Source organism: Danaus plexippus, chromosome 19 (genome assembly GCF_018135715.1).
Source record: "Danaus plexippus chromosome 19, MEX_DaPlex, whole genome shotgun sequence".
NCBI lineage: Eukaryota > Metazoa > Arthropoda > Insecta > Lepidoptera > Nymphalidae > Danaus > Danaus plexippus.
In genome coordinates this window covers 5,058,876-5,130,964 of record NC_083549.1, presented here as the reverse complement: position 1 = coordinate 5,130,964, position 72,089 = coordinate 5,058,876, and the positions used below count along the sequence as shown (strand labels likewise).

The 72,089-nt window shown below is 30.0% G+C and overlaps 1 protein-coding gene and 1 pseudogene across 1 annotated transcript; both read right to left on the bottom strand.

Annotated features, from left to right (window-relative positions):
* Positions 1-28,581: 28,581 nt before the first annotated feature.
* LOC116768082 (hemicentin-2-like) lies at positions 28,582-52,215 on the bottom strand. The gene is made up of 7 exons (XM_032658711.2): positions 52,080-52,215; positions 48,945-49,084; positions 45,610-45,749; positions 38,111-38,321; positions 36,229-36,328; positions 33,750-33,907; positions 28,582-30,619 (listed from the first exon to the last, which is right to left on the bottom strand). Exons 2-7 carry the CDS (start codon positions 48,982-48,984, stop codon positions 30,342-30,344), a joined length of 927 nt encoding a protein of 308 aa, XP_032514602.2. The 5' UTR covers positions 48,985-49,084; positions 52,080-52,215; the 3' UTR covers positions 28,582-30,341.
* Positions 52,216-53,059: 844 nt separating this feature from the next.
* Positions 53,060-55,689, bottom strand: LOC116768212 (uncharacterized; annotated as a pseudogene).
* Between the last annotated feature and the right edge of the window lie 16,400 nt (positions 55,690-72,089).

Here is a 72,089-nt window from a genome sequence, read left to right as displayed (position 1 = left end):
ATAGGTTTTTGTAAAATTCATTTGCTACTGTAATGATATCACTGTTCAGTATTGTTTCAATTAGTTTTATTCCCTCTATCCATGTTTTGTGCTTTCTTTACATGCTCTCCTTGTACTTCCTGTTAAGTTTATGTATTTTTCTATGATATTTTGTCTGTGCTTATTGTAATCCATCTTTATATATTTACTTGTTAGTTTGTAAAGGGCACTAAGCTCGTTTTTAGTCACTCGACTTTTAGGTTTAATTCTTTGCATTTCTTGTTTTCTTCATATAAGTTTCAAAGTGCGTTCTGATAAGATTTTATTTTTTTCTTTATTATTGACTCGTGCGTACTATAGACTTTTGGTTACTGAGTATATTATGTTGTCATAATATTGTTGAACTGACGTATTCTCGTCTGTTTCTGGTAGACTTTCTGATGTGTTTGTGTTCATAGCGTCTTGAATTTTTGTAATTTCATCTTCACTGTTAATTTTTTTTATCTGATTAGTGTTGTATTTACTTCTTATCTTTGTAGTCGTTGCCAGTGTGATTGTTGCTCTAACCGCCCTGTGGTCAGAAGGGTAGTTTAAGTTCAATACTTCAATATTTTGGAATACCTTTGCACGGTTAGATAATATAAAGTCAATTTCGTTAGTGTATTTTCCATCTGGTGATCTCCAAGTGCATTTATTTTTAGATTTTTTCTTGAAAAATGTATTTAAAATCGATATTTTGTTTTCTATAGCAAAAGTTTACCAATTTCTGCCCTCTTTCGTTCCTTACACCGTATTCATTTTCTTTCGTCATTAAATATTCTTCTTTTTTAGGAGTTCCTGTTTATGCATTTAAATCGCCCATTAGTATAAAGTCTTTATGAGACAACTTTAATGCTTTATCCACAGTCTGGTAAAATTTGTCTATATCCTCTACATTTGCTTTCTCTGTTGTTGTATAGACTTGTATAAAAGATAAGTGGGTGTCTTCTTTTCTCATACATAATAAAGCTACTCTCTCAGTAAGGCCTGTATAACTCTCTATGATATTTTTATGACGTATATTTATCATAAAACCCACCCCGTGCAAGCCAGATGTGACACCTGTATGACATAGTACAAAGTCTTCATGTTCCTCAATTTTGTAACCCAGTCATCTAGTTTCAGAGAGTCCTATTAAGTCGTATTTGATGTTTTTCAGAGCTTCGTGTAGTTAAATCAGGCGTTCGTGAGAAGACAGAGTGTAGACATTATATGTCATGACATAAAATTAGTTTTTTGATTTAGGTTTAGTTTCTATAAGTTCTTTTAGTGCTTTTAGTTCTTTTGAATCCTTTGGAGGATTTAGGTCATGATCCCCCACGGTGACCAACCAGCTTGGGGATGTGTTTTGTCTTGTTTTTCTAATTTTCTTTTGTTATCTGTGGCAGAATGGGACGCTCGTTGCTATATATTTTTGTTCTTATTGTCTTGCTGCGCTGGTGTTTTATGTGGGCCTTTCGTGGTCAAGAAGTTCAAAATTCCGGGTTTCATGACTCCATCCGACAAGCTAGATTTTCTTCTGAGTGATGTTTGGGTTTTATTCTTCTTACTGGCCTGTGATACCTTTTAGATGTTGGTAGTCTGATTATTTTCTGGAGATGTTGAAAGCATTCTTTTATTGTTACTCATTGGCTTTTCCTTTTTTTCCAGTATTACTAGTTTGTCGTATTTTACAATAGCTAGATTTCCTTTTTGCTTTTCAATCCGAACCTGTTCTTGTAGTTCTTTTCTTTTTTTCTAAAATATTAGACGGGTAATCTTCTTGAATGCAGTAGCCAGAGTGCATTAATGATTTTTTCTGTTTAAGGAACGTAGTTTTACGCTAAGTGTAGAAAAGGAGACGGTTATTGGTCTGGCTTTATCTCCTTTTTTTCCAATTCATCTAGCTTCTGGGATACCTCTGTTATTCAGTTCTAGATAAAAGTACTTTTTCATAAAGTTGATCAAGTTATTCTCCAAATTTAAATATGAGGTTTCGGTTTCTTCTATTCCAAAGAAAACAATAATTCTCTGTCTTGCTTTTTTTTCTAAAAAATATTACCTTCTTTCTTGATTTTCTAACTATTCCTTAAGGTTTTCATATTTAACTTCTAGTATTGGAAACTTTTCTTCTAATAAACCATTTATGTTTTGGGTAACTTGCTCGGTCACCTTTTCACCGTTTTTCAAAATAGTGTTTTTTTGTTCATCAAGTTCGCTTTGAATTTTTCGTAACATATTCATAATTTCTTCCATATTGTTTACTAACAATAAGTGAAGATTGATAGAATTTATACCAGTAGTGTCCTCTTGTGACTGTTTCTCGAATTGTAATAAACTGTTGTACGTACGGTCGATTTAACCAAGCGTTAAGAATGCTGGCTGCGCCTGAGTATTCCAAACAGCTGCGCGGTTCGCAACATTGTAATAGATGGCGAAGTATATATAACTGTAAATTTAATTTAATCACAAATTATAGGCAATAACAAAGTCAACCAAACAAAATAACGATACCATAATTCTCTTTGTATTCTTAGAACTTGTTATTAACAGACGCTTAATAGTTATATTGTTCAAGATGTAAATTTATGACCCTTATTTTGTTTTAAAATTTATTGAGATTTTACTTATTAACCTTATTAATTTCTTATTAGAAGCGTTCTTAACATGAACGTTATGAAGATTTTGCTCCTTCATTAACTATGAATATTAATAAAGATATTAAAGTTGATTACAAAAATTGTTATTGTCTTAATATAAATAATTAATTTAAAAATTAAATTGAGTAATTAAAATATTTTTTTTCCAATTTGGGAATGTATAGATTGATTTAACAAAACAATACCGTAAAATATATTAACCAGTTAGAAAAGTATATGAATTTAACAGGTTGGTTATATTACTTCAAAGTTACTAGATTAATAAATAAATAAAACTATTGGTGGCCTATTATACATTAAAATAAAAAAAATATGTAGTGTTTAAAATACCATTTATTTATATAACGTAATATTGGACGACAAACAATAAATAAATAATTTACCTGAAAAAAAAAGAACAAAAATTTGATACCGCGATATATATTAGACGATCTCAATGGCAATCTTTTTCAGACAAAATACTTTTGAAGTTTAGAATAATATTTACGTGGAATATAAAGGTGCTGCTAGTGGTATTATGATAATATATCAACATGAAAATAATATAAAAAATATATTTACTTTAATATAATATACACATAACACATAAATAATATATGCATATATATACATATACATTTATATAATATGCAAAGTCCTTTTAACTAGGCTGAGATTGTTTTATTTGTTTAGGGGCCAAGTATTCCACAATTTAATTTCATGAATGGAAAACGAATGTCTATAAAATTTGATTATAAAACGCGGAATTTTAAGAACTTAAGTTTGATATGATCGCGAGGTATGATGAGTTATTTTTTTCAGGACACTAAATAAACTTTCTTGTAAATTATTCGGTGATCCTAACTGAAACAAAGCACGGGACAAAAGAGAAAACACGTAAAGATTCCAGCGTCGACGAATAGAATTGAGTTTTTGACGAAATCTTGAAATGAAGTCATATTTCCCCAAGATCTATATGAACTGTATGGCAAGGTTTTCAAGGTTAATTTTAAAACCAAATCGATTTAAATTTTTTTAATCATTATTAAGTGGTTAATGATTCTGAAAAATATAATGGCATATTTTCAATAAGCGAGTGCCATTTTCAATATGCGAGAGAAAACAAATATGCGGTGCGAGTGAATTAATAAATATAGTGAATAGTAATGGATATAGCATACCATCCTTGGAAACCCCTGATTTTACATCACGCCAGGAAGGCATAGATTTATCTATCCAAATGCGCTGCCGACGATCAACGGAACGAGGTAACTCCGAAACCAATCTGTCACCATTGGAGATACATGTATTAGTAAGTAAAAAATACACGAGGACTTATATATATACGATCACTTATATTATACATTGACAAGTGCTGGAAAATTATTTGTTGAGAAGATTTGTATTAATATTGATATAGTATTTGGACCGCGACCTCAGGCTCTGGACAAATTTCCATGTTTTTCCAATGTCACCATTTTCAATTTGTGAATCTGGAATCGAAGTTTATCTATTCACAGTGTCCTTCAGCCCTTATGATTTTCTTCTAAATTTTACTCAGTGTTTTCTCATTTTAGTTTATTTTGAGCACAGATCAAGTTGTTAATTAAGATTCCTATATTATATTAGCCAAGGCACAGGAGGGTTTTTACCTTTTATTGATTTAATTTGGTCATGAATGTCATAGAAGTTCATTAACAGCTATTAAAAGACAATTAAATTTTGATTATAAAAAACAGCTATTTACGGCTGGCAAATATAAGTCAAATAAAAGAGACTTAAAAATCATGATATGGAGAGATATTGGGCTTTATAACAAAATTAGGAGAAGAAATAATGATAAAGTCTAGAAAAGATATTGCAGGGAAAAGAATGTTTAGACTCAAGATAGAGAACATGTATGTATGTGTAAATTACACCATTCTGCAATAGAAACAAATTTCTTGTTTCTCAAGCGATTTTTAGGTAACATATCAAGAGTATCAATTATAATATAAAAATTTTAAACTGTAATTGAAGTGTCCAGTGCATTTTGAGATCTAAGATTTTCGCGAGTTTTATTCATTTAAATAAAATAAACTACGCGTGATTTGTTTTTGTAAAAAGCAACATACTCCCGACGTTTCGGTTACTTTTCAGCAACCGTGATCACGGGCAGACGAGATATGAATCTAAAACAAGCGTAGTTTATCCGAAAAATATTAGTTTCATTTAAATGTCCAGTGCATTCCTCGCAAAACTTTTCTATATCGTAAATTATTCTGAAATAACTGTATCACGATTTGATTGTTTTGTTAAACATATCATCACAATACCATACACACTTAATCCTTTTTTTTATATGTAATACAAATAATATTAAGAGGTTTTGACAATTTTATTTAATAAATTGGTAAAACGATGTACCACAAAGCCTTTAATGTTTCTGATCATTCGACAAATTTCGTAAAACTGCCTAATGGTACGGAAAGGAACAATTTCCTTAATGTACGTATTTAATTTTCTTATTTTATTATTTCTGATTCGATATTTTTTAATTTCGAAAAAAAGCTTTTACTTTTACTGCTAGGTAACTAGTAACTGGCATTGAAAGTTATGCAATTAATAAAGTAAGTTTTGAACATTTTTGTACATATATATACCTATAGTTATATATATAAATATATGTTCGAAAACATAATAGGCCATATAACTTTTGTTCGGCAAAAAACATTCTTTACAGTCTTTTGTCTATAATATATATTTACATATGTATAAGGCTTATATACTTCTCAGTGCTTCGCGCATTTTACTGATACCGAGCTTGGTAAATAGGCTAATTAGAGAAAACGAACTCTTAATTTTTAAAGGTCGTCTTAGATAATATATTTATTCTATAGTATCAATAATTCATAAGATAATATAGTTATTTTATCTGAAAGCTCATCGCGGAATGCAGGCATAATAAAGGCATTCATTTGTTCTTCCCTTCGTTTGTCCGTTGATTCTTTTATTTATTTAAGAACCAGTAATAGGAGTTACATTAATAAATATATATGTATTATATATAAGTATTCTTTTACACCGACTTTGTCCGCGTCTTCTTCAGAATTCTAAATGTACGAGTATAGCTGACCCGATGAACTCTATTCCGCTTTACAGGTAGTAAATAAGCATAGATTTTATTTTATTAAGTCCAATTACCTCTGTCCGTCTCCTGGTTCTAATATGCCTTTCCACTAATTTAAACTAAATTAAACCGTGATCACACCTCGTCTGCCCGTGATCACGGTTGCTGCAAAGTAACCGAAACGTCGGGATTATGTAGTTTTTAAATAATAAAATCCGCGTAGTAAATCCGAATAATACTAGTTTCATTTAAATGAATACTCGCGAAAATCTTAGATCTCATTATTGAGAATTCATATTTTTTATTTTTACCATGTGAAAGTCTGTTAAATAAGTTTATAACTAAAATGCAAAGGACGTAGCCTATAAAAGTTTATAATTAAAAGTTCAAGCACTTTCATGTTAAGTAAAATTTTTCCAATATGATAATGTAGCAAAATTTCAAAGGAGAATACTATGGCGAAAGTTTATAGTGCTGAATAGGATTTTCATCCTAAAACAAAAGTCGTATTTTAATTTTAGCATTGTGTTTAAAATATCATTACTCTTATAAGTAGTGAGTAGACTGCAATAATTATTGTTCTACTATAGAATTAATTAAACTAGAGTCTGCAAAGACAAACTTCAACTAATTTAACACAGTTTCTGGATACTAATAGAGTTTACACTTCAGGTGATAACTGCTTCTATTCGGTGTTTCTCAGCAGATAATTATAACAGTCTTGTCTCTTTAGTTAAGAATCGAATCAACTAAACAATAAGGAGTGTTTCTAAGAATTGATGATCAATTAATTTTTTTTATGCACTTCTATTTAAAGTAAGCCTTTCAACGTGTTAGCTAACCAATTTCAATAAATATGCTTGGTCAAGTATAGCATCTACGATACTGGTTTACCAATTTTAATAGCATTTCCAATAATTTTGATAGGTTTGTGCTGTGTAAGTATTTTAAAAGTTTAACACTCACTTAAGCTTCCCTTACGATGTACTTGAGTTTGTAATAATTTTAAGGTACAGTAATTGATGCTAAGCAAATTGAAATATTGAAATTTGAATGTTTTGAAGATGGAGGTAATAGAGGCTTTTGTCTTCTGAACAGATTTAAATCAGTTTTACTTAAAAACATTCTTGGCAATCTCTAAGGTTTTTGTTTATGTTGAAACTAAACTACCAACTGAGCGGATAAAAAGTATAACTGAAGACACTTAGGATCAGCATATCAAACATAGGCTTATGTCAAAGTACATATTATCTATATTATTTTAGATCAATTCGAAAAAAACATGTAACATTTTTAATGCTAATTATATATTTCCAAGAAAAAATAATTTGATTGTAGATATTTTCATAGGTATTAAAATAGAATTTTCAGTTTAAAACAAACAAATGCATATACACAGGGCCACACACGCGCGCACACACACACACACACACACATATACAAACGCACACACACAACTAACAGTATTGCTGATTAGTATTGTGATTTGTGATTACTTAATACTTATGTTACGTTTATATTTACACTTTTACTGTAACTGTGTAATGCTGTATATGTTTAAGTTTTAATTAGTTATATTCTATAATGTCATTATTATAAGCACTGTTGAATTACCAAAATAAAAAATAAACCGTAAAAATTTTAAGAAACAGTGTTGTTAATTTTAGACATATGATCTATAACTGAAGTCCAGTTTTCATTATTAATTTCTATTTGTGGAATTTTCATAAGGATCCAACCTCCGCTAAAAAGTAATTAGCAGCAAAATTTAAAACTCAAATGGAAATCTAATATTCGATATATTAAAACCTTACAAAATTGTAGCAGTTGCTCTAACTTCCAAATAGAAATAATTATACATTGATATCTATGCGTGAAAACGAAATCCAATTAAAGATATTAAATCAAATGCGTATCATATGAGACGCTATATTTTAATTTTTTATCAGTTCATTGAATTTACAAATTGGACATCCAAAATCCATTATGCATATGTTTCTAGAGAACTAACAGTACTATAGGAATAAACCACATATATTGTTGTCTGTAATTCTATTAAAACATTTTCTATCCCCTTTTCGAATGAAAATGAAATATAATGCACCCCATTGGCATTCCAAGAAATTTGTAATGCACATGTTCCTTTTAAAAGCTGTTTTATAGATTTTTTGAAGGATTCCTTTCGACGTGATAAGGTCTACTTGGTCTTGAGTTATGGAATATTACCATTTTATCAAGTCATGTAATAGAACTTAAACGTTACATCACGAACAAAGTTAATGTTATGAATAGTTATTACATACAACTATTTCACTATCCTGTAAATTTTTATACTCTTCCATTTCTGACAAATCAGTTTTATTTAAGAATAAACCAAAAGGTATAGCTCTTTGATTTGATTACCCTTTTTCCATAAATATAACTTTTTTGTAAACCGGAACCTCATCAAATGTTTTAACGTAAGGTTTTTCTGATAAATAAAAGTTTAAATTTAAACATCTAAAATTAAAAATTAAATTTCGGCCTATTAAACGCAAATAAAACGCGATATTTCAAAATTGCTGATGCCAATGCTGCTCGTATTGATGAATTTTTCATTCTACATTTTCTAATAAAAAAAATTGTTTTAAGTTTTAGCTCCACATTGCTATTATGATAATAAAATAATAGCACAAATGTATTTTATGTTCGTGAAAGTAGGTGGTATTCCTTTTATTTAAAAACGTCGACGCAAAACCGGATAAAAGATTTTGATTTAACGTCATGGATTTTGGAGCTTGAGATGAATGATAGAGTTTTACAATTTTTTATCGTATTTATAACCTTTTTAACGTAAGTTAAAAAGCTTTACATAAGATCATAAATATTTTTTTTTATATTTTTCTGTTGTTTAGTTTGGAAACTTATCTGTCAAATCAAAAGTCATTCGAGCAGTTATTCAAGTTATTAATGATGTAACAAAACAGAAATGTATTTTCTTGAACTTTTAGTTTAAGTTGTTAAGAAAATCGAATTGTGGTTATAAAAGGTAATGTAATGTTATAAAAGGATATTATTAAAGAATGTAAACGAACCTGAATGCTATCATTGTGTCCATACCTCGTAATAACAGTTGACAGAAAATTGATGTTCGCATGTTCAATATAACGACAGCCAATATGTAGTTTTTCACCCTAGATTATGGCGTGTAAGCTGTCCTTTGTCCAGCTTCCTAATATTTATGACAGAAATATTTTGCCAACATACTATAAAAAATATTTAGCATATATAAACATAATATGCTTGAATAATTAAAACATTATTATGTAAAATATCATGTACTAGAAATATATGTGTTTTGAAGTCAATAGTTTTCTTAAATGAAATATAATATAACACAAAGATAAAATATTTAGATTACAAAACAGTGCAGGTTAAAATATGAAAAATACTTTTGTATTATGATGTTTTGAAGGGAGGGGTAATATAAATAACTTTCGATTTTGCTCTTTCTATTCTATTTATTTTTATAGCTCATTTTAATATTTGCATGATAATTTTATCTGGATGGGTTTGTCCCATATAGGAATATTTTATTATTTGTATATCATTTATTACATCACTGATACAAAATCATTTGACTTAATTTTTAATTACGTCCAGTGAAACAGTGAATATTATTTTAGGCTAACGAAAACAAATATAGACTACTTTACTGTTTTCCCTTTTCAGCTATCCATACTGAAATTGATTTATATTTTCAGTCTTAAAATTATGAAAATATTTTAATAAATTTTATTTGAACTCCTTTTAACTAGAAGTAGATTTAAGTTAAGATTGGATACTTTATGTTCGTTTGTATACGTCCAATAGTAAAATACAATAACTTAATAATAATCTTATGCAACTACTTTAAGTAAGAGCTAAGAGAAAGATTAGGCGGCCAGTGGAGCACATATCTCCCGACCCCAATACTATCTATGACCAAGAATCTAGCACATCGAAAATCACGGCGTAATTTACTCGGTTCAAATTTCAAGGTAAAAGTTCTTAAATCAATCAATCAATACAAGCATTCATCCGTAACACTTCATCAAACAACATACAAGGACAAGACGAATCAATTGCAACAATACTGTTGTTTACGAGGTGACCATATTGGCGTCCAATCGGGAATATAGTCCATAACTTAATTGGATTATAAAATAAAAGATTTAAAGTGACGTTTATTATAATCATACTTTACATTCCACTATTCCAGTTCCAATTTCCACATACAAAAGTTCATAAATTTTCAGGATATCTCTTTGTGATAAATTATTTTTTAATTTTATTACAATGATGGCTGACTAAGTAATGCCACTTTTACGTAGTCATTTTGTCTTTAATTTGACACTGGAAAGATTGATTAATGTTCGTATAAAGTAGCATAATGAAATTACTCGAGACGTAATTGTAATATTTAATTTAATAAGACAAATTTCATATATTAAAAAACTTATATGACATTACATTCAATTAATTATAGAACAAACTCGTCGTTTTAAGATTTAATGAACAATACATGAGGCCATTTTCTTTAAAAAAATTTTTTCAACAATATTAAATTAAAAATATGGTTATCGATGTCAATGTGATAGTTAAGAACCTGACCTTGCCTGAAGTCTTCGACGAGTGGTATAATTCAACCAAAAAACTAAAGGTATGATTTGTATCGATGAATTTAGTTTTGAACGCATATTTTTTTGTGAATAAAATTATTGCTACAAGTGGCTCCATCCGTGCCGTACTAATTGCAATATATTTGTATCCTTGGAATTATGTTTATAAATAATTATAATTAATTATGCTACTGAAGAATTGTAATTTTATAGTGGCAACATTTTAGTATCACCTTGTATTTGAAAACTATAAATACTGGCTTCAGCCATTTTGTAAGACAACTGGAAGTAAGGCTGAAATTAAAAATCAAGTGTGAAGCTTCACCTAGAACACGATATAATTCACAATAGAAAGACGAAACTATGTTTTTAAAGATACAAAGGTAAGGAAAACAATACTTAAAAGACAAATTTAAAGTCAGACCGTTTAATAGTTGTCTAAATAATTATAAGTATCACTAATTTTATTGTTATTAACAAAAAATATACAAATATGAACTGCATGTCACTTTAATACCAATAAAGGTAAATAATAACTTAAAAAACCTTGCTTCATAGTTCTGCATAATGAAAAAAAAAGAATGTAAGATAATTTGGATAAATGTAAAATAAAAACAGATTATTTCTATCAAAGAGGTATAAAATAAGAAAAAGATTTTAAATATATATATATATATATATATATATATATATATTTAAAATTTTCTTTATTTTATTGCATAAAAATATATATTTTTTTTGTAGGACATTGATAAATCTATACTTATAATAAATCTGTAGAGAGGTGAATTCTATACATGAAATATATTTTCAAAATAACTATCAGGGGGTGATTAGTGATCGACACTGATGCCAAAAATGCAATCAGGAAAATTTGTGTCTTTCTGTCTGTCTGTATATTATTTATATAAACAAAAATTACTTGACAGATTTTAACGAAACTTTGTTCAATTATTTTTCATACTCCTGGGCAAGTTATAGCATACTTTCTATTACAATCAATAGGAGCAGAGGAGTGAAGGCAATTGTTGGGAAAACGGGTGAAATTACTTCATTTTTAAGCTTCCGTCGCGTATGCAGCCTTAATGGTTTAAGCTACATAGAAATCATGTATGACGGAAATATTCCACATAAAATTATATAAAAAATATCCCACAACAGAATATGTCTGTCTTTTATGGTTGACTCACAATAACACGTGTCACTCCTGATAGCTTAGCAGTTCGGAGCTTTCTGATTATAGTTGTTAACACATACGTTTATAATACTCTCACTCATCCCTTATTTAAAAAAAATTACATTATTACCTATTCAATAAAAAAACCATAGAAATCTATATAGAACACCAAACTCATACATGAAATACGCTAGTAAGCCATTGCGCGGGAATACTGAATCATGCTATTAGGATTATTTTTTTGCGTAACGGTTGCTGCCTTCGACGCGGCTCGCGGCGGTAGAGTATAAAAATTAAACAAGTGCGAGTCGGACTCGCCCATGAAGGGTTCTGTAGCAGCAAGTAGATCACATAATATAAAAGTTATTGTAGTGCGTTGTAACTTTATCGATATTTTATAAAAAAATAACTTGGTTTTACATAGTGTTTCCATGAACGACAAAGTTGTATATGCGTTTTTTGAAAATGTATCATTTCTTAAAAACTAATAACGATATCTCGTTTAAACCAATTTTCGTTGAAAACTTCCAGTGAAATCTACAGCATATATATTTTTTTTTAGTTTTTTCACTCTCTTATTTTAAAAGTTAGAGAGGGGTCACTCAGTTTTCCACTTTGGAAGCGTCTATCTTTCAAATAATTGATTTCGACGAAAAATGGTTTTAAAAACCTTAATGTCTTTTTTAAAGTATCATCCATAAACACCCATCACGTATAAGTAAGCTGAAAAAAATATTTTTTTAATCAGTTCCATGTCCCCCCTTTAATTTTTAAATTAATACATTTTTATTCCAAATCCAAATAGCGGTAACCAGAGTACATCAACTTACAAAGTTTCAACTATTTTGGCCCAACAGATTCGGAAATAAATGGCTGTGACATACGGATGGACGGACGGACAGACAGACATGACGAATCTATAAGGGTTCCGTTTTTTGTCATTTGGCTACGGAACCCTAAAAAGGTGGGAGACGAGCGCAGGCTTCATTCAATATTTGGCTGTTGATGCATTCAGAGCGTTCGACTCTATTGACAGAAAATAATTGATATTATAAACCGTGCTTATCGACGGGACTTTTAGCCTTTAAATAGTTTATTTTTTAAGAAATAGGTATTAGTTGGTTTAGTAGTGTTTAAAAATTCGTTCAAATTCCAAATTATTAGTAGAAGTAGTACGTTTAGATTTTTAGATACCGATAGGTTAGTTTTGGCTAATTTGTGTTTAGTTTTTTTTGTATTGAGTAGGTAAAACCCTATGTATTTTTATTAATTACACTAGTTATAGGCATTTATTTTTAAGTGGAGTAGGTATAGGTGGATAGTATTGCACAGGCGTTTCCACTTTATTTTCATTTCTTTTTCGGTTGTAAGTTGTACGTATATATTTCTGGGTATCATCATCATCATCGTCGCAAGAGTCTTTCCAGACTCGTCGTGGTCATCACGTATCTGTGATCCGTATACATGATGACTTTCTTGGGAAACTAGTTGCCATGGTTTCCCCTTGCCTTCCGCACCAGTACTTTTTTGGGCTATCTATACCCCAACAAGGCTTGTTGTAGCCTCCTTCCAGCCAGTTTCTCGGCTGGGGTTGTGGTTATCCCGCCACTGCTCGGTGACACCGCCTGTCAGTGGTGTCTTAATACTCTTAGAAGTACATATGACTCGGAAAAATCCAAAAAATTGTACTTGCCAGGTTTCGACCCTGCGCCCTCACGTATGAGAGGCGGATCTTTTAACCTCCAGGCCACCACGACTTATAAATTACTGGGTATAATTCTATTAGAATATTTTAGTTTAAATAGGCATTTAGATTTAAAGTATAAGGTAGCTATAGGTAGTACCTCTAACGTAGGTTATTTTGCTAAGTAACTGACAGCCTTTTAGTTACCGTCGATTAAAAATAAAATACACAATGCCTCCTAAAAAATGATTTTCTTTATCTCGCACTTTGAGTTAACCTAAGAGAATGAGAATTACGAGTTCCCAAGAATCGGCAGAGGAAAGGGCATATCGATTAAACTCTATGTGATGTGCCTCAATTTCTCGAGCCAATGGAAACTCTCCAGAGAGAGAGAGAGAGAGAGAGAGAGTTTCGATTAGCAGCTGACAGAAAGAGACGAGCTACATCACGGGCGTCTCAAAGCATTTCTCAATGAGAGCTAAGGCACCATTGAACGAGAACAACGTGCGTTATCCCGAGAAGCTGAAACTGCTTCACATTGGGAATTGATTGGAATATCTTTTGTATGAGGAAGTGCCATCGTATTATATCTAAGGTGTCTTTAACCGTAGACGCCGCCGTGGCAGGCCTGTAGATGGCGAGTCAGGTATTTTCAAAGAACATGTTCTTAGTAGAGTATATACCGTTCATACCGCCGAGTATTTCTATTTGAGACTATTTTTACATACACTGCGAGGACCAACATCATTTATAGATTTGAGAAAAGTAGACGATGTTGTTTATCCATGCAGCTTGCCATCTCACAATGATAAATGCGCAACGAATGATAATTTCCGTGATCTTGCCATAAATCAGAGCTTATTAGATCTTTAGGAAGACTTAACAGCAGTAGGCGGTAAATGACTCTGTGAATATGGTTTGCCAACACCAACCTCAGTCGGAGAGGTTACCAAAAGGGTATACTCCGCAGAGATTGATTACAACTCAATAGAATTGCTGGCAAAATTAGAAAACGGTATCCCAATAATAACTGCAAAACAACGTTCAGTCTATGATCGCGTGTGTGAGAGTGTCCAGAATGATTTAAGAACAATATGGTTTTTAGATGCGCCTGAAGGAACTGGGAAAACCTTTTTGAATAAATATATATTAGCTTGTGTTCGAAATCAGCGTGCTCTTGCCGTGGCTTCAGCAGATATAGCTGCAACATTGCCACCAAGAAATAAAACTGCTCACACTATATTTAAAATACCAATTGATTTAGATCGCACGGAAAGTCCAACATGTAGTATTTTATGAAATAGCGACAAAAATAAGGTATTACGTGAGTGTAATTTAATCATATGGGATGAATGTACGATCGCCCATCAAAAAGGAGTAGAAGCGGTAGACAGAACTCTAAGAAATATAAGACAAAATGGTCGACCAATGAGCGGTATCAAGGTTTAATTTTGTGGTGATTTCCGACAAACGTTATCGGTAATACCACGGGTACCCCGAGCTGATGAGGTTAGGGCTTGCCTGAAAAGCTCTTATTTGTGGCGTGATAAACAATCGGTACATTTGACTATAAATATGCGAGTGGAAACTGGAGATAACCCGGATGATTGTGAATTTTCTTATATATTATTTAAGATTAATAATAAAATACTGTCTAATATACAGGGCAAAAGCAAAGTTTATAGTTCAATGAATAGAATGATCGATGAACAAGAAGCCCCTGATTACCCGATAGAATTCTTCAATTCTTTAAATATGCTCGGACTTCCTTCTCATGAAATTTGTTTAGAAAATTAGCATTGCGACAACATTGCAATGGAACGCGGCTATCAGTAACTCATTTGCAACAAAATATAATCGAGGCTCAAATTTTAACAGATTGCGGTGCAGGAGAAACCGTTTTTATTCCCAGAATTCCATAATACCAAATAGTTTTCCATTCCAATTTAAAAGTATCGGTGTGTAATGTAATGACAATTAATAAGGCTCAAGGGTAGACTTTTCGTGTTGCTGAAGTAGATCTCGGTGTTAGTTGTTTCTCACATGGTCAGTTATACGTCGCTCTTTCCCGGGTAAGCAGCTCTACAAATCTTTATGTTCACGTGCCGGATGAGTAAACTTTCAACATATTTTACCCGGAAATTTTGTGCTGAAGTATTTTCGTTCCATAGGTACTTAAGCCTAATGTGAAAGTGATCTAAACAATATAAGCAATACATTAACTTAATAACAAACAAGGATTTACACGCTGACGGAGTCGGAGACACAGCTATTAATAATAATATTCTGCGGTTCCTTATATTTTTCAACAGTATTTTGGAGTGACATATTATGTTACCGTACCAAAATACGAAACTTAATCTGTCTGTTACACCAAAACCACTGAACCGCGAGGAAGGACATATGCTACTTTTTTACAAAAACGACGGAAACGCTGAGGAAGTCGCGGACAAAAGTTAGTATTAGAATGTTTTAGCTTAATTTCATTACTTAAAAATAAAAGAAGATGTTTTACGGTTTTTATTATAAAGGGAAGGCATAAAGTCTCGTTAAAGAAAGTCAAATAAAAAACAAATTCTTGTATTCTTCTATTTGCCGTATGCAATGAAAAAATATAAAAAGTGAAACGAGTTTGGCTTGTTTGCGTATTGAACTAAAAGGATTTCCCAATTTAAGTGAAAGCGTGGATATTGAAGCCGTTTTGAGGTTACAAAGCGAAAGGTAAAAACACGTTTTCCATGCGTGACCTGAAACTTTTGCTGCTGTCCATAAGAACTACTCAACTAAATAAAACTTCTTCAAAAGAAAACAACATATTCACAAAGACTTTAATATTTCACATAGATATTATGTACTTATTATTACTCTTCTTTCTCTTAAATTCCAATTTAACTCTATCTCGCAAATCCAAATTTAAAAATTTGATGATGTTTAAAGACCTTTCATTTAAATACATTTACATTTACGAAACAATTGAGTCCTTGTTGATGTCGAAATAGCTGCTTATAATGTTTTTGTAATGTTAAGGTATTCATATTATAACTAAAACTTTTGTCTGATTGTCAGTCTGTCTATTTGTTTTTGGGAACCATTGAAATAATTTGACGCTCCTCAAAAGAACTCATTAAACATTTTTTTAAACTGCTAATATTCTTAATTTTTCATTCATACTTTCTAGGTTTTATTAACTTATTAAAATAGATCATAATTCAAAAAATTGTGTTCTAAGTTACGTGTTGGCCCACTTTTAAAGATAATAGGTAGATTTTTTACAGATTGTATATATAGGTGCAATTTCTTATCCATTAGCTTGTTGCACTAAGTATGTTTAAAAAAATTATTATAGCCATTATGAGCATAATCAAATAGTAAGTCTAATAGTAGTCACTTCACCTAAGAAGCGATCAAGAAGAAATCCTATTCATGGTTTTTTAAATTATTTTATTAATCACAAATTATTATGGTGACTTGTAAGGACCACTTCGGTGACTGTACCACTCATCTTTGAACAAAGTTATTTTCTGCAAAAGATACAGAACTGTCTCGCACATTACTTCTGGTTTACCCATTATAACGGTCAGATATACGAGTATTATTAGAAAAGAGTCTATGAATGCTTCCTGGAAACATCGAATTAATAATATTGGTTTCTAATAAGTAAAATCGTATAACCGATAAAAAAAAGATTTCTACCACGTGACAGAATGTGTCAGCTTATTGTAACGTGACAGTTTATTGAACGTCAAGATATGAGTGCTGGTGACATGATAGTTTTTACCTTTTATTGTAGGTTTAAAATCTATTTATTTTAATTTCATTATGATTAATGACTTTGTCCTTTTACTGTTTAGACGTCGATATAAATCTTAACACACTATGGTTATGAATAAAACAGTATATTCATTGAATAACAGTGTGATTATTAAAAATTATATACTTTAATTAACTTATAAATTGGATTCGTAATATAATTTTATAAATGTTATAATTATGTAAACTATATAGAATATTATTAGTATATTAAATGGAATCAACAAATATGAGTAACACAAATTATTCCCAAAAGTTAATTTCAAACATAGCTTCAGTTCTCGCTAAATTGCAAAAAGATAAATTTTACGGAAAAACTCAGAATCTTTCACAGGAAGGCAGTGTTATTCTATTTTTAAAATTTTCATAGTGTTATTTTGACGTTAATCTAATATTACTCGTTCCAAACGACAATTCAATATTTATTTCATATAATATAATTGCGCTCGAAACATAATAACTTTTAATTTACATGTACCGTGTATTAATTTTTCTTATGTATAAATATATAAGTATGTAATAAATTAAAGTTTCTTGACCATAAAAATGAAAGTAGATTAAATTCTTGAGTCAACATGTCTTCGTTTTATTCATTTCTAATGAAATTCAATCTACAAATAAAAGCCTCTTACCAATAATGTTAACAAATTAAATATTTGTTGATACTAATAATATCATATTTATAAATCATCATATTTATGTACATGTATAAGTAATATAAATCTTTAATTTTTGTAAAATCGAAAATCTTTTAAATTTAAATTGGAAAAATAATAGTACGAGTACTTCAACACTATTTTTTCATTTCAATGTAATTGGCACAACGTATAACGTGCATAAACAGAATAGGTAAATGGAAAGCTTTCGTGAGGCAAGCTAGTTACCTTTTCAAAGGTTATTAAAGAGAAAATTCCTATATGTTGGTAATACCTTTTTAGATAATTTGTTTCATTCAAACGCTGTTTGGTACTTGGTACATTTCAATTCACAGCTATTCATAATTTTGATATATTAAAATATATAGTAAAAAAAAAATGACAATTGAATTAAAAAAAAAATTCAATACAATAACACTATTAATTTATTAAATTTACATTTCAGATTTCAATTTACATAATTGTAACACAAAGGGAAGATTTGAATACACTCCGAAAATCTGCAATCGATTAATTTATCACACCAACCAGCGTTACGAACGAAAAGAGAACCCTAACCTCCTATGACAACTAGAATATATTACTAATATATAATATATTTAAAAAAAAATATAAATAGTATGTAAAAAAAGGACATATTTTTAAAATGTAACAAAATAAAGCTAACATTTCGCGGTTACTTAATGTTGAACCTTTAACAATGTCATATGTTTACACAACGCACTATGAAATATATTTGTACCATAATCGTGCTACCTTGTCGAAAAGAATGCAATAGTTACAAATACTGAAAAACAAGAATTTTGAAGAACCACTAAAGAATACTGCGAATTTTTAATTTCCACTGGTTGCGTTTATTCAATTTCCGATTATTATTATTTTTTTGAAAATTATGTCTATTATAATTTTTTTAAAGCCAATTTTTACAGCTACTTTATTTGTGGGAATTTTCGCTCTTCTAGAAGTTTTTTCTATTCTATAAAATAAATCAAAAAATCCATTTTAGCTTTCGCTCATGATCTCGCAGTACTTACACGTAACCCCAAACACTGTTAAGTACTATTGGATAGAATGGATAAATTCTGTGAGTTGATGTATGGATTACGGACAAAACCAAATAAATATCACTGTCTGTGTGTCGGTAGGCGAAATACAAAATATACCTCATACGATCTAGGATTATCGTTAGGCGGTTCTACGGTTACGGAAAATGCTCCTTTTAAATTTCTCAGTCGTAAGAAAGACAACATAGATTGTACTTCATCCTTAGAAGGCATAGTAGATAGCTTTTTGAACGATCTTAACAAGGTCGATAACCAACCGATAAGTTATGTCAAAGAAGCTTGGATTTACGATAATTATCTAATATCACGTTTGAAATGGCATTTCTTCATATATGATTTTATTAAAACCCTACTGTCCAAGCTAAATGTAAGCGTCATAAAGATGTTTATTTATTTATTTATTTAAATAGGAAGCCAACGTTGTATACAATTTTAGTTCTTAGTCTTAATTAACACTAAATAATTTAATTTGTTACATGCATTAATTGTACACCCCACTTATAGGCTAACTCGACATTCGCATGTACATGATATGTAATAAAATAACATTCTTTGCATGTTCACTCACGAACAAAAAAAATAGTAATAATAATAATAATCTAATAATAATCTTAAACAATAGCAAATGTGAAACAGTTGAAAGCAACAATTGGTAAAAAATGAGGTACAAATAAAGTAAAACAATTACAAGCACTGACTTAAGGAAAAAGTAACGAGAACCAAAAAAAGAAAAAGTGTGATCACAAATCATAATCAAAACGCAATAATAATACTGGGCTGATAATAGAGTAGTAATAATAAATTATGATAATACTAAGCCCAAAAACCAAGACATTCTTGCGCAGTATATTCCACAGAGACCTTACTTCGTAGAATTACTGAGACTAACCTCAAGTAGTCAGGTAGCCCTTTGCTAGTCTTTTGAAAGGTAACAGAGAATGCTTGAAAATATCTAACCCAGCTCCTTTAAATACGTTATTATAAGTTAGAATCATTCTGTTGATGGGAGCATTACGGCCGATGTTAGTCCTAGCAAACCTTTCCCTGAAAGTATGTTTATTCCTTATGTGGCTCCTTGAGTTATATTTTGGTATCGCCAATCCAACTCTCTCTAACAAATTTGCACTATCAAGATCACCCTTCACAATTCTGTGAAGAAAACATAAATCTATTAATTTTCTACGATTACACAGGGAAGGCGTATGGTAAAGATTTAACAAATCCTCGTCACTGTCATTCTGTCTTAAGACTTTATCTTTGTAGGCCAGGTGACGTAAGAACTTCTTCTGTACTCTCTCGATTCTGTCTCTATGTGTTTGATATTGCGGATTCCATACAACAGAACAATATTCCAGTTTACTGCGTATCAACGAGTTAGAGAGTGCAATTTTGGTTGAAGATTTTTTAAATTCCTTTGTGATTCTTATGATAAAACCTAATACTTTGAATGCGTTTGTAATAATATCATCAATATGCGGAATAAAGGTCAGTTTATGGTCCAGTGTAACTCCTAGGTCGGATATTTGATGTAACCTCTTCAGTACGTTTTCTTTAATATTATAATCAAATATGAAATTTGATTCCTTTCTGCTAAAGGTAATAGCGTAGCATTATAAATGGTTTAATTTTAATTTATTCTGGTCACACCATAATCCAAGCCTATCGACATCCATCTGCATATTCCTTGCGTCTTTAATGTCGTTTATCGTCTTATAGAGTTTGAGGTCATCGGCATACAATTGAAACTCACAATGCTTAAAACACTTAGCTATATCATTGACGAAAATTCCAAATAAAATAGGACCAAGAATAGAACCCTGAGGAACACCCGAGGTCGCAGTAAATGCATCTGATTGGTAACCTCCAACGACAACGTTCAAAGTACGCCCTGATAAATATGATTCCAACCACCTTAAAAGATAATTATCGATGCCATAGTCGCTAAGTTTTTGAAGTAAAATATGATGGTCCACTAAATCAAAGGCCTTTTCCAGGTCCGTGTAAATGCAATCTATTCTCTCCGAGTTGTCCATAGCCTTTGATATATCGTCAACAAAAATTGCTAAATTAGACATAGTAGACCTTTTTTTAGTAAAGCCGTGTTAATTATCTATCATTGTAGACTTCATGTGCCACGTAAGTAGAGGGCTAATAAATGATTCAAAAATTTTTGAGAAGACAGATAGTAAACAGATTGGTCTGTAATTCTTTATGTATGTTGAAGTTATTCGTCGGGCTCGTGCTGTTGGCTGATTTGTCAGCGTTACTTAGGGATCGCAATATTTTTAGGATGAATCTAAAAAGGCCATCGGAGCTCTATAAACACCTAAGAGTTTCCAAGAGACAATTCCGACGGAAATCCCATGATGACGTCGTTACATCACTCCCAAAAGACAAGGATGCCCTAGAGCTAAAGTCAAGACTTGAATTCCATCACCAGTTTATGATAGGAGCACAAAGTAACAGAGTAGTGTTAGGATCAAGTAAGAAGGCCAAAGACAAGGATATATTAAAGATTTTTATTTCGCAAGATGAGAATTCTAAATAAGCGTCTTACGTAAAAGCCTTACTTTGTCATTAAAGCGGCTTCGGATTGGACTATAACGATGGATACGTATGAGAAACAATATAAAATCCCAGAGGGTATTTGTGCCTCAGCCTCCAGATCAGACATATTTATGTATTGCGAATTTTAAAGCGCTTTGTGTTAATAGAGCTTATGCTACTTCGGAAAATAAGTATTACGAGCTCACTAAGGAACTCACTAGGAATAGGTTTGTCGTAACTTTGTACGCGGTAGAAGTGGGAGCGAGAGGTATAACAGGTTAATCAATCTACAACCTACTACAAGACTTGGGCTTGTCCAGAACTAGCATCAATTCATTCTTGAAACGTACCTCGAAGGCAGCCCTAGTAGATTCGTTTCAAATTTGGTTAAATAAAGAGGAGCTTGGAAGGTGATTGTTAAACGCGCATAAGATAGGAGCTCCTAAAACCTACACCTTGGTCGCCATTCCCAGGCACAGTTGAAGCTCCTTTTCCTGCAACGCAATGGACCCGGCATCCGCACGGTGAATCCGAGGTTTCGTCTCAGTGTATGAAAAATTTAATTATGTGCAATGACGCATTCTGACAATTGACTGTAGCGTATGATATCTACCTTAAACAGGAGGATGGTATGTCGCTGGTAGAATACATCGTCTAAAAAGACGAACACACTGATAAAGTAAAAATTTAATTCTGATCAATCATCTTAACACTTTTTGAGAAGTTGCTAGAGACTGATACATTGTCTGGTTCCTGTTATTAAATTTTATGATTTTTTTTTTAAGAAAGGATCGCTTGAAAATTAATTCTCACACGTTCTAAATATGGTTAAGTGAAGAGGAAATGCCTTAAAGCCGGATGTGTTTCTCTTAAGTAAAGAATAAGAAAATTAATTGAGCATACTTAAATGAAGCTATATTTGTAAAGCTATGAAATAATATAGATACGCAATAATACCAGTCCTTGCAAATATCCAGTTAAAAAAAATCGTGTATTTTATCTTTTCTCTTTTATAAAAAGAAATAATTAAAAACTTTAAGCTTGACTTATAAATATATTTTTATATTTAATAATTCATCAGTGCCCAACTATTTATCCTGCCCTTAATAAAAACTAAATGACTTTTATGAGTACATAAGAAGGAAATTTCTTCGACCACATACAACGAAGATCTACAACGAGAAGAAAAAGCCTGCCGTAGGTTTCATGATAGTAGTCAATAAATGTCTTCTGTAATTTTAAAAGTAATAAGGATTTGGCCCTATTATATAGCAGGTGTCATTAAAACAATTCAAAATAAGAAAAGGTGAGGACTTATAGAATGATGAATAAATTATTTTTAAAATGTTTCGACAAAGAACAACTTTTTATGAATGCCTAAAAAACGGGAAGCCTAGAAGTTGGTGGAGATAAATAAAAGATCTTTAACTATAATTGAGAAAACTTAGTGGGATTTATGAAAAAGTGTTTAAAGTATTTAAATTTTATTTTATTAGTAAAAAACGGTTATTTATCAGGTTAGGTTAGGTTAGTTATTTGAACTTTATAATAAATATTTTTTTTATATTATAATTTTAAAATGTATTTACAATTTTTAACGGGTTTATGATCTATATCTTTTGAGAAAGAATTCATATTTCTAGGAAATATTATTTCATCACACAGCGTAAGGTATGGCGGTTTAATACAAATAACTTATAATTACTATCAATGCCTTCAAGATTTAACCATTATAAGTCGGGTTATGAAATAGCTGAAGCGTTGTTATGATCAATGATTTTGTCTCCGTAAAATTCTTATAGTTATGTAACACTGCTTCAAGATCCAAACAGTTCTAATTGCTTTTTTATACACTTACGTATATATTTTATTTATATGTACAGAAAAACTTTACAAATGGCCTTTATATATTTATATGTATTCATGTTTGTCTATTATTTTTATTTATAGATTAAGAAGGGATTCCAATATTCAGCCAGTTAAGTAACTACGGGCCACCACTGACAAATTTTCAAGAAAAATTATGATAACCTACTACTACACATAATTTAATAAATATACAATTAAAGTATATAAGATATAGTTAAAATAATTTTCTGTGAGGATACCAATGACATAATATTTCTTGTGGGGTATTAGGATTCTTCTCTTCCCCCCAGCTAGTTAATGTTTCCACGAAGTCGGAAATGCCATTCGTCATACACTATTTTCTCGATAGAATGGTGTTTCCCCTCTAAATATCTTTTCTTTTTTAAATAAATGCTTCGGGTTTGTAACTTAGAAACCATAACATAATCCACTTTTTTAACTTCTTTAGTCCGGAAATTAATATAATTTTGCGATTGTGATAAACACGAATAAATACAATACTTTACATTATTATAATTTTTAATGCTAAGCAATAAATAGTGTTTTACTAGTACACACAATATTGCGTTATTATTTGTTAAAAGAAATAATAGTTTAATCATGAATTTGAACGTTTCACAAAACTTTTAACTTTTTTGATATTATCAAGAAATAGTAGTAAGCAGCCTCCGAGGGCAATGTATGATTCATTCTCATGAAACTAGATGGCGCTACTGGTGCGCTGAATCACGCTAGCGCTTTCCCCAATGTATTTTAATAGGATATAACCGCCCTACGATACTGCGAAACCAACCATAGAACCTTACAGGAGCAGGGAGAGTGCATTAATTGATAAAACAAAATTTTTGATAAGGATAGATCTCTACATAGAGAATATTCCTTTATAAATAAAGAAACTACGGAATTATGGTACATATATTTATAGAAACTATCATTTCAAACAAAAGAAAAGGAAATTATTTATTTATTAATTTAAATCAACAATTTATAGCGTTATTAACTTCGCACACGTAACCACCTTTAACTTGTAAGAACCATTGCGAAAAGAAAATAATAACTTAAGAGTATTGGAATAAGGTGACAGGTCAAGGGCAAAAAATAATCTTATAAGGAATGCTAAGGAGTATAAACATACAGATTGCACAGTAAAATAGTCCGGGTTCTTGATAAAGAATTGATAGTATTGTTTAAAAATTCTCTAAAGTAATTATAAATAGTTCCTCAAGATTGGATGCTATAAAACCAGCTTAATTACCACTCACAGAGTGAAAACTCCAATTATCGCATTCGTAGCCTTCGACAATTTACTGTGTATACATACATATACAAATAAAATGTGTTGATGAAGAAATTAAAGTTTATATAAGAAAATACAAACCCAGGCCGATGTTTTTGGTGATGAGATGGAAAAAAACAAAAAGGTATATAAGATATCAAAAAAAAAAAACGTATAATGCGATTGCGTTAACTAATGTCACTAACTCGAAAACAAACACAACATATTAATGAACCATCAGACCCGTTTACACTGTCGTTTATCGACTGTGAGGGTTAGTTTTCGGAAAATATGAAATGAAATTAAGGAAATGAATATGTAAGAAAAAACTATATACTAACTGAATAACTAGACCTTGTTGATCAAACTTGTTCCTGGTTGACCAAAAACTAAAATATTTTCATGAGACTTTTTCATAATACCTTAAAACTTCTTGTTCGAGTTTATCCTTCGGATACAAAACTGAATAAAGTATTCCTTCCACCATATTTGAAAAGCATCAACCTGGTCTTATTCAGATGACATACAATGGAACGTATATTTTAAAATAATATTATTTACATAGAAATATTATTGAAATATACAACCCAACGGTCTAGAAATATGTAAACAGATTAAAAAGTCCAAAAAGCTCAAAAAACAGAAGTTGACTTAGAGTAGTAGTGGGAATTAGAATTTATTATAATAAAGTCCCTCTTTATAGTAGAAGTACAATATTATTTTTTCATTAGTTTCACTGTAAAATTTTGAACTAAAAAAAAATATAAATATGTATCATAACTCTACAAAACTCATTTATTTTCTTTTTCTACTATGATAAATGTTTAATATCCCAATTGTCCGTGGTATAATATCGAAAATATGACCAAACATTTACTGAAATTTGTTAGGCAATAAAAACCAGATGAAAAATGAACATGACTACGCTACAATATCGAGAAAGATGTCACCGAATGCCCTTGAGACTGAATCTAGGCCGTTGTTTTTCTTACAAAGTGTCGGTTCTGTGAGTGAAAAATATATTTTTAAGTAATTTATTTGGTAATAATAAGAAATAAGTAAAGATGCATTAGGATGTATTTTTTTAATAGTTTTATATTACTGTCATAATTATGCAACTTGTTAAAAAAAAACAATAATTGAAATTATAATAGCGGACAATATTTTAACCAATTGTTGAGGACTATAGCAAAAAAGCAGATTATAAAGAGTATAAAAAGGGGAAAATGTTAAATTACAAACTGTACGTACACAGTCATGATGGTAACGTCAATGAGTCATAATGCTAAATGTTCAGCATCTAGAAATATAATCTCAACGTTTTAATTCGTGCCAAGAGAAGAAATTATTCGTAAAGTATTCCATTCTTTTTTTTATTATTATAAAACAATATTATTACTAATAATACTAAATGTCTTCTTATAATATAATCCCGAAATATGTAGCAAATGAGGTTTTCAGTTAATATGTCCCTAAAACAAGTATATGGATTAATAAGAAGTGACCTCATTTCGTGTTAGCAGAGCATACTGTCCTGAACAATATTGAAAAAACAAGCCTTTGTGAGCCCTGAAACAATTAAATGTCGTGCGATAATTTCGAATATATTGAAAAAAAATATATCTGCGATGGACCCGGCACCCGCACAGTGAATCCATGGAATACTGAGAGGTTTCATATCTTGAAAAAACTTTTTAATTATGAAAAATGGATGATTATTATAATATTTTTTTATTTAATATTTTAACGTAACAAATCGTAAATGATACAGGAGATATGAGCGAGGTTTTCTTATTAAAATACAAATATTTTTGTAAATCATTTTTATTAGTATATATCTCCAACATATTTATTGAAAATTTTAAATAACAAAGTGATGACGATAGTTTCTTTTGAAGTGCGATTGAACTTTAAGACTTACTTAGCACTACAATAAACTTGTAACATGTACACTCTCAATAAAGATAAATCCTTATGCTAAATTCACAATATATAATTTTAATTCACTGTTATTAAATGAACATATTTTATATGAACTTCTTCATTTGTTATAAATTCCTATACATAATTAAGTAAGATAGCTAGTAGGAGCTTAATTTAGAATAAATATTTATCTCCGTTCTTAAATTTTATCGTCTTTTGTTAATTAATGAACACGTGTCTGGTAACAAGGGTATCTACTACTTTATATACATACATTTTAAAGGCTTCAGTTTTAAATGTTGTTTTTTTTTTCACAACAATCAGCTATCCGAAAACAAATGAAGCCATTTCTTTAAAAAAATATATAAACTTGTTAGCTAAACAATGTATAAAACAACTGCAATTTATAAAAATTCGAAGAAGTGTATGACAACATAACACCCATAGGCTTACGATATTTAAAGATCTTACTAAAATCCTATCCATTTTATTAAGCATTCATTTTTCACAAAGTCTTTATGACCTACTTTTGCCGGATGTAGTTGGTAACGATAACAGTACAGTTGTGAACAGGTAGCAGTTGAGTTCTCTGGCCATCATTTCAATTTCAAACTCCAGCCATTTTTCGATTAAGCTGATGCCAATTTTATGAATTTTGTCGCCCCTAAATAAAAAAAGAGTCCTTAAAATACCCACCGTTTTCAGTTTTTAGATATTAAGGTGACTCCGAATCTTGGCTTTAGGCAATTTAATCATTCCACGACTGCTCAGAGCTGAAAGGAAACTCGTGGCTTTTAAACAATCTACAGTACATCTTCTGCAACTTCTTAGTGTGTACAAAGATAAAGCCATTCTTTATGGAATGCCATTGTTACGTTGGGGTAGATGCTGAAAAATGTTACCTCACATCTTTGAACTCCGTGGAGGGTTCTGCAAACAGGGCTATTAAAACTATGGCTCTATTTAAATCAGTCTCTTAGTTTTTAATTTTATACACTTTGGAAAATTATTGCGCACTAATAAAAATATGATCTTCTCTGTAATTTTGATATATTCGAGGTAAGGGAGAATAAGTTTCGATTGGTTTATTGCATTTATTAAAAATAATGTATAAAAAACTATTACCTCACAAAAACGTAAGCGGTAATATGTACAGGTAAATATTACTTTTGTTAACGAAATGGAGCAAATTAGTTCTCATTTAATTCCTTTATATTTCAATCAATTGTATTAACGTTTCAGTTAAATTTGCCGCACAATAAGAATTTATTAATTTGTAACATGAAATGTTGGTTTCACGCGATATTTTTCAGTACAAAAATCACACAAGTTTATAATAATAAGTGGCACGTCATTTGTTGCTGAGTTTGATATCAAGAAATCAAATATTGTATTTACCCATCAAACATTTTATTTGCAGATGGAGCTGAGTGTGTATTTTGTTGATATTTCTATTCTTTTAGTGAAATGAAAATGTGATAATTTTTATACTTAATATTTCAAAAAAAAAAGCTACTTACAAAAAATGTAAAAGTCGTATAATTTTTTGCAGTTTTGTGACTGTGCTCAATCTCAGAATTTTCAACTAGAAGTGAAATTTGTAGATGCCTTATTACCCGCCAGGTTTTGTACATCCTTTAATGAATATTTATATTTAAAATAATCGATTAATATGTAATGGCTCACTTTTAGTATAAAATTTATTTTTATATAAGAAAATGTAGCAGACAAAAAATCTCAAGAATTATAATTTCAATAACGACTTTCTTGATATACGTTTTTTTAAATCTTAGAAAAACATGATCTAAACCGTTCTAAAAATGAAATATTTTTACTTACTCACATCATTATCAAAATGCATATCACATATCAATGATTTCCTTCAATACTTGTATAATCTCTATAAAGGCAGAAAACATTGCTTCCGTCAGTGTATTTTATTTTAAAATGCCTCGAGTCTTTTATTATCTCTTTTATATTTTATCCGTGTCTTTTTATTTAACATCTTGGTATAATGATTTCTTTTGTCTACGTTTCACTCTAATGATTGAAATTTGAAATCCTTTTTGTTAAATAATACTCATACCAGTTTTAATGAGAATGTCACCTGTGTTACCCTTTGATGAATCATAAAATAGTGCTAACAATATGTTTATTAAGTAAAGTTTACTTTAAAATAAAACTATTCCATATTAATTAATTCTTTATTATACTTGTAGTGAAGTACATCTACATTTGATAGTTTATTACACAACCCTTTTTGTCTACCACATTATTGAGACAGCTTAAGCACCTTAAGGTGCGAAGAATGCGCTTAAACTAATATTACATGTGTTTACCTTCAAAACTTTTTATTTTAACAACTGTATTTACAATAAAATATGTACAAAACGTATTTTATATTTACATAGAATAATCACAAGTCTTACGATTCATAAAATTATTCAAGAGAAAGAAAAATAAAAATGAAACGATAGTCGTAATTGGAGACGTCTCTGTTGCTAAATTAAAAGGAATATGTACTGTAATATCTCGGTAATAATATGGTAACTAATATAGTAAATAATAACTAAAACGAACTGAGTCACTCAATAATAGCTTTAAAAAACTAATTTACAAGAATATCCTAAACTGTTTACATTTATAAAAATGATATTTTTTATAATTAAGTAACAGATAAAGATACACAAAAATTCTTCTACATTTGTACAATTAAATTGTATTTTTACTTGGACCAGAAATGGTATTATAATAAAAGAAGTATTTTTTCAAAACAAGTTAAAATTGCAAAATTAAAATTGAGTTTATTCATTCCATTTCTTTTATGATAAAATTCAATTAATTCACATCACTTGTGAAAGTTTGCCAAGCGCTTGAATATGCTCACCGCTTATGTAGTAGGGACAATATAAAGTTCAACTGCGAATGATGGGAACAAAAAAAATATGTTTCAAATGAGTAAATTTTGTGTTTTAAAATAAAATCGACAACATATATAGTATACACATATCGAACACACTTATATTTAAAAAAAAAAACAACATTAAACCATAATACGGTAATTATTTTCAATAACTGAATATATATATTTTTTTGTCTTCGACTCTAATTTAACTTGCCTCTAACATTTTTATAATTCATTTAACCCAACCAATCCAAATGTCACCAACTCAGTCTAAAGCAATAACAATGATATAAAATTTTGTAGTCTGAGATAGTTCGGAAGTACAGTGGGACATAGTACATTTGTTTAGATACTTTTTTAAAGATTTTATCACCCAACTACTTCTTTCGACTAGTTCACACTCTAAAATTTGTTAACAATTTTGAATATAATATTTCGATGCTTAAAAATTAACATCTATACAAATAATAGTTATTTATAATTATATTAATATATACGTAAAGTATAACGTAGCGTATAACGTAATCGTTATTACTGAATATAAATGATATCACTGTTTACTCGAGATGATGGCAAGGCAAATAACGTGGCTAAGAGGTCGACCAATGGCTTAAATACGTAACACATAGTTTAAGCCTCCTATATTGAATCTCAGCTCATGGCGGATCAGAATAACGAATTCGATTTGTTCTTAATCCTGGTAGAGGATTAAGACAAGCGTAGTTAGCTGGAAAAACGAAAGAGAATAAGCGGCGAATAATCGCCTCAAGACTTAAACCCACTGAAGTAGATGCGATTCGCTAATCTTCTTAGAAACATTTATTATCAAATTTAATTATTTAAGCTTTACTTTTAATAACGCTTCATTCTTATTATACATTTTTATGTCACAAAATATAATTCTGTAAAATGATCTGAAATTTTAACAAACTTTACAGATAACAGTCATTCACTACATTCTCGTTGTATTCAAGTGGATATTTTAACGGTGATATACTTAACACAAAGCATCTACAGTTGCCATATATAAAATTTACTTAGATGGTCATCTCATTTCAGACATTGAAATAAATGAATAGTGAACGTGACGTATGGAAAAAATTGCAAGAACTAATACAACAATTCCAATTACTTGAAGAAAGCTGTAGGTTATGTATAATATTAATGGGAACAAGACATCCCGGCGGTTTTTCGTCGTTGATGCTGCTAATATTGTTGTCGCAATGAAGATAATTCGATTCAGGCTTGGAGGGGGCGGACAAGAACTTTGCATTGCTGCTGGTCGCTCTCCACTCAGTACGTGGACGATCACGGAAGCAGATTCTGTCACAAAAACAAATATAAATTCAATACAACTAGAACAGCTACATCATATTAATTTAATGTTTGTAAACTTGATACCTAAAATTACTATTATTTCTGCTTTTACTATAATGATGGTAAAAAGGGATCAAAATTGTGTTACATATTCTTATAAAAATTTATGTGAATAAAATAAAGGCCTTGACGTACTCTCGGTTTAATGTAGCCATATCTTTCTATCGCAACTGATTGGATTCTAACTCTGAGATATGGAGTTACACATTTGAACCAATAGGCTTATCACACATATATATATGTATACATTATTTAAATTTGAACATCGGATTTCAATGGAAACCTTTTAAAATCAGTAGCCACAACAGTAACCTGATGTTCTCTTTCCTTAGTTGATAGAAATCACATCCACAAGCCCAATAAAATGTGACTCGACTGAACGTGGATCTATGTTACTGAGTAATTAGTAATAGTTCTGTGAAAATAAAACACACAGTGTCATAAAAAATATTTTTTTCAGATAACTTAGGCAGGATTAACTATTAAGTTAATTAGAAAGTTACACAATTATCTTTACTATTTAAATGAAACTTATATTTTTCGGATTACTACGCGTATTTTATTATTTTAAAATCACGTGATCACGGTTGCTGCAAAGTAACTGAAACGTAGGGAGTGTAGTTTTTAAAATAATAAAATACGCGTAGTACTCCGAAAAATATTAGTTTCATTTAAATGAATACTCGCGAAAGTCTGAGATCTCATTAACCTTTACTGTGCCTATCTTGCTTAAAAATCCGAATTATTATATTTTACTTACATATTGATATATTAAAAGCTTTTAAAAAACATCTGGGCCACGACCTTTAGAAGTGTTGAGATTTGCAAGATATTTTGCATTGTATTTCAATTATTGTTGTGTTCAGGGGCGTAACCCTGCTTTACGTGAATAATGTTTATCTTTTAAAAGTTAAAAAGTAATTATTCATTTTAAGTTATCTAGCTAATCCAAAACATTAAATATCAGTAGGTTATTAATTCTTTAAGCACAAATACTAGCAAAGTAAATCCTAAACCAAGAAATAAAAAATAAAATAAAACCATAAAAATGTTTGGCAATTTTATTTATAATATCTTATCAAATTCTAAAGGATCAGGTGTATTCCATGACAGGTAGATGAATGGCAGTAACTTACTAGACATGGAAAAGAAACCTTAAAAATATTATAATAAAAATATCCCTCTGAACCTCGTTGTAAAAGTTTCTTTTATAATTTTGGGTAAAATACTGGTAACATTAAATTTAATGCCAAAATGCGTTTAAGTCTCAGGTGGCCAAGTTCCTACTTTTTATTTACTGTAGCCACTTTAACAAATTTGATGGACTCAAATATTTAATCTTACATCGGGGTAAAATAAATATAAAAAAATTCACTATGATTTTTTCGGATTTACAATTTTATTATAAAGTCAAAATTACTAAATAAACTATAATGATGAATTGATACCAGTATAATATTTCGTATAAACATTATCTAATTAATATTTAATTGGTCTTGTTGTAATTTTTCCTTTTAAAGGTTGAATATATTGATGTTTTAGGTTAAAACAAAATATTTACGAAAACTACTTCAGTCTTCTTCGAATTAAAATTGAAACCATTTACGTATCAAATATTATTAAATTACACATTCTTGATAGACGTTAACCTTGTCTTGATTTTATTTGTTAACTGTATTCAAGGTAATTAGCTTAAGATAAGGTCTATAAAAACAAAATGTTCAAAACGTGTTATAGTTAATAAAAAAATATCATATGTTATGTATAGATTAAAACATAATATCAAATGTTTAAGAGGCACCTGTCTATACTTTGTGAACAATATAATAAGCGAAACATGACGAGACGTAAGATCTCGTCCGAAGTGGAGATAAGATGATAAGTCACGTCCAGGTTTTTTTTATGGAAGTAGTAGTAAGAAAACGTCTTTGTTTTTTATTTCTATAAAAAGAAAAGTACTCGTAAAAAATATTAATAACTTAGGATAACTGCTTAATGAAATATGCCGATACGAAGTGTAGATAAAAATGAAAGTATTATAAATAAAATATTATCAATAAATTAGTTAATTTTAAAAAGTTAGTTGAGAAGTAAAATTTGGTAAGAAAGTATACAAATAGGAGTTGTTTTATAAGACACGTGCATGATTAATAATAGTAATGCTGAAACTAGTCAGGAGGATCGACACTGAAATTTTAACAAATTTACTCTGAACTTCTAAGGTATTTTATAAAAGCCTCACTCGTCTTTGTAAACAAATAAAATTAAGTGACATACAGATTATGTATCTTTTTTTTAAATCAGAAATATGCCAATCGGTCAAAGTTACACAATTGATACAAAAGATATTTATGAGACTATAAAGTATAATTTCCGGAACATATTTTTTTATCCATTATTTTTCGCATATGAAAATTAAATTATTAAATAAATCTATAAATATCATTATCTTCTTTGTTATTAATAGTAGTGATATATAATTATTTTTAATGCATTGAAGAAACGACTTAAGTTAATTAAATTTTCAGCAAAAATATCTAAGATAAAGTCAAAATAGTAACATAAGCTACCGTAAAATACTGTTCACCCTCGTGGTACTATCACTATGTAGTGTGTCGCGTTTTATTTCTACATTTTAGTATGCACATACTTGCTCCTTTTTATTGCTTCCATGATTATAACACGATATAATCTAGTTCAAGTACTGAGTCGTGCGAGAAATGCATTCTAGCTATTGTACACACATATTGTCAAGAACGTGGTGGCCATTTCATTATTTTATCTTAAAAATATGAACTGGTCATTATTTAAAAATGAATGTGATGTTAAAATAATTGATATCTTCGGATAAGATCCTTTGAATCAAAACCAGAATCCACAAAATAGAAAAATTTAAGGTTTTTATTTCACTATACTTTTCATTTCTACCAAAAACACAAAAAATACTCGTACTTAAATGTTAGTATGGAAACCAGGTTTTAATGTTACAGACCACAGCTTCTGAAAAACTAATTCTCTTGACTAGTGGTTAAGTTAGTTTGCATTCGTTTTTACTTTTTAGGATAGCAAAACTTACCTGAACTACTCGGCGCACAGGTGTAATTGCCGGAGTCATGAGGTGCGGCGCGTGCAATGAGCAGACGGCTTGTACGGGTACGTTGCTCAGTTTCAACACTGATTCCACCGCGCTGAGCGTAGTTTACCACTTGTTCACCTCGATACCAGTATATAAAGCTATGAAAAATTATTAATATATATCATCTTTAAATATTAAGGAAATCTGATTTTTGTTTTGATTGATCTAGTAACTGTGATCTGACTTATTATAATATTTATGGCAGTTGTTAAATAAAAATAGCTAATGCGTTTCCCTTTTTGCCTAAGAAGATTTAGTGCGCAGGAAAGGGAATAGGGAAAGGGCAACCGGCTTTCTCCTTCATCGGACGAAACGCAGCCATTTAAAGCTACTTTACGCCGATCTTCTGTGAGTGGGTTGTACTTCCCCGGTCGAGCCAGCCCATGTTCAAGCAGTAGTTACTAGACCACACCTAGGCTTTACCACCTACAATATATTTTTTTATACTGAAGATATTAACTAACCTAGCAACTTTTTAAATTTTATTTTCGTGATATTTTACAAAATCTAAAATAAAATACTAATAAAATAGTTTACTCTAAAATTGATTATGAAATATCTTTGATCTTCATTATTCATGGATGGACACATCCAAACAAAATTGAAAGCCGAAAATATTCTGATGAGTACTATACTTCAACTTTAGACCCATATAAGTTGAAAATTAATTAAATTCATTACTAAAATATTTTATTTGTTATATTATAGTAATTCCATGTTGAGTACACGAATAGTTGTTGTTAGCATTGTACTTAAAATTAATTATTATAGATGATGTATGTATGTATATATGTAAGACCTACTAAGTCTTAGAAATTACTTTTTATTTAATATTTTATTATAATACTTTTAAAACAAAAATGTTTATAGGAAGACAGAGTCAATAAGACGAGAAAATAATATTTTGTTAAAACAGAATTAACCCGATGCTATTATGAAAAATCATTGTAATATGTCATTCGAGTCGAATACAAGAAGAAAAATACACAGCAAGTCTCGTGGAAAGACTCATTTAATCTCGTTCATATAAACCTTTTTTGTTATAAGCCTTTTCAGCTCATTAGCCTCTATATAACTCGTAACCCCATTTCAAATAAGAAGAGTCCATAGCTTCTCAGTTTTGTCAAAGCTTTCTAACATTTTAATAAAATTGTTTTCCTAAAAACGACTTTAGTCTAAAAAAACATCAGTTACAAATTCGCCGTCTCTTTTTCATGTTAGCTGTCAAATAAAATATATATGAACATGTCTAATTTGTTAATATGCGACTTTTTCCCAGTGTTCATAAACACAATATCTTAATGCCATATAAATAAGCAAAATAAATTGTATTTTATATTAATTTTGACCAAAGGGAAATTACTATTCCGTTACGTTTTCATTATGTACGAAATAAAATAATGTGTTTCTAATAAATGTGATAAACATCTGAAAATAGAAAACTATAATGTTTTTTGTTAAAAAAAATAGTTAGCTATTAAAAGCTACTGGCCTTCAGAATATATTATTATTGAAAACTAAAAATACTACATGCATAACTCATGAGGTGGCCTCAATAAAAAACTTCTTTTCTTGGGAAGCAAATCAACCTATCAATATTCAAATTGAAGGTCCCTCACTGAAAGATCTCAGGCACACGGTCCCATTAAATGGTGATAGGCAAAGAATGCCTCACTTAGGGACCTCAACCGACCCTTTTATTAGAAAATAAGCTTATCATGTTCATATATGCGAGAATAAATAGGTTGTTAAATAAATATATTGGGATTTGTGGAAACGATCTCGCTACCTTTTTTGAAACTGTTTATATTAGAAAATTTTACTGTAAATAATTTCATTGTTATAATATTTTACACTTCAAAAATCTTGGTGTTTTTAAGTATTATATTAATTTTTGGATCTCTTGAGGTTTATACTTTACAAATGGATATTATATAGTAAGGAAGTTCTCAAAAAAACTAAAATAGAAGCAGTACGCGAAAGTAGCGCCGTCTCACATTTCGGTTGTCGGTCGTGGAGGTGACATCATTCAAGGATTTAACGTGTCAATATTGTGTTAGCAGTTAGTTTTAAGGCTATTTTAAGGCGTTGTACTACTATGTAAGTAGTTTATTTGTTGTTATACTGGTGTTTACAGATCATTATTTTGTTGCTTAATTTACCTTTTATACGTGTCCATTTTAATTAAAATCTCATTGACAAATGTCATATTGTTATTTTCTTTTTAAATATTCGAACGAAATTCCTGAATATATATTTTTAAATATTATCCTGTAATGTTAAAAATATTTCTTTTATATATTAGGATATATATTTCTTTCTTTGATATATTCAACTTTGCTAGAAAAAATATGAAATGCTTATTGCAAATTTGTATAATATTAAATCATAAGGCATATATTTAGAATAATCTACTCACCTAGGGGGATCGGGAGCGTATTTTGCGACGCAAGTGAGATTAATATCTGAACCCGCCCTCACAAACAGCTCCGGCCCCGATAAAATTTCAGCTTTCGACACTGTTGACAGATATAAGATTTTTAATGAGTTTTAGTCTCAGTTAAAGCTAGCTAAATAGATGTTTAGATAGATTTCTATTTCTAAAACTAATTATTGCTGCTTATTTGCAGCATTGTAATAATTGTGATCCGGTTAATTTTAATATTATTTAACAGATAGCTAACAAAACTGATAAGAAATTAGGGACATTAGTTTGAACAGAGGAAGGGAGATGAAATAAACTTAAATATTTTATTCATTTCCTGTAAGTTAAATTCTCAGATATTTTCATTATAAGATAACCCAAAAGCAGAATACGTACCGGGCTTAATAAATTGATATTAAAAATTGCTGATAATTACGTAATATTCATAAAATAAGTGGCTTCAATTATATGAGAGGTTGTTTGTATTGGCAGAGGCTAACAAGTAAATTGAATATTTCCATGAAACAGATTTATCCTATCATTTTTAAATCTATTTTATCATTTCAATTGTTTGAAAATTGCTTATACTAAACAGTTAAATTTATAAAGTGGGAGTTAAATTTAATTTCACTAATATAAAAATCATCTAAATAAATATTTATTAAATATATCGGCACATTATCTTCTCTATAATTTTTCTTTAAATCTTTTTTTTATAAGGACATCGATCTCTCGTGAGGTGGGCGTCTTGTGAAAATGGACAGGTTGCCTGGAGTGTTAAAAAGAGGGCACGAGTTAAGCTACATATGTACGTGTAAGGTGGACGAAACGTATGAACTCAATATAAACTAAATCTTTTTAATTATTCAGTACCTTTGTTTCAGATTTTTGTATTATAATGGAAGTAATAAGGTTACTAGTTTTAGTGATATATCGCCTTTCCCTTAAATTTAAATTACAATGCTGAAAAGGCTAATAAATAACTATTTTAGCTTTATAGATATTTTTAAACAACTGATAACAAAATTTTATCATATATAGTATATATTAATGTCGAATATGTCCAAAAAAACACAGAACAAAATTTTATTGAAAATGTTAAAATTTGATGGTTTAAAAATGTAAATTAGCTTCAATGCAAGTAAATTAAATCTTTAACAGTTAAAAGATAACGAGTGATGAAAATTTTAGGTATTTTTTAATAAACACAATACAAACGTTTGTATTTATTTATTGTGTTGTAATAAAAATAAAATGGTATATAAAAAAAATATAAGTTATACCTAAAATTTAATAATGGTTGAAATATTTAAATGACTCGTTCATTCAATGTAATGAAATAGATATTGTTTTGCTTATCTTTTAGTATTTTATTTTTTATAAAAAAGTCTATAATCTTACTGCTACTTGTAAAATTAAATTCTCTTTCTTTCATAAACTGATGCTTAAATATTTATGATTATCTTTTTTATTGTATTTTTAAATATAAAAATAAAAGGTAACTTGCAGTGGATAAATCCTTCAGACAGGGAAAGTATAAACACATGCAGAATTTGAGTAATTAATAAATAAGAGAATTATCAACTGAATTAAATCAAATAAAGCATGAGATCGGAATGAAAGGGTAATTAAAGCCCAATCATGTCATTACGCAGCATTTTAACTGTATTTTATTCCTAAATTATAGCAATATATATCTTAAAATTTACTTACTGCTTAACATTTTTGTATTATTGCGTTTGTTATTAAATACTTAATTATTATTATTTTATAAAATAAGTCTAATAATATTCTGCAATTTTAGCAAACTGCGAAGAAATAATCCCTTTTTGAATTATAATAAACTTAGATATTCTATTTCAGAATTTATACGTACCAACAACGGTGAGTCTAAATGACAAACTAATTTTAGGTTCTGTAGACACTTGGCATTCGTATACACCGGAGTCTCGTGGTTGAGCTGGTGCTACCCTCAGTGTCCATTCATCAGAGCCGTCCGCATGAAGTGCTGCGAATCGAGCATCGCTGCTGTATGTGTGAACACCCACAGTCAGGATGTGCAAATCACGTTTGCGAATCCAGGATACCTAAAATATATATCCATGCTTATGAACGATTAAAATAAATATTTGTATAACTAAAATTGTTTAGATGATAAAAACAGATGCTGATCTGGTTTCAAAAACTTTTTTTTTTATAAAATTCCGACAGACTTGGTAAAAAACATCCATTAGATGATTGCTTGAAAAGGGAAAGTTCTTTGAAATCTTCCTAATTTCAATTGCCTCCATGAAGGTATATAAATTAAAACGCTTAAGATTTCATAAAATCTTTTCGTTTTCGGTAAAGACGCCCGAGAACCAATTATCCGTAATTGTGAAGTTGTTTAAAATTTCTCGTTGTACCAAGAGCACCTTACAATCTGGAACAGCTAAGACGGACGGCGAACAATAGAATTAGTCCACGGATTGAAAGTTTTCAGTGCTCGTTTGCGAAGTAAATGTTCTAATTGGAAAATACAATCCATTTGTTTTAGAGACAATCATAAAATAATTGATATGAACTTTAATGTATTTTAAACTCTTGCTGAATTACGTTATTATCCAATACGCTTTAAGTGAACATTATATGTACTTATTACAAAAAAAAAATATTTATTCAATTATACCATATTAAATATAATTTACTCTTTTTTATACATTTGAAAGGATACACATTCCAATATTTATACTGAGTATTTACTTCATTACTTAATAACTTCGTATTAAACAAATAAATAGCATTAGCATCTATATTTGTTTTAAAAGTATATACAGGATAAATTACAAAAAATATACACAAAACTATAATGATAAATCGAATACCATTACTGTGAAGTATGTCATTAAACATCGTTTAAAATTTTTAACTTGCCACATACATGTCACATTCGATTGAAGATAATAAAAAAAAAAGTTTTACAGAAAGCATAATTTAAGTGAAAATATGATAAAAATTATACCCAACATAAATAACACATTTAGATGAAACTAATATTTTCTTCGGATTACTACGCGTATTTTATTATTTTAAAAATTGCATACTGCCGTCGTTTCGGTTACTTTGCAGCAACCGTGATCACCGGCAGACGAGATGAATATGTCTAACATTTCCGACAAGATTGTCCGAAAATATCTGTTTTATTTAAAGGAATACTCGCGAAAGCCTTAGGTCACGTTATAAATAACACATGTAACAAAAAAAAGTGGATAACGAAGAAATTGACAAATCAGTTAAATTGCTATATAGAAAAAAACTTCGCAGTGTCACGTTAAAAGGAAATTGTGAAGACTTTAATGAAGATGAATATAATGTGCATTGTGAGTCTACTTCTATGGTTTGGCTATTGTAATAAAATGAGGGCAGAATGTGATAATGCCATATAAATGTGGTTGTTTAACATATTCCATCTCTAAATATTTCAAATTTGATGAGAGACAAAATAGCTTTCAAGTACTATTTATTAATTAAGGGTGTATACTAGATCGAAAACTGTTCTGATTTTGAACTTCAATCTAAATAAAGCTAATTTAAGAATTGTCACACTCATAGTCGCAGAATATTTTTAAAAATTTTTTTACATATAATATTTTAAACGTATAAAATAAGGTGTATAGTATCCATATTGTAGTTAAGTTTACATTTAAGGAAATAAGCAATTAGGGACACTGCATAGAAGGAATTATATAGGATGGCAACCAAAGCTTCCAGGAAAACTACGAAACTTACTTATATGTATATTATAATAATTACATAATAAAACCTATAACTAAGACTACATGATTGCCCCGATTTTAGAATATCCATCAAATTCCATTGCTTCTGTGGTATCAGGAATCTTGTGCTTCACACAGTTTGGTGTTCGTTCCACGGAGTCAGCAACGTCACTCGTAATATGATATTTTGTCCATACAACGATGTTGCCCCGGCGATGCTAATTTATTTTTTATATGTTAGGCGTACGTAACAAAGAATAAACAAACACTTCTATGTGCTGTGGTATACACGTAAAAAAAAATCCTACCAGTTAAATGAAACTAGTGTTACTTTGCAGCAACCGTGATCACGGACAGACGAGGTGTGTGATCACGGTTGCTGCAAAGTAACCGAAACGTCGGGATTTTGTAGTTTTTAAATAATAAAATCCGCGTAGTAAATCCGAATAACACTAGTTTCATTTAAATGAATACTCGCGAAAATCTTAGATCTCATTATTCCTACCAGTTTCTTTTTAAAAAATATATATTTTTTAAAATATAAAAAGCATAACTGTGGATATGAATGCTTGAAAATAGCTAGTAAATTTAACTGTTAAACATGAACATTTCAAGTTAAATGGTTTTCAAAAAAAATATAATATATTCCTCTTGATCTACAAAATGTAACATCACCAAAATAAAGCCCGCGGACGAAGTTACGAGCTGAGGCATATAATTCCAGGCGTCTGGAGGTCTGATGGCTCACTCAATCGCATAAAAGGATTACATTGAATGGGTTTGATTGATTCGCAATAGAACAAATACATGTGAGAAATGTGTCTCAATTGGCAATATAGAGCAGTCATGCGCGGAAAAGCTGATCAGCTAAAGAGTAAATAAATATTTTTCATTTGGCATTACGTTACAAGATCTTTTAGATATTATTTATTAGAAAAACTTGCGTAAAATAACCGAAAAAAGATTTTATAACTACAACTATAAATGTTATAAGAGAACAATAATATAGATTTTTTAAATATTTTTATTTAAGTCATGGCTTTGATTCTTATAAAGATACTAATGACAAAAATAGCAACATATATAATAATAATAATAGCAGTTGAATTTATATATATATATTTTCTTTTATTTTTTTTTTGAAAATTACAATTACAATTTCTCACTTTAAGTAAATAAGGTAATCAATATAACAAGATGTAACAATTAAATATATGAAAGCATTGAATATTATTAGTAAACATTTAAATTAAAACTTAAATACAAGCATCCCATATACTTTTATATCTTTACAATATTACAATTTTGTACGTTGGAAATCCACAGCAATAAAATAAGGCATATTTAAATTACAAAAAAAAAGTAGTAAAATAAGTATTCCTCTACTTTTATACAACAATTCCTGACCTATTTCACGCAGCGGCCTTTTAATATGGCGGTGTATTGGAGAATTTGAAAGGTTTCGCCTTGAGATTTAAAAGTTTCTTACCATCGCGTATAAAAGCTTCGTAGCGACGGAACTAAGTGATCTAACTGAGTACAACTGCATATTCACAAACTATTCTTTTACTCGCGTTAAAGTTTTTATAGGTCAAGCCTGGATCAAGCAGCATTAAGCTCGTTTCAGTAAAATTTTAAATAGAAACTAGTTTCTGTTATCCCTATCAAATGATTCGTTTTCAAATATACATATGTGCTAATAATAATAAAGAAGTTATAGACGTTAATAACTTATTCGTTTCATTTAAATTTTTATGGTAACATCAAAATATATTCAACACCTTGAAATTATATACTATGGATAAGTAATAAGGAAAATAATCAAGTATTTAAATTACTTTAACCTTATTTTAATTCAGATAAAATCTCACAAAATCAAATTAAATATTCATTTGTAACACAATTTAATCGAACCGAATTCATTCTACATCATATCAATAACAAAATAGCCATCATATTATTTTACGAGCCACTGAAAATGTAAAAAAAATACATTTCAGTTTTCAATATATCTAAACATTGCGTTAAAAAACTTTTAAATACCCGTCGACTGATAGTATCAGTTAAAGCCTGCTATCATTCAGGGTTGAATAAAAACTCGCAGCTTAAATTCGGCGTTCGTCAATATTCAAACGTGGAATAATTTAATATCGGTCAATCAAAAGTGAAATACTCGTATATCTGATTTTTGGTTTCCCATCTTTTAAGTCACTTAAATTACCTAAAAAATTTCGGATCCCACTACTCTCTGTGACTAAGCACCGGAAAAAAATCTCGGCTTATCTTATTCTACTTATTTTTTAAGTTTATTGTTTATATACAAAAAGAAAATAATGGGATTTATGCTTTTTGTCTAGGCTTTGAGAAGTTAATTCAAGAAATAGAGAACTTGTGATAGATATGAATCGTCGTATGATGTTAATATGTTACCGCTAAAACTTTAAATTTATTAAAAAACTAAAAAAAAAATCAGGAAAAAAAGTTATTTGATAGAGAACCCTATCAAAAGATATTTGTATGTTTTTTGTTCCTCTATCAATTTACCAAAATGATAGTCGTAAGAGTGAATCGGTGCAATCTACGGGGAGAATGAGTAAGCGTAGCAAAACCCTTCAATAGCAATTTGGTCTCTATTCATTCCGAGCTCACATCGGAAACCATGATAATTCTGAATATTCTATCTCTAAAATAAATGGTGTTCTTCAAAATATCTTTCCAAATCCAACATACTATCAAAAAGTAGTAATCAATTCCAAAATAAAACTGTAAAATATTGTAATATTCATTTGGGTCGAAAATCATTATGAAGACCATAGTTTTGTTGTTTACGTGAAAACATAATATAAAAGGAAGAATTGTACTTTATTATTTAATATACTTTTGAAATGGAAATCACGTTCGATATTCTTCTGTTAACTTTATTTAGTCACTAGTAAATCGCCACACATGTACATATGTACATATATTCATACACTATTGATATTTGCCCACATAACCTACTGAATATATTAAATATAAAAATTATTGTACAAAATTCTCAATAACAGAATAAAAACGCAAATATTAATATTAGGTACATTTACTATAAAATTAATTATGCTTTATAGAATAAGTTGGTACAATATCTAACATCATCATTAAATAAAACTATAATTTCCAGATTTATGTAGCGTATTTTATTATTCTTCACTTTGTCTAAAGTGTCGATTACTACAGAGTTACTCTGATTGTGGTTACTGCAAAGGAACATCGTTTTATTAAAATGTATCCTCGTGGAAGTCTTAGATGACATATTGCTTAGAAAATTCATCTTAATATTACATTTCTAGTACATTCTAGTCCAATAAACAAATTCTAGTTCAATAAATAAATATCTCTTAATAAAAAATTTAATGTAAAATAAGCTTCATTTCCCTTTCAGAATACTGTTTTTTTCATACAACGATATACCTCGTTTAGTAACTACAAATTAGTTTGCAAAAGAGTAATTATGTTGTGGTGTAAGTAAATTTACAGTTTTAGATTTTATTTCGTTACTGTCATAACTTCTGGCTTTATTGTGTTATTCTAGACCTACTATAGATTTTGTATGTAAATATCCTTTGTATATAGAGGCTTAAAACTTTTTATCTTATTGGTACTGTCGTGTTTAATATCATATATGGGTTGATAACGTCATACCTTCATAGGACTATAAATTAGAAAAGTCAAGCAAAAACTCCAAAACGCGGATTCAAAGGTTGTTTGTTTTTAGTCTGAGATTAAACCAACGAGCTATAATGTAACAAAAGTAATATAAACAAAACATGAAGAAGTAGTAAAAAGATTTAATTGCTCGTTTGAAAATAACATTACTGATAAATTATTTAGTGATTTTAAGTTTGTGAAATCTACAGAGCGTTATTTTGAATGCCTTAAGCCATTAGTATTATAAAAAATGAAAATATCCATAAGTATTTACTACATTTTATATTCAAATTTGAATGTTCTTCTTAATATCCAATTGCCGTTTTTCTTCGTGAGGTAAAAAAAGTATGCCTCATTAAGACTCGAGAGTTAAAGATTTTTCACTTTTTATAAATAATCCTCCTAAAGTTCTTCACAAACCTATTGGATTTAAGTATGGTATTAGTAGCATTAATTACGCTAATTAATTATACGTTTAATTTATAAAACGTAATCATACTGAAGGGACAATCTTTAATAAAAGAGTAGGTCGTTCCAATTATTTTATTTTAAATAACCCATAATTGTATAAGAAACACGTGTGTTTATGTGTGTGTACACACACACACACACACACATAATTTCTATAACAACAGTGTGTTCTTTTTTATTTTCATCACTTTAATGTAGTTTCATAAAGAAAAACATGAAACATAATTGGTGTTAAATCTATTTTGGACGTTAACAAATTGCAAGAAATCGTGACTCTGGGTGGTTAGGTCGAAACTATCAGTTGATGCTTTTTCTTTAATAATGACTTTGGCCGAACTTCAATAATTTATTAATTTCTCACAAAGTGATTTGTTGAAGAATTTTATGCGCTACTTAAGTAATAGATACCATTTTTTGCTATAATGATTAACGAGGGCTATCTGTATATCGACATTTATTTTATTTAAAAAAAATTAATGAAGATACTCATTAGTGTTGAAAAGAAAATGTGTATAAAAATATAATTTAAAATATCAGATTTTATTAAAAAAATAATCATCACTAAGGGCTTTAGAAAGCATAAAAAAGTATCATTTCAACGGCATTCTTAAAACGTTTTAGAAATCAATTATAACTCTAACAAACAGACTTTACACTTTAAACTAAAATACTTTTATTGTAACGTTTTTAATTTGGAAATGAAATATCATAACATAAAAATATCTTTGAATGAAATTTTCAATCGACCCGCTGTGTCTACACTAGAGTAGGTTAACACGTAGACGAAATAGAGAAAAGTTGAGAACTCTGTTATTTTATAAGAAGTTTTATTTTAAAGATGATATGTCAAATCAATATATTTCTAAATAGCCATAAATTAATTCTTCGTGTATTGACATGAATTATTATAAGCTTGACGATTTTTATTATTGGTATTATTACATGTTCATTAATTATACACTTTTTAATATAATTACAATATTATGTTTAAAATTTTGACATGAGTTAGTTTCTTTCTTAATAATTTGAAAGACAGTAAGAACTAAATATCAGATTCTTTTATACGGGTATTGTTATATCAAACATAAACTTATGTATCTAGATAATGTACTATAATAAAAAAAATTCTCATGATATAAAATTAGGAAACTACTTACTTGGTGCTTCTAAAATACGAAATCATATGGAAGTATAGCCAGCATTATTAAATGAACTTTACATTGTCAAATTTATATGTAAAATTTTATATACATATATTTAAAGTACCTTTTAGCTTAAAAGACAAAATTGACTATAGAACAAGAACCAGAATTTATTGAAATTCTTGTAGATCTATTTAGTATCGCTGATGTGAATCTATACTGGTGGAAGTTAAGAAATAAACACGTAATAAAGTTCTCCCAATACTTGGTAAACACCCAAAAAATATATTCTTCTAAAATAGAATCGATAATAAACTCACAGCTCTGTCAGCCAAATTTCTGACTCTGCAGTGCAGATACGCAGGTTGACCAACGGCAGCTGTAGCCTCTCGCTTCGTACTGTTGTCAAAGTAAGGTTGTCCTAGAGGCTCCCAGCTACCACCTCCACCGGCTGTTACGCCTGCGATCAAACATTTTCTTTATTATATAACAAATGATTTAACAAAAAAGAACAGATGGATTAATTTTAATGAAGAGCAACAACTCTGATTGAGAACGCATTTATTATTTTCATATCAATAAAAGAGGGATGTCCTGTATATATTTGTATTTAGTATGTTAAGGTGTACTGTTAAATGATTTATGAAACCTTCATTGTCATGTAAACTAAGTTCGTACTCGAATTAATGGAAATGTTAACGTATTTGAGGACATTGTGAAACCGTGTGCATGCATGCTTGGTAACATAAAGCTGGTTATAAATTAAAATAATTATTAAAGATAACTACTGATATAATTTTGGTCACTATTATAGAGATAAAATACGTTTTGAAAGTATGTGGTATTCTCTAATAGATAATAATTAAGTATTACTGAAACATCAAACGTCTTAAAGCTATTCAAAGGTCAGAATGTGACTAAAAATAAAACGAAACCAAATATATATTACACTAAGAAAAATCTTTTTTCTTTTGAAATATTTGAAATAAATATAGATGAGTACACAACCTTTCACTGAATACAGTATTTCACTTAAGTCACGAATGTAATGCTCTCATCAAATACTTTTCACCAATGAATAGTCCTGTTAGATGTTTTCTTACAAACATCCAAAATCAACAGGATAACATTAATTTTAGTTAGAATAATTAATAGAATTGGGAAACTGTAATAAAAGATGAGACCGCCATTAAGAGCTCTATCAGACAGTCCAAATCTATTACAATGAAGTTATATCAGCTAATGGAATTATAGAAGCTGAAATTAGACTATTAATAGTATGAATTAAGATCAAATTACGCAAAAAGCCTTATTAAAATGTCATTAATGGCGGTAGGCAAAATGTAAATGTAAAAAGCATGTATTTGTGTTTGTAAATTAGGAGATTCCGAACGGAAAATTCCATAAAATTTTCAAATTTTATTATTCTTATCCTGATTTTATTTATTAAATGAGAAACATATCTTAAACAATCTTTGCTTTATGATCTTAGGGTGTGACAAACCCGCCGTAATAGCAACGATTATTTATATATATATTTTTTACACTTGTAAATAATTTTAATTGTGTGTTTGTTTAACGTAAAGTTATATAATTTAGAAAAGTTTCTACTGATATTGACCGATATTTCTACAGAACATCTTTATTTCAATTATTTGCATTACACAATTTTAAAAAGCATAACATTATTTATCGAATATTATGGAGCAGGGAAAAATTATTGAGTTAGATTTTTTACTACAAAAGAAAACCTTAAAAAAAATATTTTGCCTCGTAAAGAACAAAACAATCGAAAGTTAATTTTTCTTCTTTGTGATACCTAAAAGACTTAAATTAATTATTTTCAGATTTAATTTTAATTATAATTAAAGAAGAAGAAGAAATTAAAAGGTGTACAGTTGTATACAATATATAAACTTTTGTTACCAAAATTTTGTAAGTTTTAGTGTTAATTACATTGCGATAAATAAATATTATAATAAATCGAAAAATTTATTATATCAAAACGACGTATTAATATTATTTTCATACTTTTCTCAATTGAAAATAACAAATAATGGATATTATATAAAATATGCTCTCCAGATAATATGATGTAAGAGGAAATATTATGTACACATTTTTATTAAACTTTATCTTAGGAATCTATTTGATACTACATATTTTAACGCTTTATTTTAAATATTATTTAAATTCTGGCTTTTACAAATTCTATTCACTATCCCCAATTCTTATCCATCCTCACCTATAGTCAATTTTAACACGAACTCTAAATGGACTGTCAATGCCAACAAACTTTACTGCTTTGAATGGAAGGATACCTTTATATAAATAAACTTAAACTTCAATGTATAGGTTTCCCTTCGGAAGCAAGCTATCATATCACAGTTTTGATTATGGTGAAGATGTAAATAGGAATGTATGTTAGTTTGCTACAATTCACAGCATAAAAAAAATCTTTAACGCTGAATCATGCTGAATTTTTCTGTCCGATTTCAACAGAGCTGAACCGAAATACCGGCCATTACTGCGATCCCTAGCGCCGATAAAAATGTACTTTGTTTCCCGTCACGTCCTGTTGTTTTTCATTCCCTTACTTTTTAAACATTAGCTGGGATATTTTGTAAATATTTCATTATTTAGACCGAATGTAGATTATTTATTGTTTCACAACACCCTTCTAGCATAATTACATAATTGTCTACTAAATACAGTGCTCTTTGTTAATATCATGTTTTATCATAATAATGTTATCGGAAGTTTATTTACAATAATTATAGTTATTATATTTATTGAACCAAACAATATATTCTTTTTTTGACAGAAAAATTATTCTGTATATTTTTTTTTCATATCGTTTTAATATAAATGTTTATACATAAGGTATATATTTAACCTACCTAAATTGGTTACTTATTTTTTTAAACAATAACATTTTGGTAAACACAGAATATTTTTTTTTTTTAAATAATAAATTTGAAAATGTTTTTAATTTAAAGAAAGCTTTTTTTATTAAGTATAAGAAACTATGGTAACCTTACAACAAAAATGGTCAGTTGTTCTCTAAACAACTATTAGGTTTCGTAAAAGCACCGGCTTTAAGGGTAGAATCGTTATTGTCTCCTTTACCGGAGGCGTTTACAAAAGCCTTTATCTTGTAATAGTAAAAGTTTATTTGTATTTATCCTATGGGTTACATTTCACTTGTAGATTGTTATAACTATATTGTTATTTTTGTTTAAGTAAATTACACAAAAAAACACATTACATTTCAAATGAAGATGATTTAATTATACATAATTAAAGAATGCAATCACAAATTAATATAAATTCACATTTCATAGTGATTTAGATATATAGAATATACTTTGATGTACCCACTGAAAGTTAATTAAATACGGAAAGTCACAAAAGCCTACAGTGAAATAGAAAAAGCCGAATTTTTAAAACAACGACTGTTTGTAAGTTTGTAAAACGCTAAATCACTATAAATTGCATCACCTGGTAATAAATCAAAGGATCATTTCATGTAACCATAGTGATTGAATTAAATTTGGAGGGGTAATTATTGAACCCAAGACATAGAATAATATTATGATATTTAAATAACACCGTAGATATCGGTATTTTATATAATACAATATGTAATACTTACCAAATAATATAAAAAAACAGCTCAACTCCGCCACCCACATGGTGGATACTTCTCACATCTTGTTCACTATCATAAATTTCACTCAATTCAAACACAACTCACATATGTTATTATTCAACACTCCATCGGTCTCATTAATTCTGGTTTTAATAAAAAAATAAACATAATAAATATTATTAAATAAGTAAAAATTGAAATTACCAGTAGTAGTAAATCATAACTGAGGTCTTTTGACTTAGTAGGTAATAACAATTATTCATATTTTAAATTACCGCCTCGGTCATTAAAATTTAGAAGTTTTTCAGTTATAACAAAATACTTAAAATTATTATGAAGAAAGTTTCTATTTAAGTATAAAATAACCACTAAATACCGAAATTTTTTAGCATTACAAAGTAATTGGTTTATTTGTTTGTGTTTCCAATATAAATGAATAAGGCTAATATTTAATTCTTATTGACAAAGTTATCTCTCATCAGGGTGGTCACAAAATCAATTAGGATGGCTATCGCCCTAAAAAATAACCGACCAATTTATTGATAACATCCATAATGAGTTTGTAATGAAGGCCGCTTCGGATAACATGTCCAATCTTCACATAAACATTTTTGTATCATAGCGGACAACACGCGTCTTCCCCAAAGGGGTATTTAAAAATGAAGTGATGATAACGATTACAATCAGTTTATTGCTTTTTAATTATTTTATCGATAACATTCTTTACTGATATAAATAAATATATTATAATTGCTAGCGCATATCCAGATATTTTATTTTAAGCCAATTAATGCGATATAGGTTTTCATTTTTATTGAACTATCTATTAAATGTAGTAAAAATACCTATATCCAGATACAAAATAGAATTTATTATTCTGTGACAATCTTTGTATCTAAAATTCTTTCTATTTTTAAAGAACAAATTTGTCATAATGATTGTATAAAATTATATTTTCCTCCTTACTCTCCCCTATTATTTGTTTAAAAGCGAGGTAGAAAATGAACCGATAATTGTATTATATATTGAGTTGAAATTTTTCCTTTGCTCTTAAAACTATATATAGGTGATTTGTAGGCGAAGCCTTCGAGCCCGTAACTTGGTTACTAAGGTGAATAAAAAACGATTGAACAATTTCCACCAAGTAATTCAAATTACGTGAATCTTTTGTGTCGTCAATATTTTGTTACAGGTAAATAGGTAACTTGCCTATCTCCACATCTACCTATTTTTGATTTTATATTAAAACACACATAAAAATGTCATAATAACTATTTCCTTTCTTTATATCTTTGTTGCTTCTTTAACTATTTAGCTATAACGTTAAACGTTACTATTTAAGCAAGGTTTTATTGTTTTGCTCGTGCTGCTAGTGTAAGAATATGAACCAGTTTTCATTGGTATTCAAAATCTAGTATAGAAATAGATAAAAAATTTGCATATGTATATTACTTCCTTAGTATAATGGGTGATATTTTTAAAAGAATAAAAAATAGATAAGTACAATAAACATATTAACGATAAAATAATTTATAATAACAAGAAGAAAGAGTTGCATAAACTTCACGCAACACTTTATTGCTCTTCAAATATTATAATAACTTACAAGCAAATATGTGCGATTCACGTAATATGTTGAAGAAGGGGGTAACCAATAACAATAATTATTATTTATTTGTAATCTGAACTCATTATATTTTAAGTAAAAATGCAAAGTTAATCCATGATAAATTATAATCAATACAAATCACCATCCATACTTGACGATTTCTCTTTTAATTGGCTATAGTAAGAATTCCACCTGGATATTTATGTATGGATAACAGAGAAAAGTTGCGATGTAGTTAAAGGTCAAAAGTATGTCTAAATATTTTACTCTAAATTGCGAATAAATCAAGTTTACACAGAAACAATGCATTTAATTAGCACATAAAGCAGGTCAGTAATGAAAAGATCCCAAAACATAAATATTTATACATAGAAGAACTTTTATTCATTCAAGCTTTTTAGTGCAAGGATATATTGTTGAAGCAAGGTAGCAAAGGCCCTTGGAGATTCTATAAAAATAAGACCTGCCAGCTCATAGTATTCTTTTTTGATTTGCAAGATATGAGAGTAGAGAGTGAAACGATGCATTTATTGTTAAAGCTGTTACAAAATATATTATTAAAGGTAATAGTTATTTTAGACCTTTGGTAAATTTTTCAAACTCATAACTCTCAAAATATCGTAAGTATATGAATATGCTTTGAATCCTTCGTTATAAATAATTAATTAATGAGCTTTATTTCGGTGCCAATCTATAAGTACTTGTGACGAAAATATATATTTTAATATTTTTAATTATTAATGTATCATGAAAACAAACAGATTAAGTTTTTAGTAAGAAATAAATCTAAATTTTGTGCTGCTTAAAACTTATATCATTTGAGTACAACATATTTCACTGAAGTAAATGATTATCCTTATGGTATACTTATCCTACAAAAAAAAGTACAGATAAAAATTAATTTTGAAAATTACTATAAAATACAATAAAAGTTAAAGAATTATCAGTCCTTAAATTTTTTTCGTAAGCCCGACTAATTATATATAATTATATAAATGAGACTTGAAATTATGGATGATTAGAGTCCATTATTTTCAAAATAGAATAACACTATGACACTGATCTATTAATAAGGATTTAATATTCTTAGAAATCATAAAATCTCTATTATAAAATCTTATATGGTTATCCCATTCTAGCTCTTTAAACCTTTCTAGTGAGAAGAGCCGGTCTTTATAATTACTGAAATATTATCGTGATTAATTCACTTTTTGTGTCAATGTCAATTAGAAAGTTTTGAGACAAATACTAAAACTATGTTGTATATAAATCAATGAATTTTAAAATCCTTATGAATTCGATACGTTATATACGTTTTATTAATTTGTTGAGTTTTACTATCTTTTCGATATTTCTAAAAACAACTTTCAAATAAAGAAAGTTCTTAAAACACTATCGTGTAGTTTTTATTTAAATATTAATTTTATCTTGAATTTAATAGACATATAGTAATAACTCCGGTAACTTATTTAAAATTTTGAAGAAACTTAAACACATGAGATGAAATTATAAACTTTTTGTTTTGTTACCAAAATCTTTATATAACACTGCACAGTAATATAAAATCTTTTTTTATGATACTTTTCACAAATAAAATCACCAACAGTATGAGTATTCACTTCAAGAAAATGTATACAACGTAGTTCCGCACAGTTGGTCGGGAACGCAAAGCGTTCCGGTTGTACGAGCAGACTGGAGTGGCGGCGGGCCAGTCGGCGTACGATGTGGCGCAGCCGTACATGCGCACTTACAATCCTTTGCTTAAACCTATTGTTAAATTTACCGCTGTTAACTATCATAAAATTTTTCAAGAATTTGTTGAAAGGAAGCTATACCTACTTATAACAACAATGTAGCCAAAGTTCTCCATATAAAAACAATTCAATAAATGTCTTTTTCTACAAATTAAAATTATAATATTGATGAACTTTGTATTTATATATTGATAGTGGCCTTAATAATTTTAGGTATAAACTAAATGGTCGTGACTGATTTTACTTTATTTCTTTTTTTTTTAAATCTGTGAAAAAAAATTATCAATTCTTAATTTAATCTATAATAGTCAACCATTCTATAATAATATTATCATAGCCTAAAGCAAATTTTACAACGTAGAAATCATATTATAATCTTTGGTGTATGTATATCATGAATACTAATCCTAAACTTCAAGAAGACATAAATGTCTATACCCCTAAGTCCACAAAATTTTAATATTAAGTTCTTACTGAATGCTTTATTTTTCCGCTAGGCCAGATACTTCTTTTTTTAATAAATTTGAAGTAATTTAGAAAGCTAATATGAAGAGTTCAGTGAAGCTTATTTTTTATTTCACATTTGCGATTTTTTTTCATGTCCCAAAGGTCGAAAACGAGCAGACGACCTACCTGATGGTAAGTAGTTACCGTCGCCCATTTAGATGCTTTGCCGACCTTGTTTATAAAGGAGCCACCTGACCACTTGGTGATTGAAAAACCACAATCCACATCCTGCACGTGTGTGGAAAAAATTACCGCGACCCACGAACAGTTATGCATTGAATACATCTAGGTGATGTGGATGAAATCCAACCCTACCGCGAGTAGTGCGATGGTGGAATGGAGACGATGGCACTACATCAAACAGTTCCTCGGAACATAACCCATTGTACAGACGATAGAATACACAGAGGGAGCTTACATCCCTTCGGAGGCTTAAGAGTTCTAGATCGTATGTGAGCATAGGATCGTTGACAATACGAATAGCACGACATTGTATGGAGTCAAGTGGAAGAATTTGATACTGCGGGGTACCGGACCAGCGTGAGAATAATACTCCATGTATGGATGGGGACGAACCATTGCTTTTTATAATAAAAGCAAATGTCCCGGTGTGAAGTACTGACGCGCTCTACTCAGTACCCCTATTTTTTTAAAGGCTGGTTTAGCCTTATCCTCCAGATGTCTCCGGAATTGAACGACGTTTGCTATGTCAACCCTAAGGATCCCAATAATCTGGTTGATCTTAAGGCGAATGTCCTGGGACTCGTGTCTTCTTAGGATTAAACTAAACTAGATTCAGCTTACCCCATTCAGAGACCTACTCCAAGGAGGTCTCAATTTCAGACACAAGCCTCTTTCTGCTCTCTTCTACTTATACAAGAGGAATATTAGCTCGGTCAATGTAGTAAGCGTCATCAGTACTGTCATCTGCATAGCACAAATGTTGCTGGTTCGTAGCATGTCGTTGATATGCAGAATGAACAGTGTCGGTGATAGTAGTGATCCTTGGGGCACGCCAGCGTTATTGGGCTGTATACTCCGCCCATGAAGGAAGTTGGCTACCCAGCTGCATAATTCCTCGGGTAGTTCGTATGATGGTAGCTTCCATAGAAGTGCGGGATGCCAGACCCGATCAAAGGCCTTTGCGATATCAAGGCTGACTGCCATGGCCTATCCTTTGCTCTCAATTGCTTCAGCCCATCAAAACGTGAGGTATACAAGAAGATTCCCACTACTTTGCCCGTGCCGAAAATCATACTGGCCGTCACTAATAAGCTGGTTATCCTCGTAGATTACTCAAAAGTTGTGTATTGATAATTCGCTCCATTACCTTTGAGAATACATAGGGATAGAATAGCACTAGGCCTGCAATTGAACGGATCTGTGCTGTCACCCTTCTTGCTCCCTACCCGTGCAAATAACAGAGCCGAGAATGAAACATTCCATTCCCTGTAGAATAGTATCCGCAACGGCGTTTTCACAGATTAAGATTCTTCTGAAGAAAAACAAAGCTGCCTCCAGGGGTAGGATGCGTAATATTCTCACAATCCATCCCAGTCTGCTGACTTGTATTGCCATAAAAGACGTCTCCCATGTAGATGGGGAGTCGTTTTTGCTCTGGTTGTGCCTCGCAGTGCACCCGGCAGTGGTCAACTGACCCAAGTGCATTGACGGACACCTGGTAACAGTCCGGGCGAGTGGTCAGCAGAAGGTCCAACAAAGAGGAAGTATGGTCCTGAACATCAGGGATCCGAGTGTGTTTTGGGACTACCTGAGTTGTACCATAGGCCAGAGCAAAGTTATTTTCGGCTTTTCCAGCGTAGTCTGTGGGACGTGATCCTAACTTTTCGCAATCGTGTTCGTTAAAGTCACCAAGAATCATTACCTCCGCGCTGGGAAACCATTGAAGTAAAAAATTTGTCACCTCCTGGATGTGTTCAAAAAGATGGTTGACTTCGGTGTTACCACTATGGGAGCTGCATAGGCTCGCGTAGATACCGCTTGAGCTACCGTTGTCCCCCCGCACCCACATCACTGACAGGTCCTTATGTTCATGGCTGTCAAGATGTTGACAACAAATATCCTCCTTGACATAACACACCCCGACCCGCGGTAAAAAAAAGTGTTTAAGTCTGTAACTGGGGTAATGCAGATACAACGTATCTCGAGGATTGGATATTTTTTTCTCTGTCAGAAATAACAAGGCCCGCTTTGCCATCTCTAGGTAGTAATGGACGGCATTAAGATAGGAATGTATACCCCTTATGTTGCAAAAGTCCATTACAAACGTGGAAAGGATTGCCGTTATAAAATTCTTAATTATTTTTATGTGACAGCCATATTTTTCGTTTAGGTAATGGGAATAATGGAAGGATACTGATGGCCCACCAACTATCCTATGAAAGAATATTGCCCTTGGTCTGAATTGAGGGTGGACTTTTGTGTGTCATTGGCATGGGGCGTTAAAGGGTCCCTGATCCAACCTGCGGCTATTAACTGGTTTCTAACCCGGTCTTTCACTCCGGCACAGTGAACAACCGACGGCTCTCCCCCTCATCGGACGAAACGCAGCCATTAACGGCTACTTCATACCGATCTTGTGTAAGAGGATGGTACTTCCCCGGTCCATCCAGCCGACGTTCGAGCTCCAGTAATTTGACCACAGCTAGGTTCTATCTGTTGATTATTATTGATTCTGTTAAAAATATACATTTTTCGAATGAATCTTAACATAAATTAATATGTTCTATGTATTTCAGGTAGTTTAGTTACATGACCTCATATTTCGTAAACAGATTAATGTTCACCGCCTCTCGGGAGCTTGACTTAATGCTCTAATGAAAATAGCGAACCCCATCCCCACTCCAACTTCCTTCATAGCAATAACAATTTTATTACCCCGTAGAACGACTAGATATTGTGAATTATCGTTATTATTTCGCGTCAATAATCATAAATAGACAAATTTTATGGAAAAGCAAAGTTATAAAACGTTGAAAGTTAACGTATTATCGACCCGTTCAAAAACTACAAATAAAAATATTGAACGAAACATGAGTTGTATATGAATTGAATTTAATGTAATAAGTTTTATAAAATAGAAAGAAATAACAAAACAATTGAGATTTCAAAAAGGATTATACTTTTACAGTTTTACGCCATAACTACTAAGTGATACGTGAAATAATGTAAAGACTTATAAACGTTTTATTATTTAAATATTTACAATAGCTTGATTTCGCAAAACGGTCGACACTACCAAAATTAATTGATTATGTCAAAATGAATAGTACATTAGAAATTTCATTATGTTCGACATTTACTGACAATACACACATTGGGGATTCTTCATTAAATACATATACGTATCTGTAAAACCATGGCGGTTTGTGTAATATTTATTAATAATACTTAAATGTATTTCAAATATGCTTTGTAAACAAAATTGCTTTTTAAACTTCTTCTCCATATGAATTTTGACTGAGCATTTTTCTTAAAAAGGGGTATAAATTTTCCCCTCAGTAATTAATTAATATACTGATAACCGTAACGTAAATAGCGTGATTTAACTGTATAATAGGTTCATACCTATTATAGTTCATACTAATAATCTACGACTCAGTTTTTATTCTATTATATTGCAGTAATATGTGAATAACACTGAGTAGAAAATAACAGATATGTTCACATGTGCAACGCTAATAATAATATATAAAGGATAATAAAATAAAAACTTTCGTATATTAATTTTATTATTTATGAATGTATTATTTTAATTTTTTTTCTTATATGAAAATAGCAAAATTAGAAAACAAAAGGATTGAAACAAAGAGAATCAATTTAAATTCAGTGAAATAACAGAAACTTATCGAAACAATCTCCATACATGATTTCGTCCCATAACAAATTTTATCATAGGAATGATATTTATACTTTTTTAAATTATTGTTGTTATCATTTATATATTTTTTTAATTATTTTCTTCTTAATTTATATTCTAAGAAAAATTTCGTATATACTGAGACATTTATTTTAATTAATTCCATAAATGATAAATAAATCCTTAATTCAATCGATACATCGTCATATCAGCTTATCCATCCAGCCATTCACTTATAAACATAGGGCTACCCTAAAAGGCTTGAACTCTTTCGGACCTGGCCATGCTGACACTCGCTGACAATCGTCACTTCCGTTTAATCTTCGGTCCGTGGTCAACAATGATAATTCTGCATTAATCTTACTTTTCAGTTTTGATATAAATTTTTTGAAATATAAATTTCTTAATTTCTTATGATTGAATTAGCATTGTAGTATTCTGAGATCTCGAATTTTAATAGAAACTAAAGTGAGATAGTTCGCCTCGATTTAAAGTCGGCGTGAGGTACTTTTGAAAAAAGTATAAAACACTGATTTAAATTCAATAGCGTTTCGAATAGTGCACTTACGTATTTAACGTTACCAATTATTATATTATAAGTGAAGGGATCGAAAGTTAAACTAATTGAATTACTAATTCACACCCGTGTTTGCATAGTAAATAATAAAAAAACATTAACTAAATTAATATTTCTTTATTAAGAAATAGAAAATTACATTCCAAAGTTAAAAAAAAAAGTTAATTAAGACAATTTCCAAAAGTTGGCTCTTTCATGGCTTGTTTTGATATAACTACATAATATTTTGTTTTCCTACCTCGAACTTCTCTATTTAAAAGTTACAAGTTTACTTTAAGTTTAAAGTTAACCTAACTTCTTACAAAACAGTTCGTATTTTACGTATGTTGATGAATTGGTTTTCTGCATACAGCAAACATCTGAATTAGGTTTGTTTTAGTCTTCATTAATACTCGTGTGTGTTTTACTTTAAGAACAACAAGTTTATAATTATGAAGGCCAGGAAAGCAAAGAACGAAATAAAATTCGTTCATATTTTAATAGTAAATTATGTAATTAATTATTATTTTTTAAATTGATATAAGAGTTATATCAAAGCCTGGTTTTTATTAACAATAAAGTATTTGTATTATTGTTTTTTATTTTATACACATGCAGGACCTGTTGTTGCGTATAACTTTATAAAAATGCATTACATAACTTTATTTTTTGTTATTTATACATGATACAATAAAATATAACGGATCGCTCTCTGTACGTGGAAGATATATAAGAAAACATATCGTTGGGACCTTATCAACACAAATAAAGCCCAAAACAGTAATTATTTCAATTTTTGTCTGCTAGTTTGTGTATGCGTTCATACCCGTCAATCTCACAAACAGATTATTCGATTGAATTGTGGTTTTCACTAATATATTGTGGTAAGCTTTACTTAATATTAGAATGTGTTTCATGTCAATCAGCTCATAAATAAAAATGTTGTCCCAATTAAAATAACCACATTGAACATTTAATTAATTTAGTTATTCAACTGTCTATATATGTATGCATCTATTAATTATTTTATATTTTTCTGTTCACCAACAATAACTGAAACTTTATTCCATATAAAATTATCATTACAGTAATCATTTTCCGAAAATTTAACTTACTAGTGTAAGTTGACCTAAGATCTATGTAATCAACCACACGAAGTAGAGCTCAACTTAGACTGCACATTTGTGAGTTGATCACTAAGCGTTGTGTATAAAACGAGTCCAGAGTCGCGTCACTACCCTAGCTTTCACCGATCGTCATCATATGTATTTAGTATATGGTAATTTGTTTCATGTTAGATTATACGTGTTATGATTTCATTTGGACATAAAATAAAAATGTGACGAATCTATATATGTACGTGGATGATAAATAAAAAAAATATATGTCGCTTTTCTAACTTCATGTGGCTCAGTATAATATGATTATGGTAGGCCTGCAATATTGTAAAAATTTCGTCAAAATCTATTTAGTAGTTTTTGTAGGAAACAGTAACAAATGTATAAAAATCTATGTGAAAAATGCACATACAAAATTTTGGTTTTATAATATTATCAGAATAAGAGGTTACGGTTAACACACTTTTACGCTAGTCTATGAAGTGTTCATGTAGCTACTACTTTATCCAAAATTATTATTTCTGAAACGTCAGATTAGGTATCATAGGACCTATAACTAGATACCAAAAAAGTTTAATTACATATATAGGTTTATTTATAGCTCAGGTCCCTAAAGTTTTGACAATATACGTCCATTATATGAAATACCTGTCTAATAGCTGTTCTCTAAAGTAACTTATGATGGCGTTTAACAAACAAGTGAATATTAAATCAAAACGTTATAATTAAATAGAGGTTAACATTTTACTCATTTGTGTCACATTGATTTCATTAATTCAGAAGTCAATTCAATTTCACTTAAGGAAAATTAATAATATATTTTAGATTTTAAGGTTTATAAAAGTCATTTTAAATTTGAAATACTCGTGAAAAGGTTCGCATAGTTGTCCCAGTTTACACTCATAGTATTCCAAGCAGTTTAAAGTAGGTAATGTCATTTTAAATCCAATGCGGAGATGGAAGACTCTTCTTTCGTGGAATCCTATTACATTCTTTGCCTTATAAAAACTTTTATTTATAAAAGTTTGTATCGAAACATTTTTTAAATAAATTCATTTTTAAATGGCAACAGAATTTATTTCTTACAGGAGTCTGTTTTTCAACAGATACTACAAATGCTATTGGATATAAAAGAGCCCTAGTAATGCATAAAAAATGCATTTTAAAACAAATCATAAAATTTAATGAAGATGGATCTAACAATAGCAATAAATATACAGTATCAAAATAGTTAAGCTAAATACAAAACATTGGACTGATCTTTTTCTATATAATAACATTATAGTAAGGCGGTAAATTCTCATTTAAAATAAAAAACTAGGAAAGTCAAAAATTGTTAAAACAAAGTATCGAGTTAATACTTCTAATTGCCTGAAAGTTCTAAACTACAGGTTTTATTCACAAAGCTGTAAAGAATATTGAGTTTCTATTTCATTTTTTTTTTGTTTAGATAGAAATCTTGAAAGAAAACTTTTGGAAAAAATTAGATACTAAGTATATATCTATTATTAAAATCTAGTAAAAACGGAATTATTGCTGGAGAATCAATATTAGTAGTAGTAGTAATAGTAGTAGTTGAAATCAATCTAGAATTTACTCCCACCCGTAAAAAACTGTATCATGCCTTATTGCAATTTGTATTCATCAAGACCGGTAATTATTTTTTGCCTGAATTATGTTGAAGTAACTTATTCCTATTAGTTTGATAATTTAATTTTTAATTTTAATTACTCATCTATTATACTTTTGCAACACATCCAAAAAAAATATTTTTTTCTCTATCGATCAATTTTTTTAGGACTAATATTTATTTCTTTAAGATTTATATTTTCCACCTTTAGTAACTATCCATAAATATCGGAAAATGTATTTATTATAATATAGAAATAGCATATTTTTTAAGAATATATCTACTAAAATCAAGTTCATTATCATGTCCCACCATAAAATAGGTACTGCTGATATGTGTTGAAAACATTTTTTTTATGAAAATTGTAAACGTTTAATCTCCTTTTAACTAGGAGCCAAGGGAATTTTTATTTTTTAGTTTTTGCACACATCATTTAAGTCCAATGTAATATATATATCGGATTTAATACAAAATCGTTGACTTTACAGAGAGGCACATCAGCATTACTGACGTTACTATTTTCACTTCTTTCATTACATTCCATGATATTTCAAAATGAAACTTCAATACCTCTAAATATCCCTGTATTTATTGAAGGTTCTTTATATTCACATTCTTCAATGATTCGCATACATTGAACTCCACTGTCATGCGTCCAAACGTCGCATTTATACCAAAATTCAAACATATAGTTCCATATCCCTTTTAAACAGTCATTTTATGGTGTTCAAAGACAGATTTTTATACTATTTTGCTTTCATTAGGCGAAATAACTTCTTTCTAGTATATTTTAACCCCAGAAACGGTGTTTCTAGCAATAATTCTAGAAAGCTTATACAAAACATAAAAATAAGTACTCTTTCATGTGTGTAAACAGTGCTGTATTTAAAATATTATAAATATACCTTTTAATGAGCACTGAGAGTATCTGATGAGAACCAAATGAATCTCAAAAAACAACAGTTTAAAAATAGTATCTTTGCATGTTACAATTATTGACATTCTTTTATGAAAAAAAAGGTCTCTCCATTGTATCCTCGATCTTCTTTTTTTTATTTGATATTCAGTCTCCAATAGCTGAGTAAAAATTTTAAACAGAATTTAATAATCTGCAAGATGTGATATTGCACGTTTTGTAAATGCCACACATTTCTTTAGTTTCTTGTAATTTAATATTGCAAAAATATTTTCCTACTTACATTCTGTTGATACCTTTTATTTTTTAATTTACGGATCCTGAATTATTGTCTTATTTAAAGTTTTATTAATTGATATAAATTTGATTTTGCAAAACTTACCAGACGGTATTTCATGTGATATCATTCTTCTCACAAAAGCATGGCAGAAAATAAAGTTTTATGTCCCGTTTATTCTTACTGCTCGTAACATTTTTATTATTGCTTGGACGAATCTAAGTATCTGGGGAGATATAAAAGGAAATGAAGTTAGGCCCTTCGGAAATCTCTGAAATTGGCTTTTACTTAGTGCGTATGGATGAGGCTCTACTCAAGACCAATAGAATAGTTACCGTTGATGCTCCTGGGAAAAAGTATAACGTTAAATCAAATTTTACTGCATCGCATAAAAATTAAGCCGGAAAATTAAAACGTGTCATAAGTAATGTATGAATTTTGAAAATGGTTATTAACTGCCTCTTTAATTTTATTGTGATTTAAAAAAACTGAAACACATTGGAATCGGCGAACGAAAAGAAAGTGAATACACAAATATCTTAAAGGAATTTTGATGACCATGTCTAGAAGTATGAATTAAAGTTACTTAGCTACTTTCAAATTTAGTGTAAATAATATCCGGTAAATAAAAAAGTAATAAGAAAGAATGATTTGTCCTTTTATTTCATTTTTAAAGATTTGAACATTTTTTGTATTAATAAGTTACAATTATTTAAATGAAACTAATATATTTCGGATATACTACGCGGATTTACGTCGGGATTATGTAGTTTTAAAATAATAAAATCCGTAGATCTCATTAAGTTACAATTATTTTGTAACTTAATGAGATCTACGGATGTGTGTAATTATTACTTTAACTCGAATTAAATGTATTTGTAAACAATACGATAAAAAGATATGTATATATATATATATATATATATATATATATATATATATATATATACCCATACCAATATAAAGTTTTATACAATTTTGGATTCGTATGTTTATTTTTTTTTATGGCTCTACATCAATTGGTTGCGTTAAGTTTATCCTGGTAAGTTTATGCGAAAAAAACTCGCCAAAATAAATCATTTTTGAGTGGGGGTCAGAGTGAGTAGCAAGCGACTGGCACCGGCAGAAGTTCATTGTACCAAGAATGTCGCATTCTTAGTTCTGGTCCGTAATTTAAAGGAGGAATTTGGTCCGACTGCTGCTGACCTATTGTTGGGATAGGTTGGCTTATGTATTAAAGAGTATTTGAGACTATTATATTACAATACTATTGTTATCATATCATTTTCCTGATATTAATAATATAAAAATACTATTTTGCGTAGACAGAGTATTTTTTATGCGACGGGACACCTAATGTATGATCGCCGTAATTTATGGAAGCCTTCAATTCAAATAGTTCTGTTCTTTCTTCCTGTTTATTTCTTATTGAAAGCAAGCGCTTGAGAAAATTCTGCTGTAAATAAACTTTGTACGACCAGTGGGAATCCAAATTCTGAAGAAGTATTCTTTGCCTCTCTCTCTCTGAAAAAGTAGACAGCGGTATCATGTCCATCAGCGGTAACAGTTCCTATAAAGAAATCCCACTGCAAAGGTGCTAAAATACAAACAGGGAAGTAAGATCTTTTTTGAGTCTTAATGACAATTATCATATCTCATATTAGAGTCAAAAAGTCCAAATTGGTATGCGGATGCATCAGAGTACTGGATATAAAGGTAGCAATACAATAATGAAGTACCTTAGGTAATACGTACGATGGTAGCTTCGATAGAAGTTATATATCAAGGCTGACTGGAAACTTTTTTCTTCTTGACTCTCAACTGTCGCAAAATCTTTCCTATTGTGCATAATCACCTGACAGGTAAGAGAATGAATAAGAGTACTTTGATACTTTTAAATCTGGATATTGATTGGCTGTAACAGTATAAGGTAATAACTACTTTCTCTTTCAAGGCATTAACAATACTCACAAGAATTATAGATATTCGTCAGGCATCCTGTTCAACATACATGCTAAAACCACGTCTCAGAAATTCATGTTCTAGATTGTGCTTGGGTACATTAGATAAGATGTATCAGCTCTTCAGGCTATCTGTGTTTCGGTTAAGAAAAGAATAGTGGGCTTTGCAGTCTCCAGATGCTAATGCAAAGCATCTAGGTCAGAATGAAGTCGTCTGATATTGCAGATATTAACAAAATTAGAAAGGGAAGCCATCGTAAATACTTTATTTTTTATTTTCTTTTGCTAATTTCTTATATGGGAAATGAATAGTTTATGGCTATTGACTCTGTTAGATATTTAGAAAATAAAGCGCGCTGATAGACCAGCTTAGAGATTATCATGGGTTCTGATGTACTTTAGCGTGGCCTATGGAAGGGCTCCCGAACTCTGCTGTCATCTTTGATATTTTGCGGATTTACGTCCCAAAGAGAAGATTAAAATACATTTGATAGTTGAGGCTTTGGATAGTTGCATCCGGCGGGTGGTTAGCGAACAATGATTTTACAGAGTCCCCTGATCGACCAAGCTCTTCGCCGATATACCATCCTACCAGTTCAGACGTTCCAAATCGAGCGAGATAAATCCCGTTGTGACCTCTCTTAAAAATAATTATAAAGTTTAAAAATAACAAAAAGCTTTCATAACAGTTGTGGCTCTACTGCTTTTCTGCTTTTTCTAGTATTTGATAGAGGATAAAAGAATTTGGAACGAAAAATTTTGTATGGTAACTGATAACTATATAATAAACAGTTTCGTTTTGATATTTTTTCTCATCAACTTAAAATCTATTTTAATAATATATAAACAATTTTATAAAGCTTCTCCTTTATATGAAAGTCATCTTTTCATTTATAGTATAAAATTTTCGGTTGTGTACTAGTGTCTTAAGAAAATTATATAGTATAAAAAACTATATAAAACAAGTAAAATTATATATATACATTAGTATAGTCTCAAAAAATATGTATGACATAAAGACTAAACTCATAAATTTAATATCTACTTGACTACAATATAGACAGTAAATCTTGTGTGCAGGCCCAAATACAGCATCCTCTGTGAAGATTATAACGTCCGACGCTTGTTGGATTGCGTGAAGACTTATCTTGTTAGTTGCCTGTCCTTGTCATGCCAAGTCGTCTTAAGTTTTCCACTTCTTAATACCAGCTCTGTTTTGTAAATATTTTACCTGGGAAATCAAAGATATAGAGCTTCAACAATAAAGCTTAACTATAAAGCGGAAATAAAATTTCCTCTAAATGTGAAAAACATCTATACTTATATTTTTTCCTTTTTAGTAATGTGGTTAAGTAAAAATTATAGATATTTTGTGAATATCTAGTATTTATAAGCCTTTAGACACTTCAATTTAAAATTCGGTACAATACTTCGGAAAAAGGGAACTAAAGTCATAACTCTAAAATACTTAAATAATGCTTATTAACACAGTATTGTAAAATTTACGTTACCTAACATCAATGCCTTTAACGTTACACTCTATTATCAATATGACTAAAATATATTTTAAACGATTTTTTTTAATGTCTTATTACTCTGCCCAAATAAATATTAAATAGAAGGAGAGTTAAAATTTATACTAATAACCATAATTAATACTACATATCTCCATATAATTGGCTTTAAAATAGTTAAAGCATTTAATGTAAAACTGTCTTCATTAATTAATAAACAACACAAGTAGGAGATGAAATCACTACGATAGGAAGAAAGAAATGAAAGTCTTTATCGAATTTTGATCTTTTAGAAATCAATCTTATTGAATGTAATCAAAGGCTTCAACATTCCATAAGTATTTTAGACATCGCAAATAAGACGTTGATTCAGATGATACATTTATTAGGTCGTAGGTCACAATATCGCCCCCAGCATATTTACCAAAAATCAGAAATAGTAGTTGCCAACTAGTTTGTTGGGATTCTATATATTGTCTGGTGAAGCCATATGGAAGATAGGTCTTGACTGTAACAATGTGATTCAAGCAAATTACTAAACACCGCGATCTTCTTTGCATCTGATATTTGATAATGAAGGGTAGCATCGCTAGATGCCAAAGTTTCCAAAGATAACTGCTTAAGCATTTTTATTTACATTATCAGAATAGATTTTTTTTTAAATATAAGCACTGAAATTAATCATTTAAACATCAATAATTATATATTACCAATTCGAGGATCATTGTAGCAGTTACAATATTTAACCATTTCAAGATTTACAAAAATCTATCTACACTGTTAAATTGAATTGGTAGAATTTTTTGCTTGTAAACCTGTCTATCTTTATGTTTGGATACATCTTTATCCTTAACTTAATAGGTCTGCGTGAGTGTCTTTATCTATGGGTAAATTCACTTAGTCCAGATGGTATCGTCTTAACAATTTAACGCTTATTTATAATTAAATTAAAAAGGTATTGCGATATTTCACACAGGTCGTTCTGTCATTATCTTTTAGAATATGAAAAAAATCTGTACCGCGTTTTATGGCGCGAAAATGATATATGGCTCTAGAGCTATGGAACTGAATTTCGGAACTTTCATAGAGAATGCGCTTCGAAAATACGAATAGACAATAAGTCAAGCGTAGATTCAGATATGTGATTGGGGTGAACATATTTGACATATCACACTACGTTATGTAGAATCACAGTCAAGTTGTTACAAACATATACAAATAAATAATTTGTTACTTTTTTTTTTAATATATTAGTAAAAAGAAACTCATTTTCAAACACATGTCTTCATAAAATAATTATAAGACTATGGTTGGATTAAATGATAAATTAATAAAAATCAACTTCATTTAGCGGAAGGATTGCAAAATTAGACTCCTTTAGATGGCTTATTTACAAAGGCAATTTAATCGCTTATTTTTAATTTGGCCTTATAAGTTTATTTATTAAAATATAAGTCACAAAAAAGTAACAATAAGTTAAGGTTAAATAATTTATCTTATATGTATATACACGTACTTACAAATAAACTAATCATTTTCCTATCGCATAAAGCTTTCATATTTTAATAATATGGTTAATTTGAACAGATCATTTATTTAATGTGATCAGTAAATTTTTTATTAAAATATACCACTTATTTAAATTTTAAGTATTTTCTATCTTTACTTTATCATAATTTAAAGCATAAACATTTTAAAGCTTTAATTAAGGGTTTTGTAACATATAACGTTTTTATGTATAAAGAAATTAAAATTTTATTGTGTTCTGAAACATACACATTGCAAAACGTAATTCCATGTAATGAATCTATTCATAACATGTATTCATAGAAGTACATATGAATTAAAAATAAAGCGAGACATGACGCACTAACAAGCTGCATCATTAGGCAAGTCTTAATGAGAGCTAGTGTCAATGACACTACAGGCCCATTCCTTTTAAAGGCTCTGTAGGTAACCTAATTTCATTTTGTTGACGTTTCGTTTAATTATTTACACATTACACAGAATCGTCTCTTTACGCTGCGTTGTCATTCTGTTGTACCGTTGTTTTCGAATAACGTATAAAATATTCTTCTGAAATAAAAGTTTTAAAAATAATTAATGAAAACAAAAATAAGAATTTCCAAAGTAATAAATCTAAATACATTTATGCTTGAAGTAGAACTTGTAGGTGCTCTTTAATTAAAGCGTATGATTTAATATCCCCTTGTTTGTTAGGCTCGCCCATAAGTTACTGTAGAGAACAGCTATCAGAGAAGTATTCCATATAAATGGCCGGATATTGTCAAAACTTTAAGGACATTAGTTCCAAATCTATGCCATTTAAAAGTTTTGGATAAAGGTGGCTGTTCAAATCGAATTCAATGGTTTGATAAAAGTTAGTTTGAAACGAGACTAGAAAGTATACCCTTTAATAATGTTACAGATCATTGTAATATATAGATTTATATCTTACCTCTATATATATTTTTTATAATTCAACGTAATTGATAAAATATCTAGAATCAACTCTCAGTTTAAAAGATTAACCTGTACCTTTCGCTCCCACTTCTACTGCGTACAAATCCACGACGAACTCATTTCTCCTGAGTTCGTTAGTGAACTCGTAATGTTTCTTGACTTTGATGGTATTGTCTTCGAGGATGTTGGTTTTCTAAGGAAATGTAAGCTCTATTCTCACAACGCGCTTTAAAATACGCAAATACATAAATATGTTTGGTCTGGAGGCCGATGCACAAGTAATCTCTGGGATTTTGAATTGTTTCTCATCCATCCATCATTAGTGTGCTCGTTACCAATCATGAATTAAAGTGCGCCATTTTAGTGCTATTGGGATGCAAAAATCCCTTTATGTGTAGCCACTCATTCTGCATTTCTAAGCTCATTGCATGGATCTTATATTTAAAATTCTCGTCTTGCCGACAGGGTCTTCAATATGACTGTATCCTTGGGCTTCCTACTTGATCCTAACCCTACTCTGTTATTTTGTGGCCCTATTAGACACTGTTTATGGAATTAAAGTCTTGATTCTAGCTGTAGGGCATTTTTGTCTTTTGGGAGCGATGTAACGACGTCATCATAGGATTTCAACACCATATGTCTCTTGGAAACTAAAACCTTGATTTGTTCTAAAAAGAAATGCTTTGGACAGGCTATTGCAATCCAGTTTTTAAATTGGATTTAAAAAAAATCACCATGTAAATTTCTATTTATTGGAGACTAAAAATTATACAATATTCTGACTTCTAATAGATATAATATGCATTTTTTATCGTCAATGTATAATTAAACGTATAAAATAGTGGATAAATGCTTTATAAGTCAACATACTATATACGGAATACTGCAAAAACAACTTCCGAAAAAAGTATTTTCAAATTTTCCTCAAGATATTGAACATATATATAATAAATGCTTCCAAGCTGAGCGACGACCTAATCCATAAACAATATATATTTTATTTGTTATGAAATTTGTTTTAAGATTTAAGATTATAATTTGTGTAGACGAATAATCTTAATTGTTTAATAACTTTTATTTAACTAATCTCCTTATCATGAATTTTGACAAATAATTTAAAAGATTGTTCTTAACCTACGGTTTCAGTTTTTATCAGGTATAAAATCATGTATTAAAAAGGTCAATGTAATGGTGCTTCTTCTGATGGAGGTCATTGCAAAGTTGTCATCCTTTAACACTGTGTCATCACAAATAGCGCGACCATAAGTAATGCGTTCAACATACACGTGACTATATAATAAGTTTATAAATCTTTAAAATACAAAATTAAAAGTATTTAGCATTAATTAATTAATTATTAATAGGCTTTATGAAAATTTTTAAATAAATAAAAAGAAACAATAGATTTTTTATTACTTCTTGGTAAGTTGCAAGTTTGAATGTATTTTCATACGTGGCCCAGTTAACTGACCAAATCTTATTAGACTTATGACAAAAATTAAATATATTAATTTGAATTCTGTACCTACCACTATTTCTTATTTCAAAAACCTGTACTGTTTAACTTATTCGACGCAACAGCATGTCTGATATGCTAACCAGCAGACAGACAAAAGGTACCTGCTATTCATTGTTTTATAAAGTTATACTACTAAGTACTATTTATTATAATTGTCCACTTACGTGTATGTTGATACATAAAAAAGTATAGAAATAAATAAGGAGTGCATAAAACTACTACGTCACTTTATTTTTGACTAAAATATTTGTTATTTATATTTTTTTGTATGACGTAACAATTTACTTTTATATATTTATACATATATATATATATATCGGCGCAAGCAGCTTCAATGACGGATGCAACATGGAAATAACTGGCATCAATTATTATAACAACTTATTGGTCGTCGTTACTATTGTTAAAAGTAAAACGAAATCAAAGAGAATAGAACTATGTTTGAATTCTGGTTTAAATGTGACGTCTGGACGCACGACAGGGGACTGCAGAGTTCAGCGAGTGCGGAGCATAAAGAACCTTCGAGAAATACAAGAATATTTAGAAGAATTGAAGTTTCATTTTAAAATATCTGGAACGTACTGGAACGTACTGAAACAAGTGACATTAGAGACGTCAGCGAGGCTGGCGTCCTGTCTTTAAAATAATGAATTTGTAATAAAATCCGATATCAGAAGTGGGATCGCTCCTGTGATCAGTTACTGCCGGTCTTAGTGTATTTGTAAATCCTGATCCAGCTCAAGAAAATAATCATCCGGAGAACTTGCGTAATGAAGAACGCTCCTCAGTCTTTCATGCAAATGATGTCAACAATGCAGAGCGTGACCGAACGTTTGCTACTAAAAAAACAAGGGATACGATTAAAATTACTAACAAGATCATATTAATTTTATCATCTTTTGATCCCGGTGATAGTGTGTGTGTTCGGGATTGATTCAAACGCATCTTTACGGCTGTAAATACGTACCAAATCAGTAACTACGACATTCGAATTAAAGTCTTTTAAAGGAGTGAGCTAGAAAGTGTGCAGACGATTGGTTAGTTGCAACATCTACACAAGAGGCATTACGTGAGACCATAGCTAACATTTGTTATTATCCTTTGAGCTAACCTCGTGTCCATGATGTATTCTCAAGAGAACCATGAGATTCTGTAGGGAAGGCTTGTGGTACCGTGACAAGACAATTATACACCACCGATCTGGAGAGCGTGACCTCTGAGCTAATCACGTGTTACCCTTGAGCTAACCACGGGTCCTTGATGTATCCATAAGAGAACCATGAGATTCCGTAGGGATGCCTTGTGGAGCCGTGAGAAGACAAGTCTACACCACAGATGTGGAAAGCGTACCTTTGAACTAATCGCGTGTTACTCTTGAGCTAACCGCAGGTCCTTGCTGTATCCTTAAGAATACCATGAGATGACGTAGGGAGGCCTTGGGAAGACTTGAGTATAAAGGTACACACTCGATCTATAAGAACTTGCATGATTTTAATATCAAACTACTGAGACCATTGCTTTATTTAAATACGACAATAGACATACTCTTCATAGTAATATTTGCAACATGTCTGGTTAACACACGGCAGTGCCTCTACAAAAACGATGCTGTAATTCAAACGAAAGCATACTCGACTCCAAAATCCTGATCAAATACATCTATTGCGAATATAACTAATTTCTGTTCCTTTTCTGCTAACCGTGATCATGCGTTTGAATCGTGTTTCCGACGAGAAAAAGAAGATGACGCCGAATTTCAATTCAATATCGACTGGTAAATGTACCCTAAATTAAAAGCAAGTTTGCAGTGGTGCGTATAAAAGAAACAATTGCAAATAAAATCTCTGGGAGTAGAAAACAAATCGTAAACTATTTGCGTGGATTGAGATCGGACCTTACTATTTCAATGAATAGTTAAATAGTTATTAATGTAGAAATAATTTTCTATAGTTCCAGGTTTTGAAACGACTACTAATATATTAACCGGAGCAGATTTATTACGTGATAAGAATACATGTGGAAAATTTAGTATCCTTGCCGATGTTTTGCACATACGAACAAGTCAATTATGCTTTGACAGTTTAGATTACAATTCAACAATCAGTCCGTTTAAATCGAAGTAATGCACCAACACATTCAAAACAGGATGGTCGAGGCGGAGAGAAGATACAAAGCTAGGTTTTTGAGAGGTCGAGCTACGATTAAGATTCCAGAAGGGAGATATTGTAATAATAAAAATATAACCCCAGAAATCGGATATCCCTATATTTAAAAATTTGTGAACTATACAAAATCCAGAAAATAATTGAGAATGATTAATATCTTGTAAAGTGATTTTAGACCGTGGATGACTTCGAAATGTGGCACATGACCAGCTACGAATGTGGCACATGACCAGCTACAATGAGACTTCACAGCATCTGAGGGACGACACAGAATTACTAAGCAAGCAGTTAGGTGGACGGTTCGCCTACCTAATAGTTATCCGGTGAGCGTATTTCATTTTGTTCAAATTGCTTCATTCAAACGCATTACCATTAATCATTGCTAGCAATGTGATTGTCTAACACTTAGTTTGAGATATATTACTATAAAAGATGCATTTGGCGTGCGGATCCGAACCATAACAAAAAAAATTATAAATAAAAAAAAAAAAAAATTAATAAAAAATAATATTGTAGACGGGTGGAGACGTCTTACGAAAAAAAAAAAACAATTATGTAGACGGGTGGAGACGTCTTACGACAAAAAAAAAAAAAAAATATTGTACATGGGTGGAGACGTCTTACGCCAAACAAATAAAGAAAGAAAAAAAAAATAGAAAAACAAAAAAAAAAAAGTGGAGACGTCCTATGACATATGTTATGAATGTTCGTGTGATGCCCCAAAGCCATAAGTAGATTAAATAATTGGACGTGATATTATGATTTCGTCTCACGATGAGTCGTAATAAACAACGTAACCCATACGACCACAACAAATTTGTTAACCATAACTATAACAATATAAAGTTATCTAGGTTTACTGTGGAAGTACCTAGACTACATAAGTATCTCTCTGTTATCACAGAAAACAATGCAGAGCACGCATCAGTATAACCGTATCGGCATGACTTCGGATGATGAAGCATCAATTCTTGAACCTGGCCCATCTATTCTACGAGACCTGCAACGGGTACGAGAACATTACGAAAGCTAAGCAAGAGAGAACACATCACTAGGCAGGTGCAGAGCACGCACCGCCTGCCAGAATGGCCGTATCGGCGCAAGCAGCTTCAATGACGGATGCAACATGGAAATAACTGGCATCAATTATTATAACAACTTATTGGTCGTCGTTACTATTGTTAAAAGTAAAACGAAATCAAAGAGAATAGAACTATGTTTGAATTCTGGTTTAAATGTGACGTCTGGACGCACGACAGGGGACTGCAGAGTTCAGCGA

What these genes read in the sequence shown, in the direction of transcription:
- LOC116768082 (XM_032658711.2), bottom strand. Translation starts at nt 48,984, where the DNA reads ATGTGGGTGGCGGAGTTGAGCTGTTTTTTTATATTATTTG. An exon ending in GAAATTTGGCTGACAGAGCT is followed by an intron (nt 38,322 to 45,609) that starts GTGAGTTTATTA and finishes TATATATTTTAG; the next exon opens with GTATCCTGGATTCGCAAACG. An exon ending in CTGTGCGCCGAGTAGTTCAG is followed by an intron (nt 30,620 to 33,749) that starts GTAAGTTTTGCT and finishes TTTTTGTGACAG; the next exon opens with AATCTGCTTCCGTGATCGTC.